The 72089-nt window shown below is 38.7% G+C and overlaps 4 protein-coding genes and 1 pseudogene across 4 annotated transcripts; all 5 read right to left on the bottom strand.

Annotated features, from left to right (window-relative positions):
• Positions 1 to 1482: 1482 nt before the first annotated feature.
• On the bottom strand, positions 1483 to 2439 carry LOC136155592 (olfactory receptor-like protein OLF4). The gene has a single exon (XM_065917479.1). It carries the CDS (start codon positions 2437 to 2439, stop codon positions 1483 to 1485), a length of 957 nt encoding a protein of 318 aa, XP_065773551.1.
• A 17357-nt stretch (positions 2440 to 19796) lies between these two features.
• Positions 19797 to 20768, bottom strand: LOC136155583 (olfactory receptor-like protein OLF4). Its single transcript, XM_065917466.1, has one exon. It carries the CDS (start codon positions 20766 to 20768, stop codon positions 19797 to 19799), a length of 972 nt encoding a protein of 323 aa, XP_065773538.1.
• A 10502-nt stretch (positions 20769 to 31270) lies between these two features.
• LOC136155575 (olfactory receptor 7A10-like) lies at positions 31271 to 32248 on the bottom strand. Its single transcript, XM_065917453.1, has one exon. The coding sequence runs from the start codon at positions 32246 to 32248 to the stop codon at positions 31271 to 31273; it is 978 nt and encodes a 325-aa protein (XP_065773525.1).
• Positions 32249 to 39765: 7517 nt separating this feature from the next.
• Positions 39766 to 40711, bottom strand: LOC136155568 (olfactory receptor 7A10-like; annotated as a pseudogene).
• A 23282-nt stretch (positions 40712 to 63993) lies between these two features.
• On the bottom strand, positions 63994 to 64935 carry LOC136155560 (olfactory receptor 7A10-like). Its single transcript, XM_065917430.1, has one exon. It carries the CDS (start codon positions 64933 to 64935, stop codon positions 63994 to 63996), a length of 942 nt encoding a protein of 313 aa, XP_065773502.1.
• Positions 64936 to 72089: the final 7154 nt, after the last annotated feature.

Below are 72089 nucleotides of genomic sequence, written 5' to 3'. Positions count from 1 at the left end.
ATCTACAAAAATGGTACTGAAGAATTTATTTAAGGGCAACAACAGAGAAACAGACATAGAGAATAGACTTATGGACATGGGGAGAGGGGAGGGGAGGATGAGATGTATGGAAAGAGTAACATGGAAGCTTACATTACCATGTGTAAAATAGATAGCCAACAGGAATTTGCTGTATGGCTCAGGAAACTCAAACAGGGTCACTGGATCAAGCTAGAGGGGTGGGATGGGGAGGGAGACGGGAAGGAGTTTCAAAGGGAGGGGGTATGTGCATGCCTATGGCTGATTCATGCTGAGGTTTGACAGAAAACAACAAGATTCTGTAAAGCAATTATCCTTCAATTAAAACACATTAATTAAAAAAAGAGAAAAACGTGTATGCCTATTTGTAAAACCTATACCTTTATCACACGACCAGATGGGAATTTAAGCTCTCTAGTGAACCATGATTTGGAGATATATACATATATACATATATATATATATAATGTATGTCATATAAATGATATTCACATCATTCATTCACTGTTCCTTTATTGGTTATGACAGAATTGGAATGGGGGAAATATTTCATTTAGAGCATTGGAAGGCACCATATATTTTAGGCACAATGGAAGTTTTGAAGCAGAAAGATATATTCATACCAAATAATACTTTACCCCAACAATAAACCCTTTTACATACAGTCACTAAACCACAGACCTCCATAGTTAAATGGACACTATGAAAAAATACTTTGCATAGGAATAATCTGACACAAATTTCTGTTGCATCATACTTAACGTCCTGTCTGACTCCAGGTCTTATTATGTCAAACTCTGTATTGAAATTGCTGTTTCATGTAGATGCCAGTTAGAGACATGCATCTGATGCTCCTCTTTCTCAGTAACTCCTGTAGAGAATGTGACACTGAGCTAAACAGAGACTAGTACCCTGAGGGGTGTGGAATCAGATGACCAACTATGAAACATGCATCTGTGCATGTCTACATTTCCAGAAAGAGAAATTATGGTAGTGATGTTCCAAGGTATGATGAATTAAAAAATAACAAATTGTACTTTCATATTTTATTCTCCTATGAAATTATATAATTGGATTGGTTACCGAGTTAGATTTTTCATAGAAGTAGCACAAACTATGATCATTCTTTTAATAAAATGAAAAATGTTTACTCAATACAAAGCATTTTATTTCAAAAAGATTTATTCTTAAGAAATTGTGAATGCTCATGAGATAAATGGGAATTTACATATGTTTCGCACAAGGTTTGAACCAATTTGAGACAGCAGAAAAATAACAAAAGAAAAAACTTAGATGACAGAGAAGAGAAATGTTAAAAAAGGATGTTTTTAAAATTGTACATAGAAGTGAAATCGAAGAAATGGAAATACCAGGAAATAAAATGAAGAAGCAGTTGTTATTACCATAATCTAAACAAAGAATCTCACTATCTGACTCTGAGGCTTTAAGCCCTGCTATCATTCTTCAGCCCGAGGTAAATGGACCTTTTCTAAAAGTTTCCATCCCAAAGAGTCTTTTTAGAGCCCTCTTTATGTCTTTGTTTCTCAGACTATAGATGAAGGGGTTCAGCATGGGTGTGACCACAGTGTACATCACCGATACTATAGCACTCGTGTGTGAGCGGTAGGTAGCAGTGAAGCTAAGATACACTCCCAAGGCTGAGCAATAAAATAAGGAGACAACCGAGAGGTGAGATGCGCAGGTGGAGAATGCTTTATACTGCCCCTGAGCAGATGAGATGCCACACATAGAGGCCACTATCTTAGAGTAAGAATAAAGGATACCAGACAGGGGAACACCCCCTATAATTACAGATCCAAAATACACCACCATGTTATTAAGAAAGGGGTCAGAACAGGCCAGTTGGATGAGCCATGTGATTTCACAGAAAAAGTGATGGATTTCCAAGTCTGAGCAGAAGGACAATCGCAAAATCATTAAACTCTGTAACAAGGAATACATAGAACTCAACACCCAGGATACCAGCACCAGCAGTGCACAGACCCAGGGGCTCATGATGACCGTGTACTGCAGCGGGTGGCAGATGGCCACATACCGGTCATAGGCCATCACAGTCAGGAGGAAGTTATCTAATCCTGCAAAGAGTAAGTAAAAATACACCTGGACAATGCAGCCTTCATAGGTGATGACTTTCCTCTGTGTCTGGATGTTTTGGAGCATCTTTGGGATGGTGGTGGAGGTGAAGCAGATGTCTACAAAGGACAGGTTGGAGAGGAAGAAGTACATGGGAGTGTGGAGGTGGCATTCTGCGCTGACGGCCAGGATGATGAGCAGGTTTCCAAACACAGTGATCAGGTACATGGAGAGGAAAAGCCCAAAGATGAGGGACTGTAATTCTGGTCCCTCTGAAAGTCCCAGAAGAAGAAATTCTGGGATTTGTGTATTGTTCCCTGGCTCCATGTGATGAAGCTGACTATTGGGAAAAAAGAAAATAGCATGAAGAATTTTCACCCAAACAGACACAACTCACATCACTGAAATACTATAATTTCAATTTTGTTGGCATGAAGTTGATATTAATATGTTGTATATAGATAAATTCTCCATGAAATTATACCCCATTTCACCTCTGAATAAAACTTTTTGTCCCATTCTCTGTATATTTCCAAAGGGTTCATGTATTTACACTTTTAATGAGAAATTCTTTCATGCATTTGAGAAAAATATTGAGAACAAACATGTTTCAAGTCATACAGACAATAAATAGAGGTGCTTAAACAAGTATCTCACAATCCAAGGATGATGAAAGATGATATCCAAATAAATATATAGTATGTTAGAAAGTGACAGGTGTTATGAAGAAAACAAAAACATATATAAAGGAGAGAGTAGTCAGTGACATTATTTATACCAAGTTGCCAGGGCTGCAAATAAGGGGTTATTTGAAGAGATGTCCAGGAAGAGAGAGAAGCACCTGGTGAGATACCAGGAGAAGTGTGTGCCTGGCAGAGGGAGCTGCCACTGCAAAAGACCTGAGCAGGATGCTGGATCGACACGTTCAAAGGCAAATGAGAAACCCATCAGGGCAGAGGGATAATCAAGAGGGGGAGTGATGAGAGATGGTGTCAGGGATGCTAAGAGATGGTGTCAGGTGGCCTCCCAGCTAGAGCTGACACTTCAGTCCACAGAGAATCCCTCCTTTCACCGTGTTCCCAGCACTTTATGGATTTAGTTGCAAAGGCTTCCTCTGAATTAAAGCAGATCCTCCATCTTTGATTGAGTTCTGGCCTCTGTCACCTTATTATATCACCTTAATATATGAGTCCAAGTGCCTGTGCTCTAAGACCTACTCTCACTCCACAAGGCACAGACATACCATGGCTCCTGGGCTGTGTTTCTGTCACGAATTTCTCAACCAGATCCCCCTCCTTAGGCCAGGGGTGGTAACCACTCAAGCTAATCAGATCAGATTAATTTTCTCCTAAACAATGTTTAAATGGCACCCATAAATTCCAAATCATAAACTTCTAATGGAATAATAACATTGGGATTCCTCTTAGCTACAGCCACTTTCTGCCCTGTATTTAAAGAAACATAGTATATGAGGGAGAAATAAAATGAAGGAAAAAGATCTAACTAGCTCAAATCTTCCCTGAAACAATTTGATGAAGAAAAGCTTCCTTGGATTACCAACCTTCCAACTTCACCAATACCTCTTTGATGCCCATGAAAAACCAGAAAGAAACATCTTACTTCCAAGGACAGAGGCAGTGATACATATATGATGTGAAAAACCATACAGATTTAACATTCCAAGAGAAAAATAAGTAAAGGTTGTAAACTCAACAATTCAAAAATAAAAACATAGAAAATGTGACAAAAGTTATGTATGTGTTATATGAGACAGTAGAAGATGTCTTTCCTGTCCTTTTCTATATAATTTGATCTTTTTGTGTGTTCTGATACTGAATGAGGCAAGCCCTAACTCTGTTTTCTTATAAATCAGAATTTGTTTATTACTCTTGGGCATAACGTTTTCACTTTTTTAATTAATCCAATGAGCACACTTCAGTTCTAGTTCTGGTCTTTGTCCAGCAGGCAAACGCCTTTCCAGACCATACTCTATAAAGCTTGAGCAGGTCATGAAAATTCCTCCTCTTATTTGGATAAATTTCCTTATGTGATTTAAGCCTGAGGACACTATATTTCAGTGTACTGTGACATTGTCACTATATTGCAAGATACTAATCATCAGAGACTTAAATTGCCTTGTTCAATTCTTATTTTCTCAAAGGTCTGTGAATATATTTGCATTTTTTTAAAAAACACACTTAAGAAAATGAGAGATTCTGAAATGACAAAATATGGCTAAAATATGAAACCAGTTAAAAGGGTGATTTCTTATATTTGTACTAAAGAAAACTGAGTGGAACAGCAAAAATTGACTGAAACTTGATATATACTAGGGGTGACAGTGTAGTTGTTCTGTCATTCTGTCTGGCTCTTTGTGATCCCATGGACTGTAGCCTACCACGCTCCTCTATCCATTGGATTTTCCAGGCAGGAATACTGGAGTGGGTTGCCATTTCCTTATCCAGGAACCATCCCGTCCCAGGAGGGAATTGAACCCAGGTCTCCTGCACTGTAGACAGATACTTTACCGTATGAGCCACCAGGGAATTAATAGGGGTAATTAAACATTTATGACATGAATTAATAATTAATTTAGAAAAGACTTCGACTCAAGAGAACATAACATACAATGACCCAGAAATTTCTGGCAAATAGCAGATGTTTTGTTATAATCTGTTGAATGATTAAGAATCAGGTCCCTTTAGACATGAACACTATCCTGTGGGATGGTTGTATCCAATTTGGTTAGAAACGGCAGGATTGTTGAATTTAACTGGACTAAATGGTCATCTGTCCAGAAGGAAATTAAGTTGTTCCTTATCTGACACATCTTTTAAAAAGGGACTAAAGACCCCAGTGTAAAATTAGGTAGTCCACTTTAGCCAAATATATAAAAAACTACATCGAATCGGGTGGAGAGGGAGGTGGGAGGGGGGATCGGGATGGGGAATACATGTAACTCCATGGCTGATTCATGTCAATGTATGACAAAACCCACTACAATATTGTAAAGTAATTAGCCTACAACTAATAAAAATAAATGAAAAAAAAAAAAAAAACTACATCGGAAGTGCATTTCTACTGATATCAGAAACACGGATAGTTTTAAAATCTGGATTCCTCAGTCTCTGCACAAGTGGACATTCTCTGCCAGATCGTTCTCTGGGGTGGGGTCTGACCTGTAAATTGCAGTGTGTTTAGAAACATCCTTGCCCACTACTTACCACTCATCAGTGTGACAGCAAATAATGTCTATGATTACTGCCTTAAGGACCCTAGGGGAAACAATTACCGTTGGTGGAGAAACACAGTATTAAATTAAGAATTTCAAAATACTTTTGCAGCAGTGATATAATAGTCACTTGTTGATAAATAATATTATAGGCCACCAAATCTGTGAGTCATACAGTCACACCATGCAATATTATACAGATATTAAAATAATGAACCACCATTACATTGGTTGATTGGAACCAAGTCCCTGAGGTATTATTGAGAAAGAAACAAAAGAGGGACAAATTGCAGAAAACATTTAATGTAATGACAATTTGCCACTAAAATATAAAAACCATTTATGATGTATTCAGGATTGTATTGATGCATTTGTGTAAAAGTATATATGTATAAGAATACATTTTAGGAAGAGATTTTTCAAAACTTAAGAACTTATGGAACAAAATATATCGGTGAGATTGCAATTATATTAAGGGTACTGTTTCTTGGGCAATGTGCTATATGCAAAATCACTTCAGTCATGTCTGACTGCATGCAACCCTATAGACTGTAGCCTGCCAGGAACCTCCATCTGTCCATGGGATTCTCCAGGCAAGAAGACTGGAGTGTGTTGTCATGCCCTCCCCCAGGGTATCTTCGCAACTCAGAGATGAAAACTGTATCCCTCTTTTTTTTTCTTTTTTATTTATTTTTATTAGTTGGAGGCTAATTACTTTACAATATTGTAGTGGTTTTTGCCATACATTGACATGAATCAGCCATGGATTTACATGTGTTTCCCCTCCCGATCCCCCCTCCCGTCTCCCTCCCCATCTGATCTCTTAATTCTCCTACTTTGGGAGAAAGATTCTTTACCACTAGCACCACAATAATAAATTGAATAATAAAATTGAATGAAAATGTACAACTAACTGATAAAAAGACACAATAGAGTAAAAATTTAACAATATTAACATGTATCACTAATTCAAGATCAAATTGCCAAAGATTTGGAAGTGAAACAATATAACAAAAGAACATTTGCAATGTGAGGAAGGAGCAGTATCTAAGTTATAATTTTATCTTATATGTAGAGAGAGAAAGTCGAATATGGCTATAGAATGTAAGTCAAACAATAAAGAATTATGGTCAGAGGTGATCAACTTTTAAGAAAAGGTTTAATCAGAAGGCCAAAAGGAATAAAAATGAAAACAGATGAGAAACTCTTAATAGAAATAAATATGTATAAGAAATTATCTATCAGCACTAAGGGTGCTAAAGAACCCCACTTTCCTTTCTTGCTTACATCAAGAGTTGACACATTAAGAATATTGAAGTGACAACTAAAGTATTATGATGAGAAAAATAACAATAAAGAGCAATGAGCTGTATGTACTAGGCAGCATGGTGACTATAGTTCATAACACATTTTTTAGAATAATTTTAAGTTGCTAAGAGACAGTATATCCTAAAAGTTCTCCTCACAAGAAATAAATTGTAACTATGTGTGGTAACATGTTAAGGAGATTAGCTGTGGTGATCATTTAGCAATATAAACAAATATTGAAGCATTATGCTTTGCACCTGTAACTCATATATTATCAAAGGTCAGTTATACCCAAGTTCTTTTGGAAAAGCAATGGAGAGAATGTTGTCAGATTTGACCAACAAAATTTATCAATTCTTATACAATCCCACAAATAAATCTATGCAAATATAAAAGAGCTAAATCACAAATGCAAGTTTTTTTGTTAAAAAATAATCCTTCCTATCAAAGAATGCAATTTAAAAAAGGAATAACAGTACTCTGATACTGCTATGTAAAACAAAATAGTTATAGAGACATTTTTTAAATAGAGAAACACTGCATGGCTAACAAATCCATAGATCTATTTAGCCTCACAGATAATAAAATAGTTGGAAAGTAAACCTCCCTAGCATACATCTTTTCGCTTATATAACTAAGTTTATTTTTCTCTCTTAGGTGAACGCAAGAGTGAGAGAAGATACTCTAATGTGTATGTTGCCTACACAGTTATTGAAAGTGTGTATTTGCAAACAGTCCTCAGTTTAGATCTTTCTCCTCTATGTGGAGGCACAGTCTAATATGCCCCATCTTACAATAAAATGAAATGCCCTCGCCTCACTAACTGACCCTCTACAGTTAATACCCTATTTGTCTATTCCTGTTAATTAACAAGAACCTTAGGCTCATGTTCCAATTTTACTGGATGCAGTTTATCCCTCTTATTAGTTCTTCTGTGGGGCTTCCACTGGCATGATTTAATTGTCAACATTGACAATCTCATTTTTGAGTTCACTGTTACTTTTCAGCATCATAAATAAATACGTCTTCAGGAAACCCAGCAAGAAGCCACGGTGACCCCTGCCTCTGGGCTATGCTAGATTGGCCCTCAGGTGACCTCAGGTACATTCCTGTTTCCCATCCTTCTGATCCTCTCCTGCAGTGTCTGTGGAGCTCTCAGACTCACCTGTTTGGGAGGTTGGTCTCACTTTGTCTGGGAGGTTTCCCTGTGAAAGTCAAACTTCCCCCTTAAGTAGCTGGTGATGCAGACCCATGTTCTGTCTCTGCACAGGACAGCTAAGAGATCAAGCATTGATCTCCCATCCAGATGTAGGACCACAAAAGCAATGAACACATACTGCCCAAGCAAAACGGATCAGGCCAAGGGACTGCAGCAGAGGAGATATTTACATCCTCCATGTCAGCTCATTAAACATGTTTTCCCTTTGTTACCCCAACCTTTAAGTTCATTATTTCCCTTGATGACACTGGTCTGGACAGAATGCAATTTTTCTTCTGATTCTTTGTTCCTAAGAGACTCCATTACAAGTTAGGTAAATTCAGTTTCCTCACTCCTTTGCCTTTACCTCTCCTGCTTCCAAAGCTCTAAGGCTCCTGGCACCTCATCACATCCCTGAATTCAAGTTTTCTCAAAAATATAATATTGACAATTGGTCTTGACTAGGTCCTTTGGGTCTTCAATGATCTGATCTGTTGCAGGAACGCAACCCAAGAAATCTCTGAATATGACAATTACCCTTTTCAAAACAGGGGATAACTTTGCTCCTTTAAAATAAAACTTGGGTATTATAATCCTTGGTTACACGCAAGTTTTGTAAAGCCTATATTGACTTCCTACTTACAGCAGAAATTAAGCAACTGCCTTGCCAATGCAGGAAATGTAAGAGACACAGGTAGGATCCCTGGATCAGGAAGATCCCCTGGAGAAGGCCATGGCAACCCACTCCAGTATTCTTTCCTGGAGAATCCCATGGATAGAGAACCCTGGCAGGCTACAGTCCATGGGATCACAAAGAGTCGGACAAGACTGAAGTGACTTAGCACAGAACAGCACACATACTCCTCCTAGGAGTTGAGTTTAACCCTTTGGAGTCAATCAGTGAGCTTCCGTTATATAACATCATTTTGTGTTACACTCTGATTTTTAATAGGAGAAAATTTTAGTCATTCTGGAGAGATTTCACCCCCATAGCTGGTATGGAGAATTTCACTTTGTCTAAATGTAAATGTGGATCTGACTCTGAGGCCTTTGGAATTTAAGATAGGAAAAGTAAGTCATTATTAAAATTCAGGTCACACATTCTACCTTAAATCTGTGTATTAACATTTCTACATTTTCTTTAATTTATGTTCATTCAAGCATTTATTTTTTTACTTCTATCCTTCCAACTTTCTCTCATGTTTTCTTTCAGTACAATGGATGGAATTACAAATGCAGCAGTGCATTTAAATCTATGTGTGTTTATTTCAGAGAAAGTGTATACGGATACAGACACATATACATATTCCTAAACTTGAACAATGTTTGGGGACTCAGAGAAGTATTTACAAACATTTTATGCCTTCATCACAACCTCCAAGTAAAGTTAGGATTGATCATCTCACATTTCCTTCTGAAAGATAAAACTTAGGCTCAGGGCAATTTCGTTATTAACAATAACATTACAAAGAAATTAAAATTTATTGTGGACCTTTTAAAATTATACACAAATGGAACCACGTATTATTGCTGGTTTTTGAAATTTATAAAATGTGTAGTTTATTATATTTAATTACACTCTAATGAATTAGTTAAGAATTAAAACTTTCTGTTTGTGCATTGTTAAGGGTAGTATGTTCAGTTCAGTCACTCAGTCATGTCCGACTCTTTGCAACCCCATGGACTGCAGCATGCCAGGCCTCCCTGTCTCTCACCAACTCCTGGAGTTTACTCAAACTCATGTCCATTGAGTCGGTGATGCCATCCAACCATCTCATCCTCTGTCATCCCCTTCTCCTCCTGCTTTCAATCTTTTCCAGCATCAGGGTCTTTTCCAAGGGTAGTATATTAATCACACTAATACTGGTGAAAGATAGCTCCTCTAACTGGGAAGAAAGCAAAGTGGCATATATGGATTTAGGAACAGGGAAATTTAAATATAGCATTCAACATTTGAGAAATAAAGGTTTGGTGTTTTGTTGTTATTGTTGTTTGTTTGTTTGTTTTTCTTATTAACTAAAAGACTGTTGTTCAATCTCTAAATCATGTCCGACTCTTTACAACCCCATGCATGCAGCATGCCAGTCTTCCCTGTCCTTTACCATCTCCCAGAGCTAGCTCAAATTCATGTCCATTGAGTCAATGATGCAATCTAACCATCTCATCCTCTGCCATCTCCTTCTTCTTTTACCTTCAAACTTTCCCAACTTCAGGGTCTTTTCCAATGAGTCAGTTCTTCACATCAGGTGGCCAACATATTGGCGCTTCAGCTTCAGCATCAGTTCTTCCAATGAATATTCAGGGTTGATCTCCTGTAGAGTTGACAAGTTTGATTTCCTTGCAGACCAAGGGACTCTCAAGAGTTTTCTCCAACACCACATTTGGAAAGCATCAATTCTTTGATGCTCAGCCTTCTTTATGACCCAACTCTCATGCAGTCACCATCCTCAATAAACTAAAGACTAACTTACTTACATAAAAGGAAAAAAACTTGACATCAAGTGGTTCAAGACAGAAGACCACTACAGCTGAACACACCATTGTGGAGGAGCCTTTAAAACACAAAATAGAGTCTGACAGCTGACAGTGGATCCATGAGGACATAATCATAACTCAGATCAACTCTCAATCTTAGAAACTCATTATGTAAAAAATTCATTATACTAATCATTTGCTTTTAGGATGACTTGTTATGTAGAAATAGCTAATTGATATACACTAATCCAAGTGAACAGAACTGAGGGAATTATAATAATGTGTTGCTTTATTTCTATGCAATGGTTATGATATCTGAATAGCATTCAAGACTTCTCTATTATTCAAGTTTATGTCATACACTTTTATTAAAAAAGGATTCCATTTAGTTTTCCTTGTAGGTAAGCAAGGAAGGTTAAAAGGATATACCTATTTGTGAGAAATGTATACCTTTATCACAGGAAACTGAAAATGTGAAAGCCACTCAGTCTGACTCTGTGACACCATGGACTGTACAGTCCATGGAATTCTCCAGACCAGAATGCTGGAGTGGTAGCCTTTCCCTTTTCCAGGGGATCTTCCCAACCCAGGTCTCCCACTTTGCAGGTGGATTCTTTACCAGCTGAGCCATAAAGGAAGCCCAAGAACACTGGAGTGGGTAGCCTGTCCCTTCTACAGTGAGTCTTCCTGACCCAGGAATCAAACTGGGGTCTCCTGCATTGTGGGCAGATTCTTTACCAAATTAAGTATCAGGGAAGCCCATTTATCACAGGACTAGAAGGGAATTTAAGGTCTAATGAGCCATAATGTGGATATATATATAATATTACACATATTGTGCATATCATATAAATATGATATTTAAATTATTCATTCATTCTTTCATTGATTATAGCAGAAATGAAATCGGGGAAATATTTCAACTAGATCAATGGAAGGAGTGATTATTTGTAGGCGACAATGGAAGTTTTCAAGCAGAAGGATATAATTATGCCAAAAACTCCTTCACCCCAACAATAAACCCCTTTACACACAGATACTAAATCACATATGTCAATATGTAAATGGACACCATGAAAAAATCATTTGCAAAGATATAATCTGACACAACTTTTTGTTGCATCATACTTAAGGTCTCTCTGACTCTAGGGCTTATTATGTCAAAGTCCTTATTGAAATTTCTGTTTCACATAGATGTCAGTTAGAGACATACATTTGATGATCAACTTTACCAGTAACTCCTATAGAGAATGTAGACACTAGGTTAAATAGAAAATTGTACCCTGGGGGGAGGAGCTAAAATGGCAGAGGCATAGGATGGGGAGACCACTTTCTCCACTACAAATTCATCGAAAGAACATTTGAAACGCTGAACAAACCACAAAACAACTTCTGATCGCTAGCAGAGGACATCAGGCGACCAGAAAAGCAGCCCATTGTCTTCAAAAGGAGGTAGGACAAAATATAAAAGATAAAAAGAGAGATGAAAGAGCTAGGGATGGAGACCTGTCCCGGGAAGGGAGTCGTAATAGAGGAAGTTTCCAAACACCAGGAAACCCTCTCAAGGGCGGGTCTGGGGGAAGTTTGTGAATCTCGGAGGTCAACCTAACTGGGAGGAAAAATAAATAAAACCCACAGATTACTTGCCTGAAAGCAACTCCCAGCAGAAAATTACCCCAGAAACTCGCATCCGCCTCCAGCAAGTGGGGACTGAACAGAGATGAGCAGGCGGCATTGCTTAGGAACAAAGGAAGGACTGAGCAATTCCAGAGAAGAGCTAGCCGGTGGCGGACTGGCCCATCCCCTGCTGGGGGCAGGAGGCAAGCGGGAGGGGAAAGGGGCAAACATGGCCTCAGAGAAGGCATCCCCTATCAAACTGCAAACAGGCTTCCAATTTTTAACCAAAGACCTCCTGAGATTCTGGATGGTTGACATCCGCCGGGAGGGTGGAGGCTAGAGACCAGTTCCCCAGAACAGACACAAGGCGCACCAGACCAGTGCGTGCAGAAACTGAGGCTGGGACCGCAGAGGGGATAAGGTGCATCGCACCCGGGGAGAGTACTCCTCGGCTGCCTGAGCTGTTTGGGCCTGGGAAGGCGCAAAACGCAGGCCCAACTGAGTCTGCGCTTTTGTGGAGTACCCGAAAACTGAACCACATGCAACTCAGGGCCCCTTCCCTACAGAGCAGCCTGGAGCCTGAGCAACGTAGATGGGGAAAGCACAAGCGCCGCGAGCGGGGACAAACCCAGTGTGGCCAGAACACTGCGAGTGCTCCCCACACAGGCAAGTGATATTTGTCTGCAGCGCCCCTCCCTCCCCACAGCACGACTGAGCAAGCGAACCTAAACAACAGACCACCGCCGCCCACTTGTGTCAGGGCAGAAATTAGACACTGAAGAGACCTGCAAACAGAAGCCAAATAAACAAAGGGAACCACTTCAGAAGTGACTGGTGCAACAGATTAAAATCCCTGTAGTTAACACTGACTACACCGCAAGGGACCTATAGATATGGAGAAATGTAAGCTGGAACAAGGAGCTATCTGAAACTGCACTGAACACACACTGCCCACAACAGCTCTGAGAAATTCCTAGATATATTCTTACTATTTTTAATTTAAACTTTTTTTCTTTTTTTTCTTTTTCTATTTTTTTTATTTTCTTTTAAAATTCCCTATTACTCCTCTATTACTCCTTAATTTTCATTTTCTTTTATTTTCTTTTAAAGTCCTCTATTACTCCTCTATTACCCCTTAATTTTCATTTTCATTTCACTATAACTTTGCAAAAAAAAAAAAAAAAACCTATTTTTAAAGCGAACTTCATATATATTTCTAATTTTTTGTGTGTTTTTGATATTGTATTTTTAAGAGTCTAACCTCTACTCTAGATTTTTAATCTTTGTTTTTCAGTATTTGATATCAATTTTGGACATTTAAGAATCCAACCTTCAGTATCCATTTTTACTCAGGAGTGTGATGATTACTCTCTTCCTCTTTTGACTTTCCTTTTTCTCCCCCAGATCACCTCTATTTCCTCCCTCCCTCTTCTCTTCTCAATCCAATTCTGTGAATCTCTGTGGGTGTTCTGGGCTACAGAGAACACTTAGAGAACAGAGTACTGTGTACATCTGTCTCTCTCTTCTTGAGTCACCCTTTTTTCTTCTGCTCATCTCCATCTCCTTCCTCCCTCTCCTCTTCTTCGTGTAACTCTGTGAACCTCTCTGGGGGTCAATCACTGTGGAGAATCTTTTCACCATTAACCTAGAAGTTTTATTATCAGTGCTGCTTAGTTGGAGAAGTCTTGAGGCTACTAGAAGAGTAAGACTGAAATCCAGAGGCAGGAGACTTAAGCCCAAAACCTAAGAACACCAGAGAACTCCTGACTACAGGGAACATTAATTAATAAGAGATCATCCAAAAGCCTCCATACCTACACTGAAACCAGCCACCACCCAAGAGCCAATAAGTTCCAGAGCAAGACATACCACGCAAATTCTCCAGCAACGCAGGAACATAGCCCTGAACATCAACACACAGGCTGCCCAAAGTCACACCAAACCCATAGACCCACCTCAAAACTCACTACTGGACACTCCATTGCACTCCAGAGAGAAGAAATCCAGTTCCACACACCAGAACACCGACGCACGCTTCCCTAACCAGGAAACCTTGACAAGCCAATCGTCCAACCCCACCCACTGGGAGAAATCTCCACAATAAAAAGGAACCACAGACCACCAGAATACAGAAAGGTCACTCCAAATACAGCAATTTAAACAAGACGAAAAGTCAGAGAAATACCCAGCAGGTAAAGGAACATGAAAAATGCCCAGAAAGCCAAACAAAAGAGGAGAAGATAGGGGATCTACCTGGGAAAGAATTTAGAATAATGATAATAAAAGTGATCCAAAATCTTGAAAACAAAATGGAGTTACAGATAAATAGCCTGGACTCAAGGATTGAGAAGATGCAAGAAATGTTTAACAAGGACCTAGAAGAAATAAAAAAGAGTCAATTAGAAATTAATAATGCAATAAATGAGTTCAAAAACACTCTGGAGGGAACCAACCATAGAATAATGGAGGCAGAAGATAGGATAAGTGAGGTAGAAGATAAAATGGTGAAAATAAATGAAGCAGAGAGGAAAAAAGAAAAAAAAATCAAAAGAAATGAGGACAACCTCAGGGACCTCTAGGAAAATGTGAAATCCCCAACATTCTAATCACAGGAGTCCCAGAAGAAGAAGACAAAAAGAGAGGCCATGAGAAAATACTCGAGGAGATAATAGCTGAAAACTACCCTAAAATGGGGAAGGAAATAGTCACACAGCTCCAAGAAACCCAGAGTCCCAAACAGGATAAACCCAAGGTGAAACACCCCAAGACACATATTAATCAAATTAACAAAGATCAAACACAGAGAACAAACATTAAAAGCAGCAAGGGAGAGACAACAAACAACACACAAAGGGATTCCCATAAGGATAACAGCTGACCTTTCAACAGAAACTCTTCAGGCCAGAAGGGAATGGCAAGACATACTTAAAGTAATGAAAGAGAATAACCTGCAACCCAGATTACTGTACCCAGCAAGGATCTCATTCAGATATGGAGAATTCAAAAGCTTTACAGACAAGCAAAAGCTGAGAGAATTCAGCACCACCAAACCAGCTCTTCAACAAATGCTAAAGGATCTTCTCTAGACAGGAAACACAGAAATGTTGTATGAACGCGAACCCAACACAACAAAGTAAATGGCAACGGGACCATACCTATCAATAATTACCTTAAATGTAAATGGGTTGAATGCCCCAACCAAAAGACAAAGACTGGCTGAATGGATACAAAAACAAACGCCCTATATATGCTATCTACAAGAGACCCACCTCAAAACAAGGGACACATACAGACTGAAAGTAAAGGGCTGGAAAAAAATATTTCACGCAAACGGAGCCAAAAGAAAGCAGGAGTCGCAATTCTCATATCAGTAAAATAGACTTCAAAATAAAGGCTGTGAAAAGAGACAAAGAAGGACACTACATAATGATCAAAAGATCAATCCAAGAAGAAGATATAGCAATTATAAATATATGTACCCAACATAGGAGCACCGCAATTTGTAAGGCAAATGCTAATGACTATGAATGAGGAAATTAGCAATAACACAATAATAGTGGGAGACTTTAATACCCCACTCAAACCTATGGATAGATCAACTAAACAGAAAAGTAACAAGGAAACACAAATTTTAAATGACACAATGGATCAGCTAGACCTAATGGATATCTATAGGGCATTTCACCCCAAAACAATGAATTTCACCTTTTTGTCAAGTGCACACGGAACCTTCTCCAGAATAGATCACATCCGGGCCATAAACCTAGCCTTGGTAAATTCAAAAAATTTGAAGTCATTCCAGTCATCTTTTCTGACCACAGTGCAGTAAGACTAGATCTCAATTACAGGGGAAAAGCTATTAAAAATTCAAACATATGGAGGCTAGCTAACAATCTTCTGAATAACCAACAAATCATAGAAGATATCAAAAAAGAAATCAAAATATGCACAGAAACAAATGAAAATGAAAACACAACAACCCAAAACTATGGGACACTGTAAAAGCAGTGCTAAGGGGAAGGTTCATAGCAATACAGGCTTACCTCAAGAAACAAGAAAAAAGACAAATAAATGACCCAACTCTATACCTAAAGCAACTAGAGAAGGAAGAAATGAAGAACCCCAGGGTGAGTAGAAGGAAAGAAATCTTAAAAATTGGGGCAGAAATAAATGCAAAAGAAACTAAAGAGATTACAGCAAAAATCAACAAAGCTAAAAGCTGGTTTTTTGAAAAAATAAAAAAAAAATGACAAGCCATTAGCAAAACTCACTAACAAACAAAGGGAGAAGAACCAAATTAACAAAATTAGAAATGAAAATGGAGAGATCACGACAGAGAACACTGAAATACAAAGGATCATAAGAGACTACTACCAGCAGCTCTATGCCAACAAAATGGAAAACTTGGAAGAAATGGACAAATTCTTAGAAAAGTATAACTTTCCAAAACTGAACCAGAAAGAAATAAAAAATCTTAACAGACTGATCACAAGCACAGAAATCAAGACTGCAATCAGAAATCTTCCAGGAAATAAAAGCCCAGGATCAGATGGCTTCACAGCTGAAGTCTATCAAAAATTTAGAGAAGAGCTAACACCTATCTTACTCAAACTCTTTCAGAAAATTGCAGAAGGTAAACTTCCAAACTCATTCTATGAGGCCACCATCACCCTAATTCCAAAACCAGACAAAGATGCCACAAAAATGAAAACTACAGGCCAATATCACTGGTGAACATAGATGCAAAAATCCTTAACAAAATTCTAGCAAACAGAATCCAACAACATGTTAAAAAAATCATACATCATGACCAAGTGGGCTTTATCCCAGAAATGCAAGGATTCTTTAATATCTGCAAATCAATCAATGTAAGACACCACATTAACAAATTTAAAGATAAAAACCATATGATTATCTCAATAGATACAGAGAACGCCTTTGACAAAATTCAACATCCTTTTATGATTAAAACTCTCCAGAAAGCAGGAATAGAAGGAACATAACTCAACATAATAAAAGCTATATATGACAAACCCACAGCGAGCATTACCCTCAATGGTGAAAAATTGAAAGCATTTCCCCTAAAATCAGGAACAAGACAAGGGTGCCACTCTCACCACTACTATTCAACATAGTTTTGGAAGTTTTGGCCACAGCAGTCAAAGCAGAAAAAGAAGTAAAAGGAATCCAGATAGGAAAAGAAAAATTGAAACTCTTGCTGTTTGCAGATGACATGATTCTCTACATAGAAAACCCTAAAGACTCTACCAGAAAATTACTAGAGCTAATCAATGAATACAATAAAGTTGCAGGATATAAAATTAGCACACAGAAATCCCTTGCATTCCTATACACTAACAATGAGAAAACAGAAAGAGAAATTAAGGAAACAATATCATTCACCATTGCAACAAAAAGAAAAAAGTACTTAGGAGTATATCTACCTAAAGAAACAAAAGAACTATACATAGAAAACTGTAAAACACCAAGGAAAGAAATCAAAGAGGACACAAACAGATGGAGAAATATACCATAATCATGGATTGGAAGAAACAATATTGTCAAAATGGCTATTCTACCCAAAGCAATCTATAGATTCAATGCAATCCCTATCAAGCTACCAACGGTATTTTTCACAGAACTAGAACAAATAATTTCAAAATTTGTATGGAAATACAAAAAACTTTGAATAGCCGAAGTAATCTTGAGAAAGAAGAATGGAACTGGAGGAATCAACCTGCCTGACTTCAGACTATACTACAAAGCCACAGTCATCAAGATAGTATGGTACCAGCACAAAGACAGAAATATAGATCAATGGAACAGAATAGAAAGCCCAGAGATAAATCCACGCACCTATGGACACCTTATCTTCGACAAAGGAGGCAAGGATATACAATGGAAAAAAGACAACCTCTTTAACAAATGGTGCTGGGAAAACTGGTCAACCACCTGTAAAAGAATGAAATTAGAACACCTTCTAACACCATACACAAAAATAAACTCAAAATGGATTAAAGATCTTAATGTAAGACCAGAAACTATAAAACTCCTAGAGGAGAACATAGGCAAAACACTCTCCAACATAAATCACAGCAGGATCCTCTATGACCCATCTCCCAGAATATTGGAAATAAAAGCAAAAATAAACAAATGGGACCTAATGAAACTTAAAAGCTTTTGCACAACAAAGGAAACTATAAACAAGGTGAAAAGACAGCTTTCAGAATGGGAGAAAATAATAGCAAATGAAGCAACAGACAAAGAATTAATCTCAAAAATATACAAGCAACTCCTGCAGCTCAATTCCAGAAAAATAATGGAATTACTGACCCATCAAATAAATGACCTAATCAAAAATGGTCCAAAGAACTAAACAGACATTTCTCCATAAGAAGACATACAAATGGCTAACAAACACATGAAAAGATGCTCAACATCACTCATTATCAGAGAAATGCAAATCAAAACCACAATGAGGTACCATTACATGCCAGTCAGGATGGCTGCTATCCAAAAGTCTACAAGCAACAAATGTTGGAGAGAGTGTGGAGAAAAGGGAACCCTCTTACACTGTTGGTGAGATTGCAAACTAGTACAGCCACTATGAAGAACAGTGTGGAGATTCCTTAAAAAACTGGAAATAGAACTGCCATGTGACCCCACAATCCCATTCCTGGGCATACACACCAAGGAAACCAGATCTGAAAGAGACACATGCACCCCAATGTTCATTGCAGCACTGTTTATAATAGCCAGGACATGGAAGCAACCTAGATGCCTATCAGCAGATGAATGGATAAGAAAGCTGTGGTACACATACACAATGGAATATTACTCAGCCATTAAAAAGAATACATTTGAATCACTTCTAATGAGATGGATAAAACTGGAGCCCATTATACAGAGTGAAGTAAGTCAGAAAGATAAACACCAGTACAGTATACTAACACACATATATGGAATTTAGAAAGATAACAATAGCCCTATGTGGAAAACAGAAAAGGAGACACAGATGTACAGAACAGAGTTTTGGACTCTATGGGAGAAGGCGAGGGTGGGATGATCTGAGAGAACAGCATCGAAACATATATATTACAAAGTGTGAAACAGATCACCAGTCCAGGCTGGATGCATGAGACAAGTGTTCGGGGTTGGTGCACTGGGATGACCCAGAGAGATGGGATGGGGAGGAATGTGGGAGGGGGTTCAGGATGGGGAACACATGTAAATCCATGGCTGATTCATGTCAATGTATGGCAAAAACCACTACAATAAAAAATTTTAAAAAAGAAGATTGTCCACTTTGAGGGAGTAAAATCAGACAACCATTTATGAAATACACTATCTGTTAACATCTACATTTTCTAAAAAAGCAATTATGGTAGTGATGCTTCAAGTTATGAAAAACTAAAGCATGATAAACTGTAGTTTCATATTTTACCCTCCTATGAAATTATGTAATTGGTTTGGTTTCCAAGTTAGTTCTTTTCCCACAGAAGTAGCACAGTTCATGTTTATTCTTTTAGCAACAAGAAAGGAAAATTACTCAGTATAAAGTATATCATTTCAGAATAATTTATTCTTAAGTAATGTGTAAAGTATCATGAGATAAATAGGAATTTACATATGTTTCACACATGGTTTTGAATCAATTTGAGAGAGTAGAAAAATAATAAGGGAAAAATCTTAGAGGATAGGGATCAGAAAAGTTAAGAAGGATGCTTTTAAAATTGTATAGAAAAGCTGAAATCGAAGAAATGGAAATACCAGGCTATAAACTGAAGAAGCAATTGCTATTATCACAGTCTAATCAAAGAATCATGTATCCCCCATGAGGTTTTGACCCTACTATCATGGGCAGTTCTTCAGCCCAAGGGCAAATGGCCCTTTAACAAACATTTCCATCCCAAAGAATCTTTTTAGAGCCCTCTTTATATCTTTGTTTCTCAGACTATAGATGAAAGGATTCAGCATGGGTGTGACCACAGTGTACATCACGGATACCATAGCACTCGTGTGTGAGCTGTAGGTAGCAGTGAAGCTAAGATATACTCCTAAGGCTGAACAATAAAATAATGAGACAACTGAGAGGTGAGATGCGCAGGTGGAGAATGCTTTATACTTCCCCTGAGCAGATGAGATTCCACAGATAGAGGACACTATCTTAGAGTAAGAGTAAAGAATACCAGCCAGGGGAGCACCCCCGAGAATTCCAGATCCTAAATACACCGCCATGTTATTGAGAAAGGGGTCAGAACAGGCTAGTCTGATCAGCCATGTGATTTCACAGAAAAAGTGGTGGATTTCCAAGTCTGAGCAGAAGGACAGTCGCAATACCATTAAGCTGTGTAACAGGGGAAAGAGGGCACTCACGATCCAGGACCCCAGAACCAGCAGTGCACAGAGCTGGGGGTTTATGATGACCGTGTAGCGCAGGGGGTGACAGATGGCCACGAAGCGATCATAGGCCATCACGGTCAGGAGAAAGTCATCTAATGCTGCAAAGAGTAAGTAAAAATACACCTGGATGATGCAGCCTTCATAGGTGATGACTTTGCTCTGTGTCTGGATGTTCCATAGCATCTTTGGGATGATGCTGGACGTAAAACTGATGTCTACAAAGGACAGGTTTGAGAGGAAGAAGTACATGGGCGTGTGGAGGTGACGGTCTGAGCAGACAGCCAGGATGATGAGCAGGTTTCCAATCACAGTGATCAGATACATGAAGAGGAAAAGCCCAAATATAAGGGACTGCAATGCCGGCTCCTCTGAAAGTCCCAGAAGGAGAAATTCTGATATTTGAGTCTTGTTCCCTGATGCCATGTGATGGAAGTGACTACTGGGAAAAAAGAAAATAGCATGAATAATTTTCAGACAGGTGTAACTCACATAGCTGAACTTCTGTAATTTCTATTTTGCTGGCAAGAAATTGATGTTAATAAGTTGTACATAGATAAATTCTCCTTGAAGGTATACTCCATTTTACCTCTAATTAGATACTTTTGTCTCATTCTCAACATATTTCCAAGGATTTCATGCATTTACAGTTTTAATGAGAAAGTCTTGTATGCACTTGAGAAGCATTATGCTGACAGTCAACATGTTCCAAATACACACAGGGGATAAATAGAGACACTTAACAAATCTCTCACAATCCAAGAGTGGTAAAAGATGATACTCAAATAAATACAGAATATGTTATAAGGTGACAGGTGTTATGAAGAAAACAGAAACATGTATAAAAGAGAGTTTAGTAGGAATATTATTTTGTACCAAATATTCAGGCAAGGCTTCCAAACAAGGGATTCTATGAAGAGACATCAAGAAAAAGAAAGTCCTAGCATGATACCAGCAGAAGTGTGTGCCTGGCATAGGGAATGGCCACTGCAGAGTAACCAAGGAAGAAACTGGTCAATGTTCAAATGCAAACAAGGAAATCGGTGGGATGGAGGAATAAGCAGGAGGGGGAGTGGTTAGAGATGGTGTCAAGGATGCTGAGGAACAAGGTGGCTTCACTGCTACAGCTGAACCTTCAGTCCATAGAGAATCTCTCCTTCCATGTTGTTCCCAGAACTTATGGATTTAGTTGCAAAGGAATCCTGAAAATTACATCAGATCGTCTTCTTAGCACCATCTCTGATGGAGTTTTGGCCTCTGTCACCTTATTACGCCACCTTAATATGTGAGTGCAGGTGCCTTTGCTTTAACAACTGCTCTCACTCCACAAGGCACAAGTGTACACACACACCATAGCCTCCTGGGCTGTGTTATTGTCATGAGTTTCTCACCCAGCGCCACCTTCTTTAAGCCATGGGTGGTGACACCTCAAGCTGGCCAGATCAGATTAACTTTCTCCAGAAATTCCAGTTCACAAGCTACTGAGCAAATAATACAGTTGAGGTTCCTTTTAGCTACAATGACTTTCTGCCCTGTATTTAAATAAATATAAAAAGCATGGGAGGGAGAGAGATAAAGTGAAGGGGAAAGATCTAACAAGGTCAAACGGCCCCTGAGACAATGTGATGAAGAAAAGCGTTCTTGGTTTGGCAACATTTCAACTTCGGCTACATCCCTTGATACCCAGGAAAGATCAGAAAGAAAAATACCTCTTTTCCAAAGACAGAATCAGTGGTATCTGGAGGGTGTGAAAAACCATACCCATTTGCCCTGTCTCTGTTATTTTTTTTTTTTTGGTTGTGGACCATTTTTAAAGTCTTTATTGAAAGACTTTATTGAAAGTGTTATAATATTGTGCCTGTTTTATGTTCTAGGTCTTTAGCTGTGAGACATGTGGGATCTTAACTTTCCAACCAGGGATCGGCCCACACACCCTGCACTGGAAGGCAAAGTCCTAACCACCGGGCAGCCAGGGAAGTGCCCTTATCTCTGTTTTCTTATGAGATATATTTTATTTGTCATTTTTGGGCTTAATGTTTTTCATTTTTTTCGTAAATCCACTGGGAACATCCTAATTCTAGTTCTGATCTCTAGACAGCATGCAAAGACCTTTGCAGACCATACTCTGTGAGTCTATGAGGTCATGAAATTTCATTCTCTTATTCTGGATAAATTTCTTCACATGATTTAATTCTAAGGACACTGTTTTATTTCAGTATACTGTGACACTGTCACTATAATGCAAGATCCTAAGCATCAGTGATTTCAGCTCCCTTGTTTACTTCTTATTTTCCCATATGTACATGAATACATGTGCATTTATTTTAAAAACACAGTTAAGAAAATTATAAATTGTGAATAGAAAGAATGGCAAAAATGTTAAACCAGTTAAGAGTGATTTCATATAAGTGCATTAAACAAAACTGAATGAAACATCAAAACCATTATGTTTCAATCAATTTTTGATGTTCCATTCAGTTTTTAGCAGTAACAGAACAATCACAACAATAATTAATAATGATTAATAATTCATCATTAATAATTAATTTAGAAAAGACCTTGACTCACGATAACCTAATATATAATCTATCCAGGAATTTCTAGCAATTAGCAGATGTATTGCTAATATTTGTTGAATGATTAAGAATTAGATCCCCTTAGGTATGAACACTACCGTATGGAAAGGTTGTACTTCAATTTGATTGAAAGACTGGATTGCTGAATAAAAGTCAGAATAAATGACCATCTATCTGGAAGGAAATGAAGTGGTTTCCTATTTAATGCATCTTTTTAAAAGAGACAAAAGTACCTGTAATAGCGAACAGTCCATTTCAGATGATCATATAAAACCACACACAAAATCTACAGGTGAGAAAATATTATTATCAAGGGGAGAAAATCAGAAGTAAGAAGAAAAACAAATTTAACTATTTAAAAATTTTAAATATTTTATGGTCAAAAATACCCACCCCAAAATCAATCGCAGAACAATATTTTGTAAAAATCATTGGAAATGCAGTTAACTGTTGAGAAGAAGGCATAAAACATATTTAGACATATGGTAATAATAAGAAATGGCTTGCTGATTGACTCTATGAATCTTGGCTCAAAGTGAGTGCTAGTTTAATAAACAGGAAGATATCTAATTCACGACCTTCAGCCTAGGAAAAAACTTAATGTTGATTGAGGTTGAAACTTTTAAACAAGTATTACAAACATAAGGGGAACTCTCTAATTTCACTGGCAGACATGTGAAGTAGAGAACATTGTGGAAACCACCTAAGATAGCTATTGATAATAGAAACACAAATATTCTTTAACTCAGGGTTCCTCCATCTCTGCACTACTGGATAGTCTCTGCCAGGTCCTTCTCTGTGGTGGGGTCTGTCTTGTACATTGTAGGATGTTTAGAAGCATCCTTGCCCACCACCTGCCCTTCATCCATGTGACAGCAAAAAATGTCTACTGATACTGCTCAATGACCCCTGAGGGACAGTTACCCTTGGCTTAGAAGTGCAATGTTAAATTAACAATCTCAAATTTTGTAGCAGTAATATGATAGTCCTTATTGCTAAATAATGATACGGACCATCGACTGTATGAGTCACACAGCCACACTATGGAATTTATACGGACATTGAAATAATGAGCCAGCATTATTACTAGTTGTTTAGCAGCAAGTCCCTGAGTTGCTGCTGAGAAATAAACAAAAGTGAATAAATTGTAGAAAAACATTAAACATAATGTACATTTATCAGTAAAACATAAAGAAAATTTAATGATTCATTTAGGATTATATTTATACCTTTGTATAAAAGTATGTGAATATGTATAAGTTCAGATTTTAGAAGGGTGTTTTTAAAAGGAACTAAAAACTTAAGGAATAAAAAATACTTATTCCATAAATAAAAACTTATGGAATAATAAATATACTTAACCTTATGAAGCAAAATAAGGTAAAATACATTGCTTCCTGAGCAACTGTAGATAAAAAATTGAATGAAAATCTACCACTAACTAATAAAAACACATAAAGGAGTAAAACTTTAATGATACCAGCATTGGTCACTAATTCAACTTGAAATTGCCAAAACGGGGAAATGAAAGAATATAACAGGACACTTACAATGAGGAGACGGGGCAGTACCAAAGTTGCAATTTCATCTCATATTGAGGTAGATGGACTGAAATACACTTACAGAATATGAAGGCAATGTTTAATATGGTATAGAAGAATGTCTTCCAAATTATGACCAGAGCTGATGCAACTTTTCCAAATAGATTTAATTAGAAGGCTAAAAGGAACAATAAGAAATAACAGTTGTGAAACTAGAAATAGATATATACAAAGTGCTATTTATTATTAATATCACTAAGGATGCTGCAGAACTCTCACTTTCCTTCTTGGTTTACAACAAGGATTGAAACATCAAGAATATTAAAGTGATAACTAAATTCATTCAGTAAGAAAAGTGACAATAAAAAAGCAACAAATGGGGTGTACTGTACAGCGTGGTGACTATATATAGTTCATAATACTTTATAGCATAAACTGACTGACAGGTTTGACACAAAAACTGGCCAAAAATTTGACCAAAAGAATGAATTATTATACAATCCCCAGGTTTCCCTGGTGGCTCAGCATAAAATATGAACCTGCCAATGCAGAAGACCTGGGTTAGATCCCTGGGTCAGGAAGATTTCCTGGAGGAGGGCATGGCAACCCACTCCAGTATTCTTACCTGGGAAATCCCATGGACAGAGGAGACTGGCGAGCTATATTTCATGGAGTCACAAACAGTTGGACACGACTTAGCAACCAAACAACATACAACCCCCACAAACGTATCTATATACGAAGAATGATTTGACATTCAATTTTTGTAAAAAAAAAAAAAAAAGAAAGAAAGAAAAGCAATTTTCTCTTTCAAAGGATTCAATTAAAAAATAAAAAACAAGCGGCAGCACTGACACAACTATATAAAACAGAAGAATTGTAGAGACATTTTTAAACAGAAAAACACTGAATGGCTAACAAATCGTCAACTGTATTCAATCTCACAGGTAATATAATAATTACAAACTTAACCTCATTATCATACATCTTTTCACTTATGTAACTAAGCTTTTTTTTTCCTTACGTGAATACCTAGCTTGGGAGAAGTTACTCTAATGTGTGTGTCTACTGCACAGCTATTGCAAGGGTGCCTTTGCAAACAGTCCTGGGTACAGATCTTTCTCCTGCATGTGGAAACAGAGTCTAACATGCCCCATCTTACAATAAAAAGAAATATTGTCACTTCACTGTGTGTCCCACCACAGGTAATATCCTTTGTCTCCCATTTCCTCTTCTCTTGGGTTTCCAGCAGATTTAATTGTCAAAACTGACATCCTTGTTTCCAAGTGTAATGGTCACTTTTTCTACATCATAAATAAATGCATTATTATGAAAAGCAGCGAACAAACAGAGATCTCTGCATCTGGGCTATGTTGGATTTGTCCTCAGGTGACCTCAGGCACACGTTCCTAGCTTCCATCCTCTCTGATCCTCCCCTCCATTGTTTGTGGGGCTCTCAGACTCACCTGCTTGGGAACTCTGGGGGGATGATTTCTCTGTGAAGGTCAAAATTTCTCCCTAATTAATTGACAAGCAGATCAAAGTTTTGTCCTCAAAAAAGAAAACAGGAAAGGATAAAAATCAAGCATTAGTCTCCCAGCTAGATGTAGGACTGCAAAAGTAAATAACCACATCTTATACAATGAAAGAGTCACAGGCTGATGGACTGCAGCAGAGGAAATGTTTACAGCTTCCTGTGTCAGTTCGTTAGGCATGTTTTCCTCTTGTTAATTCGGCTTCTAAGTACATGATTTCCCTTAGAGACACTGGTCTGGATAGAATGGGTTTTTTTCTGTTTGTTTTTTGCTTGTTTTTTTTTCCTGCTGATTCTCTGTTCTTAGGAGGCTGCATTATAAGTTAGGTGAATCCAGTTTTTATAGCTCCTTTGACTTTACCTCTTCTACTTCCAAAGCTCTAAGCTTCGCAACACGTCATCACATCCCTGAGTTCAAATTATCTCAATAATATAATATGGACAATTTGCCTCAACTAGGTCCCCAGGGTCTTCAAAGCTTTGGTTTTTGTTGGGAACACAACCCCTGAAACCTCTGAAAATGATTATCCCCTTCTTCAAAAGGGGATAACTTTTCTCCTTTAATATAAAACTCAGATATTGTAATCCTTGGTTTCATGAAAGCTTTGCAAAGCCGAAAAGGATTCCCTACTCATATCAGAAGTTTAGAGCTGTCATTTAAGAGTCCTCAGTATGAAATATTTGTAAATATGGAAGACAAATGTAGATATTGTTATGCACTGCTAGCTCAGCTGACTGTCGAATGTAATTTCTCCAACAATGTATTCTATGAAGCAATACTTTATGAGCTTCATTCTCCAGTGTAGAAATGGGATTCAGAGGGACTCAACGTTCTGCTTACAAGTGTTAATAAAGCAAGGGACGGAATCTTGTTCGGAATGTGTCACCGTGCCTCCAGTTCTCAAACTCTGAGCAGTGATTCTCAGCCAAAATGATTTTGCCGCTGGGGATATTTGGCAATATCTAGAAAGATACTATTAATCTCCTATATCCCACAAGACTGAACCCAATAGAAGTAATGTTCCTGCCCCAAATGCCAACAGTAAGAAAACCTATTCTAGACCAGAGCTCCAATAAGCTCATTGTACATAGAAATCATCAAGGTTTGTGGTTGAAATACAAATCATGATTCTTTGGATCTCTAGCAGACACAGGAACTGCCTTTCAAACAAGCTCTTAGGTATTGTTGAAGGTGTAGGTCTTGGTCTGTGGATCACAGTTTGAATATCAAGACAGTAATCCTGTGTTAGAGTAAGTATACACAGTTTCAGTCTCCTCCAAGGATCTTTATGTAACTTTGAAAGATATTTTTTTTTCATTCACTTTATAGGTCATGATAAATTATGTATTAGATTGCTAAAATATAATAACTCCTGAGTAAAGTGAAATAAAATATGTATTAAAAAGGCTTTGTGGTAGGCAGAATGTGAGTGAGTGAAAGTCTCTCAGTCATGTCTGATTCTTTGCGATCTAGGCCAAAATACTGGAGTGGGTAGCCTTTTCCTTCACCAGGGGATCTTATCAAACCCAGGTCTTCAGCATTGCAGACAAATTCTTTACCAGCTGAGCTACCAGGGAAGCCCCATAAGATATCTCTAATTAAATGCAAAAGAATTTGTTCCACAACTTGAGAAAAGATAGTTGCTTTCAAAAAATGGGTTTAATCACAAACATAAAATAATGCAAATTAGGATAGTTGGATATGAAATAAGATAGCAATATGCATAATATATATTCCTTACTACTAAAGATGCAGAACATTCCATGTTTAAAAGTAAAAGGGAAACAGAATGTGACTAACTGATAGATTTGACTAAACACAGTTTATAAACTCTCACACAACCCCATTAATGGAGCTACACCTACATAGAAGAATTAAATGGCAAACTACAAACTTAATGAAAAAAGTCTTAATTTTTGAAAGAAAGCAAGAAAAAAAAAAAGACACTTAGATTCCAAAACATAAAGCAAAATTCTCGCACAGACAATTTGCATATAGAAAGTGAATGGCTAACAAATCAAACAGGTGTTCTGGTGATGTTGTTCTGTTGCTAAGTCATGTCCAACTCTTTTGCAACTCCATGGACTATAGCCCACTAGGCTCCTCTGTCCATGGGATTCTCCAGGCAAGAACACTGGAGTGTGTTGCCATTCCAGTCTCCAAGGGATCTTCCTGGACCAAAGATCGAACCTGCATCTCCTGCATTGGCAAGTGGATTCTTTACCACTGTGCCACCAGGGAAGGCTTAGCCATCCTGTAATGAAGTAATTACCAAGTAATACTCCTTGGCATACCTCTCCATGCATATTACATACAATGCTCTTTTTCATGGGAATATCAATGTGGTAGGCAATATTGTGGAATATGTGTCCCAAATACTGCAGTTGCAGCATAACATCTACCTCCACAGATCTGGATTCTTCTCATAAATACAGAACATGTTGAAACAGTGAGTCTGAAAAAGTTTTTAAATACCCTCCCTTCAATGCTCACACCTCCAAACCTAATACTCTGCTTTCCTACTCCCATGAACTGAAAAACTCCTCAGATACATTCTGTTTTTACCAGAACCACTTTATTCCTCCCATTCCTTCTTCACTCTCATCCAACTGGAATTCCATTCCCATCGCTTATTTGTCAACAATGATGCTTGTATTACTGAGTCAGCAGACACTAATCTTTTCATATATTAAATCAATCAATTTTAAATATATTAGTCAACCTAGGGGGGAAAAAAATGTGGCGATCTCTTGGGTCTGGTTTAGGCTGCTTAAGTTCTCAGGTAGCCAGATTTAGGACTTGAAAACCAGGAAGCATGTCCTGTCTGCCTGAGATTGCACAGGCTGAGGGACTGCAGCAGAGGAGATATTTGTAACTCCCTGTATCTGCTCATTAGGCACTGCTTTCACTGTTACTCTCACCTTTGCTCACATCATTGTCCTGAGGGCCACTAGTGTGGACGGAAATTTTTTTTTTTTCCTGCTGAGTCTCTGTTCCCTGAGCCCACATTGAAAGACAGGTGAATCCAGTCTTTCTTACTCTTTCTCCATGAACTTTCCTGCCTCTCAGAGTTTTAGCATCACTGCTATGCTGTGCTCTGCTTAGTCGCTCAGTCATGTCCGACTCCTTGTGACCTGTAGCCCCTCAGGCTCCTCTGTCCATGGGGATTCCCCAACTTATTGCAATATTCAGACCCAAATCTGAGACTGTGGAACCTTTGTTGATCAGGTTCCAAGGATCTCCAAAGTATTGTCTTGTGGTGGGAAAGTCTTCTGACATTTCCAGTAAATTGGGATTCCCTTCTTCAACAAGAGATAGAAGTATGCTCCTTTGATATAAATACATAGGTATTATAATCATTGGCTTCATGATGATTTTAATAAATCAACTAGGACATTCATGTTAGTGATACAAGTTAAAAAGTGTCATTTAGTGCTTCATTTTTTTTTTAATGTCAGTTAGATGACATGTTTCCATCTAATGGTACATCATGCACTGACCTTAGAATCTTATGTGGGTTGTCTTATTTTAATGAAACTTTATTCTCTGATGTTTGCACTATGATGTGTTCTACACTTGCATAAATGTGACTCAGAAGAGTGAAAGGATCTGCCTAAAGTTATGTCCATTTGACTGAAGAGGTATCTGAAATTGAAAGTCGCTTAGCCGTATCTGGCTCTTTGCAACCCCATGGACTATACAGTTCATGGAATTCTCCAGACCAGAATACTGGAGTGGGTAACCTTTCCCTTCTCCAGGGTATCTTCCAAACCCAGGAATCAAATAAGGGTCTCCTGCACTGCAGGCAGATACTTTACCAGCTGAGCTACTATGGGACCTCAAACCCTAAAACAGAAAAATACACATATTCTTGAATGAAGATCTGTATGTCTTCCTTGGGAAAATGTCTATTGCATATCTTCAGCTAACTTTTAATAGAATTATTTGTTTTTTAATATTAATTTGACTTAATCCTTTATATTTTTGGATAGCAACCCCTTATTGGATATATACATTATAAATATATAAATACATTATATAAATTGGATATATACATTGGAAAATATCTATGGGATATTTCCCCATAGATAGTTTGTTTTATTGGTGCTTTCCTTCACTGTGCGAACAAATGTATTCCATTTGTTTATTTTCATTTCCCTTGCTTGGGGGGATATATACAAAAACATTGCTAAGATTACTCTCAAAGAAGAATCACCTATGGTTTCTTGTAGCTTATTAAATAACTTCATGACATTATCTTGAATTCTCTACTTGTGTGATAACAATCTTCCATGACATTAAGACTGGTTTTTGGAAAACTGTTCATTTTATATTTTCAAATTTTTTTAGAATATAGTTGACTTGTAGTGTTGTTAGATCTTCCTGTAAAGCAAAATGTATCAGTTACATACATATACACAACACGTCACCTAAAAGATCTTTTGATCAAACAAATCTTGTATATATATGTGTATATATGTGTGTGTGTGTGTGTGTGTGTGTGTATACATATTGGAGAAAGAAATGGCAACCCACTCCACTATTCTTGCCTTGAAAATTCCATGGACAGAGGAGCCTGGCAGGCTACAGTCCATGGAATCACAAGGGTTGGACACGACTTAGCAACTAAACTACCACCACCATATGTGTATATATATATATATATATATATATGTCTATATAGAAAGAGACACACACACACAAGTTGACCTTTGAACAAGAAAATTAAGTGTTCTGACTCTTCGTGGTCAGAAATCCTCCTGTAACTTGACAGTTATTTTTCTATATCACTGACACAACCAACTGTAATAAAAATAATATAAAGTATCTTGGTTGTTAAGTGTATTTTTAAATGAATAATACAACTCTTAACTCTTGCTTCAGGAAGTAGGAGAAAAATTACTTGAGATGGCTGTCATTTAAGAAGTAATTATTCTTAATAAATCTATGATGTCGCAACAAAGAATGGAATCTACAAACATTTTTGACCCAAAGGTAGGAAAATTTTGAAGTAGGAAAAGACAAAAATGGCCTATGCATAAGAATGAGGAAAAAACTTAATAAAGAAAGTTCCTAAAATTGCATCAAGATGCCAAATCTTTATGAAAAGAAAATGGAAAAGAAAATGAAAAGAAAATGGAAAAGAAATGAAAAGAAAATGAAAAGAAAATGGAAAAGAAATGGAAAAGAAGATGAAAAGAAAAATGGAAATCCCAGGAAACAAGTAGAAGGAGCAAATTTTATTCCACAATGATCAAAGAATCACTATTTTTGGTTCAGAGGCTTTGAGCTATGCAATCCAGGGCACTAGATATTTGGTCTTTTAAAGTTGGCATGAAGCAGAATCTCTTCAGAGCCCCTTTTATACCTTGATTTCTCAGACTGTAGATGAGAGGGTTCAGCAGGGGTGTGACCGCAGTGTACATCACAGAGGCAATTGTACTTGAATATGAGGTGTGGGTAGCAGCAGAGCTAAGGTAAACTCCTGAGGCTGTAAAATAAAATAGGGAGACAACCAAGAGGTGGGACACGCAGGTGGAAAATGCTTTACACTTCCCCTGAGCTGATGAGATCTTACATATGCAGGAAACTATTTTAGAGTAAGAGTAAAGGATACCAGCAAAAGGACCAATACCCATCAGGACAGCTGCAAAATGCATCACTATGTTATTAAGAAAGTTGTCAGAACTGGAAAGTTGTACCACCTGACTGAGTTCACAGAAAAAGTGGGGGGTTTGCATTTCTGGACAAAAGGACAGTTGCAGAACCATTAAGCTGTGTAGCAAGGAATGCAAGGCAATCAGCACCCAGGATATCAGAACCAGCACTCCACAGAGCCGGGGGTTCATGATGACGGTGTAGTACAATGGGTGGCAGATGGCCACATACCGGTCATAGGCCATCACACTCAGGAGAATGTCATCTAATTCTGCAAAGAGAATGTAAAAATACATCTGGGTGATGCAGCCTTCATAGGTGATTCCTCTGCTCTCTGTCTGGATGTTCCACAGCATCTTTGGGATGGTGGTGGAGGTGACACAGATGTCTACAAAAGACAGGTTGGAGAGGAAGAAGTACATGGGTGTGTGGAGGTGGGAATCTGAGCTGACAGCCAAGACAATAAGTAGTTTTCCAAATACAGTGATCAGGTACATGGTGAGGAAAAGTCCAAATATGAGGGACTGCAGTTCTGGTTCGTTTGAAAGTCCCAGAAGAAGAAATCGTGAAATTTGTGTGTTGTTACTTGGTCCCATGGGGTGCAGGTAACTACCAGGAAAAAGAAAAATAACATGACTAATTTTCACACAAACTGGCATGCTTCACATAGCTGAAACACTACAATTTCTATATGACCCTCAAGAAATTGATGTTAATACTTTATTTATAAGTAAGTTCTCTTTGAGGGTGTGTGGGTGTATGTTCAGTCGCTTCAGTCATGTCTAATTCTGTGCAACCCCATGAACTGTAGCTCGCCAGGCTCCTCTGTCCATGGGATTTCCCCAGGGTGGATTGAATTCTGGAGTAGATTGCCATGTCCTCCATCAAGGGTTCTTCAGAACCTAGGGATTGAGTAGGCATCTCCTACACAGTTGCTGCAATTGGGGAGGATTCTTTAGCGCTGAGTCACCCTGGAAGCCCCTTTGAGGGTATACTCCATTTCATCTTGACTAGGAATGTTTGTCCGATTCTCATTAGATTTGCAAAGAGGTCATACCTCTAGAGCTTAATTTAGTGCTGATCATGTTCCAAGTACATGGAGCCAATAAGCAGAGTGTTTAAATGAAAAAAAAAAAAAAAGCTATCACAATCCAAGGAGGGTGAATGAGGATATTCAAATAAAATGTGACAGAATATGTCAGAATGTGACAGATGCTATGAAGAAAACAAAGCCAGGTATAAGAGAGAGAGAGTGGTAGGAGGTGCTACTTTGTCCCAAGTGCTCAGGGAAGACCAGAAATTGAGATGATGTTTGAACACTTTCCTCCAGAAAGAGGGATAAGGAGCCAGTATGACGTCAGGAGAACTGTGAGCCTGCTAGAGGGAGCTGCAAAGGCCCTGAGGAAGATGCTTGTTACACATGTTCAAATGAAAGCAAGGAAACCAGTGGGGCAGAGGAATGATCAAGAGGGGGAGTGGTTAGAGATGGTGTCAGGGATGCTGAGGAGCAAGGTGGCCTCCCTGCTACAGTTGACACTTCAGCACATAGAGAATCCCTCTTCCATGTGGTTCTTTGCACCTTATGAATTTAGTTGTAAAACCATCCTATGAATGATATCAGATACCCCACTTAGTCCCATCTGTTGAGTGAATTCTGACTTCTGTATTATAAGTCATCTTAATATATGAGTCCAGGTGCCTCTGCTTTAAGAACCATTTTCCCTTCACAAGGCAGGGCACACACACACTCACACACACACTCACACTCACAATCATGCCTTTCTGGTTTGTGTTACTACGATCACTGGCTACCCAGATCCACCCTCCTTAGGCTATAAGAGGTTACAGATTGGCTGGTCAGATCAAATTATTATTCTCTGAAAGAATATGTAACTTTGACCCAGAAATTCCCATTTATAAACTTCCCAAGAAACAAACTTGGAGTTCACTTTAGGTATGACCAATTTCTGCTCAGTATTTAGAAAAGAATGAAAAGTATGAAAGTGAAAGAGAGAGAAATGAAATGCACATTTAGATATTAAGGGAAAGAAATATCCAATAAACTCAAATGACCCCAGAGACAATGGAATAAAGAAAAGTTCCCCTGCTTCATCAATATTCCAGCTCCAATGATATCTCCTTGATACCCAGAAAAAATAGTAAAGAAAAATATATTTCTGCCAAGGACATAAACAGTGATATAGATATGACTTGAAAGATCTTACAGTGTGAATATCCTAAGAGGAAAATAAAACATTGGAACATTAACTGCCAATTTAAAATCAGAAATAGACAAAATACAGCAGAAGTTGGACATGTTTTATATGAAGCATATGAAACAGTAGAAGCTTTCTTTTCCTTAAGGAATTTCCCTATTTGTTTCCTCCTGTTCATAAATAAGATTCTTATACTTAATTTCTAATTTTACTGGAATCATTTTATACCCTCTATTCCTACAAAAGGGATTTGCCTGGTGGCTCAGAGAGCAAATAATCCATTTGTCAATGCAGGAAACAAAGGTTTGATCCCTGGGGTGAGAAGTTCCTTTGGAGAAGGAACTGGCTACCCACTCCAGTATTCTTGCCTGGGAAATCCCACTGACAGAGGAGCCAGGTGGGCTACAGTCCATGGGGTCACAAGAGTTGGACACAGCTTATTGATGAAACCACCACAACCATACCATCTGAGATTCCAATATTACCATTTATTCTTTTTTATTTTTATTTTTTTTTATATTGTAGTGGGTTTTGCCATACATTGACATGAATCAGCCATGGATTTACATGTGTTCCACATCCCAATCCCCCCTCCCACCTCCCTCCCCACCCCATCCCTCTAGGTCTTCCCAGTGCACCAGCCCCGAGCACTTGTCTCATGCACCCCACCTGGGCTGGTGATCTGTTTCACTATAGATAATATACATGCTGTTCTCTTGAAACATCCCACCCTCGCCTTCTCCCACAGAGTCCAAAAGTCTGTTCTGTACATCTGTGTCTCTTTTCCTGTTTTGCATATAGGGTTATCATTACCATCTTTCTAAATTCCACATATATGCATTAGTATACTGCATTGGTCTTTACCTTTCTGGCTTACTTCACTCTGTATAATGGGTTCCAGTTTCATCCATCTCATTAGAAGTGATTCAAATGAATTCTTTTTAATGGCTGAGTAATATTCCATGGTGTATTTGTACCACAGCTTCCTTATCCATTCATCTGCTGATGGGCATCTAGGTTGCTTCCATGTCCTGGCTATTACAAACAGTGCTGCGATGAACATTGGGGTGCATATGTCTCTTTCAGATCTGGTTTCCTCAGTGTGTATGCCCAGAAGTGGGACTGCTGGGTCATATGGCAGTTCTATTTCCAGTTTTTTAAGGAATCTCCACACTGTTCTCCATAGCGGCTGTACTAGTTTGCATTCCCACCAACAGTGTAAGAGGGTTCCCTTTTCTCCACACCCTCTCCAGCATTTATATGGACACCTTATCTTTGACAAAGGAGGCAAGGATATACAATGGAAAAAAGACAACCTCTTTAACAAATGGTGCTGGGAAAACTGGTCAACCACTTGTAAAAGAATGAAACTAGAACACTTTCTAACACCATACACAAAAATAAACTCAAAATGGATTAAAGATCTAAATGTAAGACCAGAAACTATAAAACTCCTAGAGGAGAACATAGGCAAAACACTCTCCAACATAAATCACAGCAGGATCCTCTATGACCCATCTCCCAGAATATTGAAAATAAAAGCAAAAATAAACAAATGAGACCTAATGAAACTTAAAAGCTTTTGCACAACAAAGGAAACTATAAACAAGGTGAAAAGACAGCCTTCAGAATGGGAGAAAATAATAGCAAATGAAGCAACAGACAAAGGATTAATCTCAAAAATATACAAGCAGCTCCTGCAGCTCAATTCCAGAAAAATAAATGACCTAATCAAAAAATGGGCCAAAGACCTAAACAGATATTTCTCCAAAGAAGACATACAGATGGCTAACAAACACATGAATAGATGCTCGACACCACTCATTATCAGAGAAAGGCAAATCATAACCACAATGAGGTACCATCTCACGCCAGTCAGAATGGCTACTATCCAAAAATCTACAAGCAATATTACCATTAAATTGTCAACCTTGATGCTTGCATTTTCAAGTGCAAGGTTCACTTTAGTTTTAGATCATACATAAGTACATTAATATTAGGAAAACCAGAAAATAACTACAATGACTTCTGGCCTCTGGGCTATAACAGATCTGTCCTCAGGTGACCTCAAGCTCACGCACTTGGCTTCCATCCTCTCTGACGCTCTCCTGCAGTGTCTGTAGAGCTCTCAGACTCACCTGCCTGCAGATTTTATCACTTCTTCCCTGTAGAAGTCAAAATACCTCCCTAAATGATTACGGATGAAGACAGAATTTTGTCCCCAAATAAGAAAACAGGAAGTGATAAAATCAAGCATTGGTTGCCGGACAGATGTAGAACTTCAAAAGCAAGAACCAGTCAAAGTGGCAGAGACTGAGGGACTGCAGCAGAGGAGATATTTGGAGCTTCCTGTGTCAGCTCATTAGACATGTTTCCTCTGGTTACTCCAACCTTTAACTACATGATTTCCCTTGGGGACACTTCTGGACAGAATTTTTTTTTTTTTTCTAATGGTTCTTTGCTCCTAAGACATGCATTATAAGTTAGGTGAATTCATTTTTTATCACTCCTTCACCTTTAATTCTCCTGCTTCCAAAGCCCTAAGATTCCCAGCATATCATCACATCCCTGGGTACAAAATTTTCTTTAAACTGTAACATTGAGGATTTATCTTGAGTAGGTCCCTTTGATCTTTAAGACTTTGATTTGTGGCAGGGACAGAACCACTGAAATCTCTAAAAATTACTATTCTCCTCTTCAAAAAGGGGGATAACTTTGCCCCTTTAGTATAAAACCATGGTTATTGTACTCCCTGGATCCATGACAGTTTCTCCAGGCCAATTAGAAATTTCCCAGTTATATCAGAAGTCAAGAGCTATCCTTTAGTCCCTCATTACTAAATGTGTGTAATTATAAGAGAGATATTTATATGTTGATATGCACCATAAACTCTCATAGCATATTATGTGTGTGTGTGGGATGTGCTCAGTCTTGTCCAAATCTTTGTAACCCCATGGACTGTAGCCCTCCAGGCTTCACTGTGCTTGGGATTTCCCAGACAAGAATACCAGAGTGGGTTGCCATATCCTTCCCCAAGGGGTCTTCCTGACCCAGCAATGGAATCCATGGCTTTTACGTCTCCTGCATTGCCAGGCAGGTTCTTTACCACTAGGTCCACTATATAATGTGTGTGTGTGTGCCACGGCCTGCATGGGTGCTTGGGAACCTAGCTATGAGTCACAGCAGAGGTCAGACATGAAGCAGTGTCTAAGCAGGGCCACAGCACATATCACTGGTGCTTATATGGGCTTCACATCAGAAGCAACACCAATCACTGACAATGGCTTGATGCCACAGCCCACACCCCTATCCATGCCAGAAGCCCATGCATGTCTCGAGGCCCTTGTCTTGCAGTCCAATACCATGGCAAATAAAGCAGCCCCGCTGTAGGCACAAAAGAACTCCAGACCCAAAGATGCTTCTGAGCAGGGGACAGTCAGCCACTGATGGTGCTTACACAGGCAGCACATCAGAGGCAGTCTGCATCTCAAGCTCTGCCCAGGCCAACAGGGTCCTTGCCCCACCCCATCTAGGCCACACACTAGCACTTCTTGCTCTAGCACTGCTCCCCTCTGGGTCAACAGTGCTGGGACAGGAGTGGGGGAGCACACACTTAGGGGGAACAAGGTCAGCTCATATGTGATCCCCAGGGCTTCTGCTCTAGCAACTTGGGACCTGCCTCCCTCCCATTAGGCCAGTAATGGCCACTAAGCTAGAGGAAGCCATATCTCATACCTGGCTCAAGCCCTAAACCCTCCATACCTCTTAGCAAGATGATTGCAACCAGTAAACCCTAAAGAAAGGCATGAATTGTGATAACATCAGATCCAGCTCTTCCAACAAAGCCACTGGACACACACCAATGGTATACGACTATTCCCACAGAAAGACACCACTTCAAACCTGCAAGAGTTAACTGTGGCACATAATTTCAGATAGACAGACAGAGCTACAGAAAAGGAAAAGACAGAGGAATTTATCCCAACTGAAAGAGCAACAGATTAGGCCTTAAAAAACAGCTAATGAAAGAGAAACAATGTAACAGGTTTGGAACTCAATGCATTAGTAAAGATGATATAAAATTCCTTTTTCTCAAGCTAAAATGATTCAAGAAATCTTCCAAAAGAAGTTTTACTTTCACTATTCACCCTGCGCATTTTACTGATAAGTGGAAAACCATAAAATATTTAATTCTGTGAAAAAAAGGACTGATGAAACAGTGATCATCTTAACAGGGAACTATAAAATAAAAACTAGTTAGAACTGAATGCCGCAAGAAATTAAATGAGCAGGAACTAGAAACAATTATTAGTATACCAGGTGATATAGAAGAATGCATAAGTTAACTGAAGTATAGAATCATGTAAATGACTCAGAAAAGATAAAAACAAATGAAAAATGAGAATAGTGTGACTACATTAAGAACACCAACACTGGCATAACTGGAGTGTCTAGGAAGGAAGAGAGAAAAAGAAAAGGTAGTCAAAATGTATTTGATAAACTTATGGCTGAAAACTTCCCAAACCTGAATAAAAAAGCAAATTCAGGTGCAAGAAGCAAAAAGCATCCCCCCAAAATTACAGCAACAAGACTCACACCAATATACATCAAATAAAACTGCAATATTGAAGATATGGCTTTCTAAAGGCAGCACAAGTAAAACAGTGTCATATGAAAAGGAACCCTGTAAGTCTGTCACCTGATGTCTTTTCTTTTGCTTTCTGCTTTTACATTTTTTTTTGCAGAAGCATTACTTGTCAGATGGAAGAAGTCGGGTATACTTAAACTGCTGAGAGGGAAAAACCTGCAAACTAGAGCATTCTATCCAGCAAGACTATCATTTAGAATTGAAGGAGAGATAAGGAACTTTTCAGACAAGCAAAGACTAAAATAATCTATCAATTCTAAGCCTACTCTACAAGGAATGATATAGAATCTTCTCTAAGAAGGAAAAAAAAAATGGCATAACAAGTGGCAAGAAACTACATGAAAGACAAAATCCCACTAGTAAAGGCACACGTGCAGAAAGGCTGAGGATCAAATCACTTAAGCTAGGATGAAAATTTAATAGGCAAAAAGATTTTCTAAAGTCAAGTATATCCACAATTAAGAATTAAAGGGATTAATAGGGAGGTCAAATATAACAACAAACACACAAATGTAGGTCAGGGAGCAAAAATGTAGTGCTATTTGAAAGTACAGGAACTTAAAAAACAGCATGTTTTAAAAAGTAAATAAAGCTGTAGGTCACCATATAAAAACCCACTGTTTACCATACATCATAGAAACTGCACTAGATAAAGAAAAACTAGAGAGAATGAAACACAAGAATATTACTTTATTATTTAGTCACTTAGTTGTATTTGACTTGTTGCGACCCCATGGACTGCAGCACACCATGCTTCCCTGTCCTTCAACATCTCCCGGAGCTTGCTTAAAGCATACCACTAATTAAAATCATCAAATCTTAAGAAACACAGAGAAGAAAAAAACCAAGAACTAAAAAACCAAAAAACAAGTAACACGCTGGCAATAAGCAGCACCTATGGATAATTTCTTTGTGTGTCAGTATACTAAATTCTCAAATAAAAAGACAATATTCTTAATAAATTCTTCATAAATTTAAGATGCCCCACCAAAGAAATGAAATTTCCAAACTTTTTTTTATCCAAAGGTATATAAATTTTGGAATAGGAAAAAACAAAAACTCTGTGTATAAGACCGAGAATAAAGCTTAATAAAGAAAGTGCCTAAATTGTACAAAGATGCTGAATCCAAAGAAGAAAAGAAAATTGGAAATCCCAGGCAATATCTACAAGGAGCAAATTTTACTCCACGATGATCAAAGAATCACAATTTCAGGTTCAGAGGCTTTGAGCTATGCAATAACCAGGGCACTAGTATAATTGGTCTTTTATACTTGGAGTCAAATATAAACTCTTCAGAGCCGTCTTTAAATCTTTGTTCCTCAGACTATAGATGAAGGGATTCAGCATGGGTGTGACCACAGCATACATCACAGAGACAGTTGTACTTGTGTGTGAGCTATGGGTAACAGCAGAACTAAGGTACACTCCTAAGGCTGTAAAATAAAATAAGGAGACAACCAAGAGGTGGGATACACAGGTAGAAAATGCTTTATATTTCCCTTGAGCTGATGAAATCTTACATATGCAGGAAACTATTTTAGAGTAGGAGTAAACGATACCGGAAAAAGGACCAACACCCATCAGGAGAGCTGCAAAATACATCACTATGTTATTGAGAAAGTTGTCAGAACTGGCAAGTTGTACCACCTGATTGAGTTCACAGAAAAATTGGGGGATTTGCACACTTGGGTGGAAGGACAATCGCAACACCATTAAACTGTGTAGCAAGGAATACAGGACACTTATTAACCAAGATACTAGAACCAGCAGTCCACAAAGCTGGGGACTCATGATGACCATGTAGTGCAGGGGGTGGCGGATGGCCACATACCGGTCGTAGGCCATCACAGTCAGGAGAATGTCATCTAATCCTGCAAAGAGAATGTAGAAATACATCTGGGTGATGCAGCCTTCATACGTAATAACTTTACTCTGTCTGGATGTTCCACAGCATCTTTGGGATGGTGGTGGAAATGAAACAGATGTCTACAAAGGACAAGTTGGAGAGGAAGAAATACATGGGGGTGTGGAGGTGGCGGTCTGAGCTGACAGCCAGGATGATGAGCAGGTTTCCAAACACAGTGACCAGGTACATTGAGAGGAAAAGCCCAAATATGAGGGGCTGTAGTTTGGGCTCCTTTGAAAGTCCCAGAAGAAGAAATCCTGAAATTTGTGTATTGTTACTTGCTTCCATGGTGTGGAGGTGACTACCAGGAAAAAGGAAAGTATTGACAATTTTAACTCATACTGGTATAATTCACATAGATGAAAGACTGCAATTTCAATTTCTATCTCAAGAAGTTGACATTAATATTTTATTTACAGATAAGTTCTCTTTGAGCGTATGTGTACATGTTTAACATCTTCAGTCATATCCAACTCTCTCCAATCCCAAGGACTATAGCATGCCAGCCTCCACTGCCCATGGAATTTCTTAAGAAAGATCTCTGGAGTGGGTTGCCATGCCCTCCTCCCAACCCAGGGATTGAACCCGAGTCTCTTGAAGGGCTACTCCATTGCAGGTGAATTATAAAGCTCTGACTCACTGCAGAAGCCCCTTTGAGGGTAGGCTTCATTTCATTTCTGACTAGGAATTTTTGTCCCATTCTCATCACATTGGCTAAGAGGTCATATATTCTAGAGTTTTAATGTGATATTCCTTCACTCATTTGAGAAATACATATTTAGTGCTGACCCAGTAGAAAGTGCTGAAAAACAAACCTCTTGCAATCCAAGAACATTGAATAAGGATATTCAAATAAAATATTATAGAATATGTTAAGCGTGACAGGTACTATGAAGAATACAAAACCAGGTATAATACAGAGTGGTAGGAGGTGTTATTTTGTTCTGAATGTTCAGGAAAGTCCAGCAAACTAGGTGATGTTTGAAGACTCCTAAAGAAAGAGAGACAAGGAGCTAGTGTGATGTCAGAAGTGTGTGCCTGGAAGAGGGAGCTGCCACTGCTAAGGACCTGAAGAAGATGCTTGTTCCACATGTTCAAGTGCAAACAAAGAAGCCAGTTGGGCAGAGGGAAAAGCAGGAGGGGGAGTGATCAGAGATGGTGTCAGGGATGCTGAGGAACAAGGTGGCCTTCCTGCTAAAGCTGAACCTTCAGTCCACAGAGAATCCCTCTTTCCGTGAGGTTCCTTGCACATTATCAATTTAGCTATAAAACCATCCTGTGAATTATATAAGATTCCCTCCTATATAAGATTCCCTTCCCATCTGTTGACTTAATTTTCACATGTGTGTATAAGTCATTTAGCATATGAAACCAGGTGCTTCTGCTTTAAGACCTGTTCTCCATTTCAAGGCACAAGTGTTCATGCACAAACACACACACAAACACACAAATACACCATGTTCTTCTGGGTTGTGTCACAATCATGCCTTGGTCACCCAGATTCACTCTCTTTAGGTCGTGAGTGCTTACAGCTCAGCGAGTCACAATTATATATTCCCCAAAAGAATATATAATTTTTCCCTGAAATTCCAATTTATAAATGTCTCATGGAACAATAAATTGGGGTTCGTTTTTGGTATAGCCAATTTCTGCTTGGTATTTAGAAAAGAATGAAAAGTACGAGAGTGAAGAAAGAGAGAGAAATGAAATGGACATATGGACATTAAGGAAAAATAATATCCAATATACTCAAATGACTCCTGAGACAATGCAATAAAGAAAAGTTTCCTTGCTTCATCAACATTCTACCTCCAATGACATCTCTTTGATGCACAGGGAAAAAAAAATGAAGAAAAATATCTTTTGTTCAAGGATGTAAATAATGATACAGTTATGACATGGAACTTCTTACAGTTTGAATACCCCAAGAGGAAAAGAAACAATTGGAATATAAACTACCAATTCAATATCAGAAATGGAAAAAACACAACAGAAGTTGGATATGTTTTATATGAGGCATAGGAAGCAGTAGAAGGCTTCCTTTCTAATGGACTTTCCCTATTTGTTTCCTCCTGTTCATAAATAAGATCCTTATACTTACTTTCTACTTTTACTAGCAGCATTTTATGCCTCCTATTCCTTCTAACTGGATTTCACTGGTGGCTCAGAAAGTAAAGAATCTGCTTATCAATGCAGGAGACATAGGTTAGATACCTGACTCAGAAAGATCCCCTGAAGAAGATAATGGCAACCCACTCCAGCATGCTTGCCTGGGAAATCCCATTGACATAGGAGCCAGGTGGACTACAGTCCATGGGGTCACAAAAGTTGGAATAACTTCACAACTAAACCACCACCATCATTCCTTCTGTGCTTCCACTATTACCATTTAATTGTCAACCTAGATGCTTACATTTTTAAGTGCAAAGTTCACTTTAGTTTTAGACCATACATAATTACGTTAATATTAGGAAAACCAGAAAACAACTACAATGACCTCTGGCCTCTGGGCTATGACAGATTGGTCCTCAGGTGACCTCAAATATACACTCCTGGTTTCCATCCTCTCTAATGCTCTCCTGCAGTGTCTGTGGAGCTCTCAGACTCACCTGCCTGCAGATTGAGAGAGAAAGCTCTCCCTGTAGAAGTCAAAATTCCTCCCTAAATGATTACTGATGCAGACAGAATTTTGTCCCCAAATAAGGAAACAGGAGGTGATAAAATCAAGCATTGGTTGCCAGACAGATGTAGAACTTCAAAAGCAAGAACCAGGTCCTCACCAGTCAAAGTGGCAGAGACTGAGGGACTGCAGCAGAGGAGGTATTTACAGCTTCCTGTGTCAGCTCATTAGGCATGTTTCCTTTGGTTACTCCAACCTTTAACTACATGATTTCCCTTGGGGACACTTTTCTGGACAGAATGAATTTTTTTTTTTTCTGTCTGATTCACTGTTCCTAAGACACTACATTATAAGTTAGGTAAATTCATTTTTTATCACTTCTTCCCCTTTAATTCTCTAGCTTCCAAAGCCCCAAGATTCCCAGCATGTCATCACATCTCTGAGTACAAAATTTTCTTTAAACTGTAACATTGAGGATTTGTCTTGATTAGGTCCCTCTGATCTTTAATGCTTTGATTTGTGGCAGGGACAGAACCACTGAAATCTCTAAAAATTACTATTCTCCTCTTCAAAAAGGGGGATAACTTTGCTAGTTTAGAATAAAACCATGGTTAGTATATTTCATGGAAGCACAATAGTTTCTCCAAGCCAATTAGAAATTTCCAAGTTATATCAGAAGTCAAGAGCTATCCTTTAATCCCTCATTACCAAATCTGTGTACTTGCAAGTGAGATATTTATATGTTGATATGCACCATAAACTATCTTAGTGTATTATCTGTGTGTTTGTGCTGTGCTCAGACACATCTGAGTCTCTGTGACCCCATGGCTATAGCCCCAGGCTCCTCTGTCCATGGAATTTCCATATCAAGAATACTGGAGCGGGTTGCCATTCCATTCCCCCGGGATCTTCCCAACCCAGGGATCAAACCCACATGACCTGCACTGCAGGCAGATCCAACAGGTGGATCAGGCAGTAAAAAATCTGCCTGCAGTGCAAGAGATGCAGTATATATATATGCAGATATATAGATATAGTTATGTAGTGTGCATGTGTGTGTGTGTGTGTGTGTGTGCCACAGCCTAAGATTAGTGGATACGTGGTCACCTAGGCTCAGACATGAAGCAGTGTCTAAGCAGGGCCACAGCACATATCACTGGTGCTTATATGGGCTTCACATCAGAAGCAACACTAATCACTGATGATGGCTTGATGCCACAGCCCACACCCCTATCCATGCCAGAAGTCCATGCATGTCTCGAGGCCCTTGTCTTGCAGCCCAATACCATGGCAAGTAAAGCAGCCCCGCTGTAGGCACAAAAGAACTCCAGACCCAAAGATGCTTCTGAGCAGGGGACGGTCAGCCACTGATGGTGCTTACACAGGCAGCACATCAGAGGCAGTCTGCATCTCAAGCTCTGCCCAGGCCAACAGGATCCTTGCCCCACCCCATCTAGGCCACACACTAGCACTTCTTGCTCTAGCACTGCTCCCCTCTGGGTCAACAGTGCTGGGACAGGAGTGGGGGAGCACACACTTAGGGGGAACAAGGTCAGCTCATATGTGATCCCCAGGGCTTCTGCTCTAGCAACTTGGGACCTGCCTCCCTCCCCCATTAGGCCAGTAATGGCCACTAAGCTAGAGGAAGCCATATCTCATATCTGGCTCAAGCCCTAAACCCTCCATACCTCTTAGCCAGATGATTGCAACCAGTAAATCCTAAAGAAAGGCATGAATTTTGATAACATCGGATCCAGCTCTTCCAACAAAGCCACTGGGCACACATCAACTGTATATGACTGTTCCCACAGAAAGACACCACTTCAAGCCTACAAGAGTTAACTGTGGCACATAATTTCAGATAGACAGACAAAGGTAAGTAAAATGAAAACACAGAGGAACTTGTCCAAACTGAAATAGCAAGAGATCATGTCTAAAAATCAGCAAATGAAAGAGAAACAGTTTATCAGATTTGGAATCAAGGCATTAGTAAAGATGATATAAAGCTCCATTTTCTCAAGCTAAAATGATTCAAGGAATCTTCCAAAAGGAGTTTTACAGACCACCAGCCCAGGTTGGATGCATGAGACAAGTGTTCGGGGCTGGTGCACTGGGAAGACACAGAGGGATGGGGTGGGGAGGGAAGTGGGAGGGGGGATCGGGATGGGGAACACATGTAAATCCATGGCTGATTCATGTCAATGTATGGCAAAAAACACTACAATATTGTAAAGTAATTAGCCTCCAACTAATAAAAATAAATGAAAAAAAATTAAAAATAATAAAAATAAAAATAAACTACCTAGAAACACACACACACACAAAAGGAGATTTACTTTCAGTATGCACCCTGGGCATTTTGTTAATAAGTGGAAGACCATAAAATATTTAATTCTGTGAAAGGGAGGACTTATGAGCACAGAGATAATTTTAACAGGGAACTATAAAATAAAAACTAGTTAGAACTGAACACTACAATAAATTATATGAACAAAAATTAGAAGTAATTAATATACAAGGTGATACAGAAGAATGCATGTTAACTGAAATGTAGGATCATAGAGATGACTCGGTCAGAAAAGAAAGCAACAAATGAAAAATGAGAATAGTTTGAGGGATATTTGATTACATTAAGAACACCAACACTGGCATAATTGGAGTGTCCAGGAAGGAAAAGAGAAAAAGTGAAGGCAGTCAAAATGTATTTGATAAACTTATGTCTAAAAACTTTCCAAGCCTGAATAAAAAAGCAAATTCAGTTACCAGAAGCAAAAAGACCTCCACCAAGATGCAGCAATTTAAACCACAAGTTAAAGATATGGGTTTCTAAAGGCAGCAAAAGTAAAACAGTGTCATATAAGATGGAAACATATAAGTTTATCATTTCATTTATTTCTTTTTTTTTTTTCCAGAAACTGTATATGATAGAACGGAGAGGCATGATATGTTTAAAGTGTTGAGAGGGAAAAACCTGCAAACTAGGGCATTTTACCCAGTAAGATTATCATTTAGAATTGAAGGAGAGATAAAGAACTTTTTCAGACAAGCCCAGACTAATAGAATTTATCAATTCTAAACCTACTCTACATGGGAATGATATAGTACCTTCTCTAAGAAGGAAAGGAAAAGGTATAACAAGTGGTGAGAAACTATAAGAAAGAGAATATCCTGCTAGTAAAGGCAAACATATAGAAAGGCTGAGGATCAAATCACTTAAGTTAGTATGAAAATTTAATAGACAAAAAAATTCTAAAATCAAATATAGCTAAATAAGAATGAGAGGATAAATAGGGAGGGGTCAAATATGGCTTCAAATACACAAAATTAGCGCAGGGAGTTAAAATGTAGTGCTAATGGTATGTAAACAAACTTAAAGGACAACTTGTTTTTAAAAATAGATATCATTGTAGATCACATAAAGACACTTTCTTTACCATACATCAAAAATCTACACTAGATAAGCAAAAACTAGAGAGAAAGTAACACAAGCATATCACTAAATAAAATCATGAAATCATAAGAGAAGAAACACAAAGAAAAAAAGAAAAACAAAGAACTATAAAACAGAAAACAAGTTAACAAATTGGCAATAAGTAATACCTACCAAAATCCTCTTTAGCAGCCAGTAGATTAAATGCTCTCTTAAAGAGCCAGCTTAAAACCAAATAATAAGAAAATCAGCATCAGGGCATCTAGCCCCATTACTTCATGACAAGTAGAAGGTGAAAAGGTGAAAGCAGTGACAGATTCCTCTTCTTGATCTCCAAAATCGCTGTGGACGGTGACTGCAGCCATGGATTAAGAAAAAGATTGTTTCTTGGCAGGAAACCAATGATAAACCTAGACAGTGTGTTGAAAAGCAGAGACATTACTTTGCCAACAAAGGTCCATATAGTCAAGGCTATGGTCTTCCCAGTGGTCACATATGGTTGTGAGAGCCGGGCCATAGAGAAGCAGAAGGTGGAATAATTGATGCCTTTGAACTGTGGTACTGTGGAAGACTCCTGATAGTCCCTTGGACAACAAGGAGACCAAACCAGTCAGTCTCAAGGGATATCAACCCTGTATATTCACGGGAAAGACTGATGCTGAAGCTGAAGTTTCAGTATTTTGATCACCTGATGCAAACAGATGACTCATTGGAAAAGTCCCTGCTGCTGGGAAAGATTGAGGGCAGAAGGAGAACAGGGCATCAGAGGATGACATGGCTGGATGGCATCACCAATGCAATGAACACGAACTTCAGCAAACTCTAGGAGATGGTAAGGGCCAGGCAGGCCTGGCCTGCTGCAATCCATGGAGTCACAAAGGGTTGGACATGCCTGGGCAACCAAACAACAACAGGCTAAATGCTTTAATAAAAGGACATTACTTCTAATAAATTCTTCATAAATCTATGATACTCCATCAAAGAAATGGAATTTCCAAACATTTTTGATCCAAAGGTAGGAAAATGGTGGAGTAGGAAAAAATCAAAAAATGTCTATATATAAGAATAAGGATAAAGCTTAATAAGAGAGTTCCTAAAACTGTATAAAGATGCTGAATTCAAAGAAGAAAAGAAAAATGGAAATTCCAGGAAATAAGTGCAAGGAGCAAACTTTATTTCACTATGGTCAAAGAACAATTTCTGATTCTAATTCTTTGAGTTATACAATCCAGAGCACTAATATAACTGGCCTTTTATGCTAGGCATCAAATATAATCTCTTTAGAGCCTCTTTTATATCCTGGTTTCTCAGACTGTAAATGAAAGGATTAAGCATGGGTGTGACCACAATGTACATCCCCGAGGTGATTGTACTTGAATGTGAGGTGTGGGTAGCAGCAGAGCTAAGGAACACTCCTAAGGCTGTAAAATAAAATAGGAAGATAACCTCGAGGTGAGACACACAGGTAGAAAATGCTTTATACCTCCCCTGAGCTGATGCGATTTTACACATGCAGGAAACTATTTTAGAATCAGAGTAAAGGCTATCAGCAAAAGGACCAACACCCACCAGGAGAGCTGCAAAATACATCACTGTGTTATTAAGAAAGTTGTCAGAACTGGCAAGCTGCACCACCTGATTAAGTTCACAGAAAAAGTGGGGGATTTGCATTTCTGGACAGAAGGACAATCACAACACCAATAAGCTGTGTAGCAAGGAAAACAAGGGAATCAGCACCCAGGATATCAGAACCAGCAGTCCACAGAGCTGGGGGCTCATGATGACCATGTAGTGCAGGGGTGGTAGATGGCCACATACCGATCATAGGCCATCACTGTCAGGAGAATGTCATCTAATCCTGCAAGCAGTATGTAAAAATACAACTAGATGATACAGCCTTCATAGGTTATGACTTTGCTCTGAGTCTGGATATTCTGTAGCATCTTTGGGAGGGTGGTGGAAGTGAAGCAGATGTCTACAAAGGACAGGTTTAAGAGGAAGAAGTATGTGGGTGTGTGGATGTGGGAGTCAGAGATAGAGACCAGGATGATGAGCAGGTTTCCAAACACAGTGATCAAGTACATGGAGAGGAAAAGTCCAAAGATAAGGGGCTGCAATTCTGGATCCTCTGAGAATCCTGGAAGAAAAAAATTCAGAAAATTGTGTATTATTACCTGGTTCCATGTGGTAGAGGTGACTACCAGGAAAAATGAAAATAACATGACTAAAGTTCATACAAATTGGCATAACTCTCATAGATGAAAGAGTAAAATTTCTATTTTGCTGCCAATAAAATATTTTTAATATCTTGTTTTTAGAAAAGTTCTGTTTCATCTCTACTTGGGCATTTTTGCCCCACTCTCAGCATATTCCCAAAGAAATATGCATTCTACAGTTGTAATGAGAAATACTTTCATACATTTAAGAATATATATTGAGTGTCAACCATGTTCAAAACACATATTGCTGTTTAATCACTAAGCCATGTCTGACACTTTTGAGACTGCCCTCCCTCCCCTGGACTATAGACGGCCAGGCTTCTCTGTCCATGGGATTTCCCAGGCAAGAATATTAGAGTGGGTTGCCATTTCTTTCTCCAGGTGATCTTCTCAACCCAGGGATCTAATCTGCCTCTTCTGCATTGCCAGGCAGATTCTTTACCACTGAGCCACCTGGGAAATCCCTCTAAACAAATATAGGTAACAAGTACATGGTGCTAAAAAAAGGAAGTTTTCACAATCCAGTGATGGTGAAAGATGATGTGCAAATAAAATATTATATGTCAAGTGATTACAGTTGTTATGAAGAAAACAAAGTTAGATACAAGAGAGAGTAGTAGGAAGTATTTTCCTGTATTGCATGTTCAGTTAAGGCCAGCAAACAGATAGTTCAAGAAAGGGAGAGAAGGATCTAGTATGATATCAAGAGAAATATGTGCCTGGTGAGGGAATGGCCACTACAAAGGACCTAAGGAAAATGCTTGTTCTTTGCACTTTATGAATTTAGTTGCAAAAGCATCTTGTGAATTAAAGCATCTTCCATCCTTAGTACCTTCTGCTAACTGAATTCTGGGCTCTCTGATTTAGGGCACCTTAATATATGAGTCCAAGCGCCTCTGCTTTAAGAACTGCTCTCAAGGCACAAGCACTCGCACATACACACACACTCACACCATGTCCTCCTGGGCTATGTTCCTACCAGGCATCTCTCACCCAGAACCACCCTCCTCACACCAGATACCATTATAACTCAAGCTGATCATATCAGATCATCTTTCTCCTGCAGAATATATAAATGGTATCCAGAAATTCCAGTTCAAAGACTGCCCATAGACCAATAAACTTGGGGTTCGTTTTTACGATCACTTTCTGCTCTGTATTTAAAGAAATATAAAAATTATGTGTTTGTGTGTGTGTGTGTGTGTGTGTGTGTGTGTGTGTGTGAAAGAGAGGCAGGGGGAGAGAGAACAGAGGGAAATGAAATAGACAATAAAGGGTAAAGTATTTAATAAGCTCTAATGGTCCCTGAGACTACGTGATGAATTAAAACTTCATTTGTTTGGCAACATTCCAGTTCCAGTTATCTCTTCTTGACACACAGCAAAAATAATTTTCAAAATGAAAAATATATGTTTAACTTGACAGAACAGTTATACTTTTATATTGAAAGAAACCTGACATATTTGACTACCCCAAAAGAAAAATGGGCAAAGTAAATAAACCAAAAAAATGAATATACAAATGAAAACAGCAACAGCTGAAAATGTTTTATATAAAACAATAGAAGACATTTTTCCTGAACCTTTTCCATTTATTTGACCAGTTTTTTGCTGTTCTATAAGGAATGAGGCAAACTCTTTCCCAGTTTCCTTCTGGGGCATCTTGTGTTTGTTATTCTTGGAGCTTATGCGTTATCATGTTTTTAAAATAAATCTGATGAGCATATCCCAATGCTATTTCTGGCCTTTGTTCAACATGCAAAGGGTTTTTCAAACTGAATTCTGTAAATTCTACAGACACCATGTCAATCCAACCTTTTGCACTGAAAAAATTTCTTCATAGGATTCATGCCTAGACATTATATTATATAAACAATTATTTCATTGTACTATTACTTCACCATGATAATGCAAAATCCTAATCATCAGCAACTTCAACTGCTCTGGTCATTTGCAGAAAGATATGTGAATACATTTGCACTTATATAGAAACACAGGCTTCCCAGGTGTTGCTAGTGGTAAAGTACCTGCCTGCCAATGCAGGAGGCATGAGATGCAGGTTCAATTCCAGGGTCAGGAAGATCCCCTGGAGGAGGGCATGCAACCCACTCCAGTATTCTTGCCTGGAGAATCCTGTGGACAGAGGAGCCTGGTGGGCTACAATTCATAGAGTCACAAAGACTCAGACACAACTTAAGCGGCTTAGCATGCATGTAAGCAAAGAGAAACGTACTTAAATAGATGTGAAGTTACAAAATAAAGGGAACTGAAGGAAAAATAATTAAATAAATTAGTTCCAAAGAAACTATATTTTTAAAAAATTGAATGGCGCATCACACACTAACTCAAACAATATTAAAATAGTAATGATTTAATGATAGCCAATGAATCAGTAATTAATTTGGGAAATGTATAAACATGAATATAATATATAATGTTCCTGAAAATTATGGCACATATTAGATTCTCAGTTATTGCATATTGAATAAATCAGGAATTATGTCTCTATTATAGATTTCATTAAATACATATAAGGTTGTACTTCAGTTTGGGAAGATTAGATTATACAATAAATCAGAAGGGTAATCTATTCAGTATAAACACCAATCCTTTTTGGTGAATACCTAGAAAATTATACACTAAAGTCCACAAGTGTGCCAAACTATCTTAAAGCAATAAATCCAGCAGAAGATAGATGTATTTAACCAAGCAAAATGAAAAAATATTTCAATGGCAAAACCGTCCCCTAAAGGTCAACTGAGAAACAGCTATTATTAAAAATCATTTCAAAAGTTGATAATGATAGTATTAAGAGGCATATTATTATGTGGGCATATAATAATAAAAATAGACACATCAAAAATGGCAATTCAAGGTATTAATTTTTTATCAAACTCAGTAATAGTTAAGAAAAGAACACTTTTTCACAACCATCAGTCTGGGAAATTACTTAGAGTTGTCACACAGTTTATAGTGATACTTCAAAGCAGGGAGCAAAGGTACACTATCTGTTTGCAGACAAAAATTTAAAATGCTACATTGTTAGGAAAACCATCTGAACAATGGTACAGATATTAAAAGTCCAGTTCTTTTTTTTTTTTTTTTAATTTATTTTTTTATTTTTCAGTGGGTTTTGTCATACATTGATATGAATCAGCCATAGAGCTACACGAATTCCCCATCCCGGTCTCCCATCCCACCTCCCTCTCCACCCGATTCCTCTGGATCCCCCCAGCCCAACAGGCCCGAGCACTTGACTCATGCTTCCCACCTGGGCTGGTGGTCTGTTTCACCACAGATAATATACATACTGTTCTTTCGAAACATCCCACCCTCCCCTTCTCCCACAGAGATCAAAAGTCTGTTCCGTACTTCTGCGTCTCTTCTTCTGCCCTGCATATAGGGCCATTGTTACCATCTTTCTAAATTCCGCATATATGCGTTAGTATACTGTAATGTTCTTTATCTTTCTGGCTCACCTCACTCTGTATAATGGGCTCCAGTTTCATCCATCTCATTAGAACTGATTCAAATGAATTCTTTTTAACGGCTGAGTAATATTCCATGGTGTAAATGTACCACAGCTTCCTTATCCATTCATCTGCTGATGGGCATCTAGGTTGTTTCCATGTCCTGGCTATTATAAACAGTGCTGCGATGAACATTGGGGTGCACGTGTCTCTTTCAGATCTGGATTCCTCAGTGTGTATGCCCAGAAGTGGTATTGCTGGGTCATATGGCAGTTCTATTTCCAGTTTTTTAAGAAATCTCCACACTGTTTTCCATAGTGGCTGTACTAGTTTGCATTCCCACCAACAGTGTAAGAGGGTTCCCTTTTCTCCACACCCTCTCCAGCATTTATTGCTTGTAGACTTTTGGATAGCAGCCATCCTGACTGGCGTGTAATGGTACCTCATTGTGGTTTTGATTTGCATTTCTCTGATAATGAGTGATGTGGAGCATCTTTTCATGTGTTTGTTAGCCATCTGTATGTCTTCTTTGGAGAAATGTCTGTTTAGTTCTTTGGCCCATTTTTTGATTGGGTCATTTATTTTTCTGGAATTGAGCTTCAGAAGTTGCTTGTATATTTTTGAGATTAATCCTTTGTCTGTTTCCTCATTTGCTATTATTTTCTCCCAATCCGAGGGCTGTCTTTTCACCTTACTTATAGTTTCCTTTGTTGTGCAAAAGCTTTTAATTTTCATTAGGTCCCATTTGTTTATTTTTGCTTTTATTTCCAATATTCTGGGAGGTGGGTCATAGAAGATCTTGCTGTGATTTATGTCAGAGAGTGTTTTGCCTATGTTCTCCTCTAGGAGTTTTATAGTTTCGGGTCTTACATTTAGATCTTTAATCCATTTTGAGTTTATTTTTGTGTATGGTGTTAGAAAGTGTTCTAGTTTCATTCTTTTACAAGTGGTTGACCAGTTTTCCCAGCACCACTTGTTAAAGAGATTGTCTTTTTTCCATTGTATATCCTTGCCTCCTTTGTCAAAGATAAGGTGTCCATAGGTTCGTGGATTTATCTCTGGGCTTTCTATTCTGTTCCATTGATCTATATTTCTGTCTTTGTGCCAGTACCATAACTCATTCTATGAGGCCACCATCACCCTAATTCCAAAACCAGACAAAGATGCCACAAAAAAAGAAAACTACAGGCCAATATCACTGATGAACATAGATGCAAAAATCCTTAACAAAATTCTAGCAAACAGAATCCAACAACATATTAAAAAAATCATACACCATGACCAAGTGGGCTTTATCCCAGGAATGCAAGGATTCTTTAATATCCGCAAATCGATCAACGTAATACACCACATTAACAAATTGGAAGATAAAAACCATATGATTATCTCAATAGATGCAGAGAAAGCCTTTGACAAAATTCAACACTCATTTATGATTAAAACTCTCCAGAAAGCAGGAATAGAAGGAACATACCTCAACATAATAAAAGCTATATATGACAAACCTACAGCAAGCATCACCCTCAATGGTGAAAAATTGAAAGCATTTCCCCTGAAATCAGGAACAAGACAAGGATGCCCACTCTCACCACTACTATTCAACATAGTGTTGGAAGTTTTGGTCACAGCAATCAGAGCAGAAAAAGACGTAAAAGGAATCCAGATAGGAAAAGAAGAAGTGAAACTCTCGCTGTTTGCAGATGACATGATCCTCTACATAGAAAACCCTAAAGACTCTTCCAGAAAATTACTAGAGCTAATGAATATAGTAAATGAATATAGTAAAGTTGCAGGATATAAAATTAACACACAGAAATCCCTTGCATTCCTATATACTAACAATGAAAAAACAGAAAGAGAAATTAAGGAAACAATACCATTCACCATTGCAACAAAAAGAATAAAATACTTAGGAGTATATCTACCTAAAGAAACAAAAGACCTATACACAGAAAACTATAAAACATTGACGAAAGAAATCAAAGAGGACACAAACAGATGGAGAAACATACTGTGTTCATGGATTGGAAGAATCAATATTGTCAAAATGGCTATTCTACCCAAAGCAATCTATAGATTCAATGCAATCCCTATCAAGCTACCAACGGTATTTTTCGCAGAACTAGAACAAATAATTTCACAATTTGTATGGAAATACAAAAGACCTCGAATAGCCAAAGTAATCTTGAGAAAGAAGAATGGAACTGGAGGAATCAACCTGCCTGACTTCAGACTCTACTACAAAGCCACAGTCATCAAAAAAGTCCAGTTCTTTAACTGGAGGCTTCTCAATTTCAGCACTGTTGACATTCTCAGGCAGGTTGTTCTTGTGGTGGGGTCTGTCCTGTGCCTTGCAGGATGCCCAGACCATCCCTGACCTCCACCCACTGTTCCTGGAGTATAAGACAGATAATTCTACAAGCATTTTTCAGTGTTCCTGAGGAAACAAATTGGCTCCTGCTTAGAACAACAGTTTAAATTTAGCAATCTCAAATATTTTTGCAGAAATGATATAATAGCAACTCAAAGAGAAAGATTAGGAAAGACCATCTGCAGTGTGAGTAACACAGCCCCTGATGAAATACTAAACAGCTATTCAAATAATGAACCCATATTGCATTGAATACTAGTTGACAGGAAGAAAGTCCTGGGGCATTATTGACTAATAAGGAAGAGGCAACACAAGTAGAAAAAAAAAAAAAAAACACTGCACTGAGTCATCAAGAGTATCTGTGATGTGCATAGAATTCTATTCATAACACGTGTACAAAAGTATATGAATGGGTATGTGTGCCTCATATAGAAAGAAAAGTTTAAAAGATACCAAGCACATATGGGACAATGTTACTGAGAATAAAGCTAGGTTATGTGGTAGTGGTTTTAAAGTAATTGAATATAACAAGATTGAATGAATATCTGTAAGTTTGATAAAAATGTGAACAGTAGTAATTTAATGATACCAACGTTAGCCACTAATTCAATGTTAAATTGCCAAGGACTTGGAAATAAAAGAATATAAGAGAAGACATTTTAAAATGCAAACAGGAAACAGTATTCAAGTTAAATTTTTTTTCTTAAATAGAAATGGATTCAAATATGTTCATGAAAGACAAAGGTGACATTTAATCAAATGGTTAGAAAAAAGTGATTTCTATATGGTATCCAAAGGTAATACAATTTTCAGAAATACATTTAACCAAAAAAGATTAAAAGGAACAATAAGGAAGGAGAGAGTAAAAGTTAGAAATATGTTTAATAGGTGGTTGTGTGTGTGTATGTGTGTGTGTTAAGTTGCTACAGTCATGTCTGACTCTTTGCAACCCTATGGACCACAGCTCACTAGGCTCCTTTGTCCATGGAATTCTCCAGGAATGAATAATCGAGTGGGTTGCCATGCCCTTCTCCAGGGGATCTTCCAGTCCCAGGGATCTAACCTGTGTCTCTCACCTCTCCTGCACTGGCAGGGGGTTCTTTACCACTATCGTCAGCCAGGAAGCTCATAATAGGTGATTAATTAGCACTAAAATATATGTAGGAAAACATTCACTGTCATTTTTTTTTTAAACAAGTATAGTCAAGTGAAGACTATTGCAGTGACAGCTCAATTATTTCAATTTTAAAAAATGTAAAAAGCAATGGAGAGAACACCATATGACTGACTGACCACATACATTTTATAAATCACCAAACATTCTCAAAAATATATCTATACATACATAAAATAACTAAATGGCAAGCATTTTGTGGAAAAAATAAAACCTCCAATTCATTATGAAAAATGTGAGCAAAGACAGTAATAAAAGCACTCCAACTGCAGCATGCAGAGGGTTCTCACAGACAATTTTTGATTAACAGAGTAAATGTGTAACATACAGATACATAAATATTATATATATATGTATGTGTCTGTGTGTGTGCTCAGTCATTCAGTTGTGGCCAACCCTTTATATATATATGTAAGCATATATAACTATCCAGCAAAGGGCTTTCCCATTGCCCAGTGGGTAAAGAATCTGCTTGCAATGCAGGAGACAGGAAATGTGGCTTTGATCCCTGGGTGGGAGTGGTCCCAGGGAGGAAGAAATGGGAACCCACTCCAGTATTCTTGCCTGGAGAATCCCATAGACAAGAGGAGATGGCAGGATACAGTCCATGGGGTTACAAAGAGTCAGACAGGACTGAGTGACTAAGCATTCCAGTGAAGAGAAGTCACTATCTTTCAAGAATTTTTTAAAATTTGTTTATTTTTAATTGGAGAATAATTGTTTTTCACTACTGTATTGGCTTCTACCATACATCAACATGAGTCAGCCATGACATACATATGTTTACAGGATATTTTCATGAAATTCTTGGTCCAGATCTTACTCATTAATATGGAAACAGTCATATATGACCCATCTTAAAAAAAAAAAAAAAATCCTTACTTCACAATACATCTGTCTACATCTAATAACCTATTTCTCTACTCTTGCTGCTTAGTATATCATAAGGCTTATGCTTAAATTTTACTGGAAACACATTATGCCTCCCATTCTCTCTTCTAATTGGATTTTCATTTTTATCAATTAATTGGCAATATGAAGTGTACCTTACTGACATCAATGTTTGCTTCTCTTTTGCATGCCTGCTCAGTTGCTCAGTCATGTCTGACTCTTTCTGACCCTAAGAATTGTAGCCTATCAGGCTCCTCTGTCCATGGGATTCTCCAGGGAAGAATCCTGAAGTGGGTTGCATGCCCTCCTCCAGGGAATCTTCCTGACCCAGGGATCAAACCCTTGTGTGTTATGTCTCCTACATTGACAAGCAGGTTCTTTACCACTAGTGCTGCCTGTGAAGCCCTTGCTCCTCTTTTAGTCGTAAGTAAATACATTTACTTATGAATTAAGGTTTCTGGAGTGGTGCTAGTGATAAAGAATCCACCTGCCAATGAAGGAGATGCAAGCGACTCAGGTTCAATCCCTGGGTTGGGAAGATCCCCTGAAGGAGGAAATGGCAACCCACTCCAGTATTCTTGCCTGAAAAATTCCAAGGACAGAGGAGCCTAGCAGGCTACAGTCCTTGGGATTGCAAAGAATCAAACATGACTGAATAACTGAGCATGCACACACAATAATCAGAAGCGCAAACTTCCACACTAATCTCTGGTGTCTGAGCTAGGCTGGACTCAATCACAGGTGACCTCAGATAAATACTCAAGGTTTGCATTGTATTTCTCTCCTACAGTGTCAACGGGGCTCTCAGACTCACCCAGATGGGAACTGAAAGAAAGGTCTTTGTGTGGAAGTTCAAATGCCTCCTGGAGGGTTGATAATGGAGACTGAAGCTCTGTCCCCACAAGACAGTTGCAGGGAGTGAAGGACTGGTTTCCCAGTCAGACTCAGATCTTCAAAGTGAGAGAGTCAATTCTTAGACGGGTTGATAGGAAGTCTGGGGGTCCCCAAGGAGAGAGGGGTCTGGAATTCTCAAGGAGGAAAAAAAGACATTTTTTTTTTTCCCTCTACATTCCTTAGGACTATGCAACAATAATATACCCTGCTTGAGAAGAGTTTCTGGAAAACACCTTCCGGCTAATCCTTTTATCTTAAAGTGTAAATTATGGGAGTGGGTCTAGTGAGATCTTTACAACCTCCAGACATTCTCTGGATTCACTGTAATAACTAATTAAAATGTATATAACTCCATTGCTAACACCTTCGAGGGGGCACTCTTTCTGCCCCCTTCTGATGTCTATGTCAGAAGCTTTCTCTATTTCTTTTATACTTTAATAAAACTTTATTACACAAAATCTCTGCACAATCAAGCCTCATCTCTGGCCTTGGATTGAATTCTTCTCCTCTGGAGGCCAAGAATCCCAGCATCTCTCGTGGTTCAACAACTACCTTTCAAAAGGAAACATGTTCTGTGGCCTCCAAGATTTCTCAGGCTGAGGGAACCACAGCAGAGAGATTTTATAGCTCACTTGGCTTCTCATTAGGCATCTCCCTGCTGTAACTCCCATACCCTGTACCTGATTTCCCTGGGGGACAGGAGTCTGGACAGAAAGGAAAATTTTCTTATTCATTCTTTGTTCCTAAGAGACCAGTTTACAAAGCAGGTGAATTCTGTTTTTATTACTCCTTCTCGTTAGTTGTCCTGTGTCCAGAGGTATAAACCATCCCTGCAATTTATCCTAGTCCAAGCTAAAATTTCCTCAAAGTCTAAGGTTAAGAATTCTCACTTGATTAAGTCCCTCAGACCTTCCAAGTTTTCACTAGTAGTGAGTACATAACTCTTAATATTTTTAAAAAATACTTTATGAGTATAACTTTGTCCTTTCATATTAAACCTTGGGCACTACACTCCTTGGCTCCCTGACATTTTTGCCAACTCAATTAGGATATTTATGCTTATATCATCCTTTAGTACTTCACTATGAATTTTTTAATTATGAGATGAATTTAGATATTTTTGTACACTGTAACCTAACTTAGCACATTAGAGGCACTGTCTGCTTTAATTTTAATATAAGTTCATGCCTGGAAAATTCCATGGACGGAGGAGCCTGGTGGGCTACAGTCCATGGGGTTGCAAAGAGTCGGACACGACTGAGCGACTTCACTTTCATTCTTTCTTTCTTTCTATAGTGTGATGCAGTCTTCTTATATATTAATACTTTATTCTCCATTATAGAAATGACACACAGAGGGCTTTAATGTTCTGCCCAAAGCTATAAACCAAGAAAGGGATGCAGTCTTGATTGGGAGTCTTGATTGCTCAAATGCTTTTAGTTCACAAGTTCTGTGGCAGTGATTCTCAGTCAGAGACGACTTTGCAGCTGGGGATATTTTTCAGGGTCTAAAGGGATCCTACACATGTAATGCATAGGTCAGTATTCAATACTTAAAATTATACTACCTCAAATACCATCAGCGAAAAGGTATAAAATTTATTCTAGTCTAGCACTTTTCTAAACTGATTGTTCTTAAAAATTACCAAGAACTATTGGTTTTTGAACTAAGTTCAAATGCAAATTATAATTCAGCAGGTCTAATTCAAGGTACCAGGGACTCTGCATTTCTAACAAATGCCCCACACGTTCTTAATGCTGCAGGTCCTTGTCTGGGTATGACAAGAGAATGATTCTGTTAGATTCAGGTGTAAACGGTTTTAGGTCTTCATCAAGAATCTTCCATGTATGTAATTTTGAACTATACATTTCACTCACTTTGTAAGCAGTGGTAAATTCTGTTTGATTTTTTTAGTGGGAGAAGGTAATAGCTTATGGTGAATGGTGTTGGATTCATGATCTCCTAAGATTTAACTTCAGGACCAGGGACCAGGCTTGATCACTCAAGAGCTTTTGTATATCAGAGTTTTATTAAAGTGAAAGGGGCAGAGAGAGCTTCTGATATAGACATCAGAAGGGGGACGGAGAGTGCCCCCCCACCCCCGCTAGTTTTAGCAAGCTGTTTTATGTCTGTTACAAAGCTATTAATCAGATGAGAGAGACACCTCAAGGCTGCTGGAGTTTCACCAGGCCCCTCTCCCACAATATGCATTTTTGTGATAGGATGGTACCAGGTGTGTCATCCCCCAGCCATAAAGCAATTGACATGAATACTGGTTTGTTGAGCTATTATCAGCTCAACGCTTGAGAAAAAGAAAAACGTTAGTCTTTAGATGGAACCATCTTGAAGAAAGGCAAATTCCAAAGCAAATACATAGCTTCATTAACATAGCTTAAGAAAAACATTTCCATAAGAAAAATGCATTGGTTAGCTCAAGGTTTGAGAAAAGTTAAGTTCAGGTGGAACCAGGTGTCTTCATGGCAACAGAGAATTTTAAGAGAAAAAAAACTGACACCTCTAATTTGTTTCATCCTGCCACATAAGGGAGAGAGAAAAAAATGTCTGACATTTGCAGCCTATTTCCTCCGTTTGGTGATCCCTGGCCTTCCTGCCTGTTGCCCTCTGAAAGGCAAGGGTGGGATGATTTGAGAGAATAGCATTGAAATATATACATTACCATATGTAAAATAGATGACCATTGCAAAGTCAATTCATGAATCAGGTCACCCAAAGCCAGGGTTCTGACAACCCAGAGGGATAGAGTGGGGAGGGAAGTGGGAGAAGGGTTCAGGATGGGGGAGACACATGTATACCTATGGCCTATTCATGTTGATGTATGGCAAAAACCATCACAATATTGTACAGCAATTATCCTCCAATTAAAATTATTTTTTAAAAGAAGTTTTGAGTGACATCAAATGATTTATACCTGAGAAAAGACCCTTTAGTAGGCAGAATAAGATACTCAAAAGATGACCACACCCTATTCTCAAGACCTTTTGAATATCTTATCTTAGTTAGCAAGGGAAATACTGGAGTGGGTAACCTATCCATTCTCCAGGGGATCTTCCCATCCCAGGAATTGAATCAGGGGTCTCCTGCATTGCAGGCAGATTCTTTACTAGCTGACCTACCAGGAAAGCCTGAAGTTACATTAGCAGGTGGAATAAAGTGGATAAGCATTGATCTTGATATCAGATTAGCATGGATATACAGCTTGGAATAATGTAATCACAGTGATCCTCTAAATGCGGAAGAGAAAGGAAGAAGAATTAGAGTCAGATAGAAATTTTTAAATGCCCTGCACCTGGGTTTGAAGATGGAGGAAAGACCATGAACCAAGAAATGCTGGTGGCCACTAGAAGTAAAGCAGGAAAGGGAATGCATTGTCCTCTGGGGTGTCCAGGAGGATCACAGTCCTGCAGATATCACAATTATAGTTCAATGAGACTTCAGGCTTCTGAAGAATTTTAAGATACATGTATGTTTTAAGCCACTAGCATGGTAATTTGTTATAGAACTTGAAGACAGGTATTTGTTTTAAGACACTAGTATCATAATTTGTTACAAGAGTATACATGCATGTTACGTCGCTTGAGTCATGTCTGACTCTTTGTAACCCTATAGACTATAGCCCTCCAGGCTCTTCTGTCCATGGGGTTCTCCAGGTAAGAATACTGGAGTGGGTTGCCACGGCCTCCTCCAGGGGGTCTTCCCAAACCACGGATGGAACTTGAGTCTCTTGCAGGAGCAACAGAAATTTAATACAGACATGTGTCCAATCAGACGTTGTTCTTGGAGTTGAGTTTAAACCTTTCAGTTCAATCAGTGAGCTACCCTTAGCTAGAGGCATTTTGTGTTGAAATCATATCTTAAACAGAAGGAGAAGATTGAGTCCTTTTAAAGGTATTCTCATTAGATTCTATAGAGAACTTTTCATTGACTAAATATAAATGTGATTCTAACTTTGAGGTCGTTGAGGATTTAAGATGAGAAAAGTAAATCATTATTATTATTAAAGGCACACATTCTGCTCAAGAACTTTCTGTCAAAATTTCTAAATTCTTCCTATTTTCTATTATTTCAAGCATCTGTTCTTTTCACTTCCATCTCTCTAACTTGTTCTCAAGGTTTCTTTCAATGGAATTACAAATGAGACTTCAGGCATGTGTGAGTATATTTATTTAAGAGAAAGGTGTATACAGATGTGGGCACGTATATACATACATGTACTCCTAAGCTTTAACATGGTTTATGGACTCCCCAAAGCATTTCTGTATATTTCATTCATTTTCACAACATCTATATGAAGTTAGGGTTTGTTATCTTATATTTTCTTCATAAATAAATAAAACTGAGATCCAGGTCAATTACATTATTAACAATAACATTTCAAAGAAATTAAAACTTGCTCTGCACCTTTTAGACTATCAAAAAATGGACCATGTAGTGTGTACTTCTAGTTTTTGAAATTCATAAAATTGTATACCTTAAAAATTGGCAGTTTATTGTATGTAATTACTCTTCAGTGACTTAGCTAGAATTTCAAATTTTGGGTTTTGCATGGCTCAGAGTAATAAGTAAAGTCCATGTAGTTGAATCACACCTGAAATTGAGAGATATCTCTTTCATCAAGGACTAAATCAAAGTGTCATATATGGATATAGGAATAGTGAAGTTAATATAAAGAAATTGCCATTTGTAAACTCAGTGTTTTTTCTTGTAAACTAAAGACTGACATACATATATAAAAAGAGGGGATTGACATGAAGTTGCTCAAAACAGAAGAGCACTACAACTGCACACACCTTCATGGACGAGACTTTAAAACACAAAATAGAGCCAGACAGCTGACAGCAGACCCATGAAGAAGAGACCATCAGAACTCAGTTCAAGTCCCCATTGTGTACTCCTATCTGAGACTAAAGACATTATGTTAAACCATTTCTTTTTAGGACAACTTATTATGCAGCAAAAAACTGATAAAAGAATCCAAGTGAACAGCTGAGTGAAATGATAATAATGTATGGCTTCTCATTGTAGATATTTGCTCTGATATTTGAATAGCATTTATAATTTCTCAGTTATCCAAGTCTATTTCATATAACTGTATCAAAAACTGATTCCATTGAGGTTTACATATAGGTAACCATGCAAGGTTAAAAGGATATGCCTGTTTGTTCAAAACTCTGAGACTCTGAATCACAGGACCAGGAGGAATTTAAGCTCCCTAGTGAGGTGTACTTTGGAAAGAGATATATATATTTATATTGCTCATTCAACATCCTTTAGTGGTTATGGTAAAACTTAGAATGGGGAAGATATTTCATTTAGAACAATGAAAGGAATCATATTCATAGGGAAAAATGTAAGTTTTCAAGTACAAGAAGAAAGATGATTCAAAACAAAATATAATTTCACCAAACAATCCTTCATGCCAATGATAAACCCCTTTGTATATGGACAATGATCTTACATATATCAGTAAGTAAATGTACACCAGAAAAAAATAATTTGCATAGTCAAAATCTGATATAAATATGTGCTTCATTTTAGTTAGGGTCATCTTAGACTCTAGACTTTATTACATCAAACTCTTTATAGAAATTGGTGTTTCACATAGACTAGCATCAGAGACATGCATTGATGATCAAGTTTTCCAATGACTCTGATAACGGTGCCTCAGCAGGTAAAGAATCTATCTGCAATGCAGGAGATGCAGGAAATGCGGGTTGGATCCCTGGGTCAAGAAGATCCTTTGGAGTAGAAAATGGTAACCCACTCCAGTTTTGTTGCCTGAAAAATCCCACAGAGGATTCTGGTGGGCTACAGTTCATGGGGTCTCAAAAAGTCAGACATGACTGAGCAACTGCGCACACACTGGTAACCAATATGCACACTGAGCTAAATACAGAAAAAGATCCTAGTGGGAATAAAATGGAATGCCTTGTTGTGAAACACACTAGATGTTACAGTCTACAGTTTGGGGAAGAGAAATTATGGTAGTGATGTGCAAAAGGAATGATGAACAGAAAGTGATAACCTGAGGTTTCATACTTTACACTCTTATGAAATTATGCCATTGGGTGGATTCAGTCATCAAGGTAGTTTTTCTTTTCCAAAAGGTAACAGAACTCATGATTATTCACTCAGTAAAATGAAACAAACTTGATCTGTATATAACATTTCACAAAGAAATTATCCTTAGGAGATGCACCCAGTTTTATGAGATATATGGGCATTTCCATATATTTCACTTAGGGATGTGAATCAATCAGGGAAAGTATAAAAATGACAGGATAAAGCATAGATGACAGAACAGGAAAGTTAATGAAGCGAGTTGCTGAAATTGTATAGATAAGTTGAAATCAAAGAAATGGAAATAGCAGACAATAAGCCGAAGGAGCAACTGCTATTTTCACAATCTGATCAAAGAAGCATAATATGTGGCCCTGAGGCTTTAACCCTGCTATCATGTACATTTCTTTAGCCCAAGGACAAATTACCTTGATATAGTTTCCATCCCCCAAAATCTTTTCAGGGCCCTCTTTATGTCTTTATTCCTCAGACTGTAGATGAAGGGGTTCAGCATGGGTGTGACCACAGTGTACATCACTGAGGCTGCAGCACCTGAGTGTGAGCTGTGGGTACCAGCAGAGCTAAGGTACACTCCTAAACTTGTACAATAAAATAAGGAGACCACTGAGAGGTGAGACGCACAGGTGGAAAATGCTTTATACTTCCCCCGAGCTGAAGAGATTCTATATATAGAGGACACTATTTTGGAGTAAGAATAAAGGATACCAGTCAGGGTACCACCACCCAGAAGTCCAGCTCCAAATTGCATCATCATGTTATTGAGAAAGGTGTCAGAATAGGCAAGTTGGACCAGCTCTTTTATTTCACAAAAAAAGTGAGGGATTTCCAAGTCTGTACAAAAAGACAGTCTCAGCACCATTAAGCTGTGTAACAAGGAATACAGAACACTCATTATCCAGGATATCAGAACCAGCAGTCCACAGAGCTGGGGGCTCATGATGACCATGTAGTGCAGGGGGTGACAGATGGCCACATACCGGTCATAGGCCATCACAGTCAGAAGAATGTCATCTAATCCTGCAAAGAGAATGTAAAAATACATCTGGGTGATGCAGCCTTCATAGGTGATAACCTGGCTCTGTGTCTGGATGTTCCACAGCATCTTTGGGATGGTGGTGGAGGTGAAACAGATGTCTACAAAGGACAGGTTGGAGAGGAAGAAGTACATGGGGGTGTGGAGGTGGGAGTCTGAGCTGACGGCCAAGATAATGAGCAGGTTTCCAAACACAGTGATCAGGTACATGAAGAGGAAAAGCCCAAATATGAGGGGCTGCAATTCTGATTCTCCTGAAAGTCCCAGAAGAAGAAGAAAATTTGAGATTTTTGTACCATTTCCTGATTCCATGTGGTAGAGGTGACTATTGGAGGGAACAAAGAAATAACATGAGTAGTTTTCACTCAAACCGGCCTAACTCGCATAGCTGAACTATTTTAATTTCTCCTTTGCTGTCAAGGAATTGATATTAATATGTTATATGGAGATAAATCCTCTTTGAGGATATACCTCATTTCACCTCTGACTAGAAATTTTTGTCCCATTCTTAGCAAATTCCAAAGACTTCTTGTATTTACAGTTTTAATGAAAACTCCTTTCATGCATTTCAGAAATTCTTACTGAGAACCAACCATGCTCCGAGCACATATAGGGAACTGTGTTGATAAACAAAACTTCCACAGTCAAAGGGTGGTTAAAGATGATATTCAAATAAATATAAAATATAATATAGCAGGAGATGACAGATACTATGAAAAAAATAGGTATAAATGTTATTTTGTACTGCGTGTTCAGGTAAGATCTGCAAACAAGATGATAATTGAACTGATTCCTCAAAAAAGAGACAGAAGGAACTAGTGTGATGTTAGGAGAAGTGTGTGCCTGGTAGAGAGAGCTGCCACTACTAAGGACCTTAGAAAGATGCTGGTGCCACCTGTTAAATCCAAATAAGGAAGGCAGTGGGGCAGAGGGATAAGCAAGAAGGGGAGTGACTAGAGATGGTGTCAGGGATGCTGAGGAACAAGGTGGCCTCCCTGTGACAGCCGACACTTCAGTCCACACAGAATCCCTCCTGTCATGTGATTCCTTGTATTTTATGAATTTAATTGCAATGGTATTCTGTGAATTGTAAGCATATCATATCCTCTTCTTAGTTCCATCTTTTAAGTAAATCCTGGTCTCTGTATTATGTCACCTTAATATAGGAGGACATTTCCCTAGAGGGTCAGACAGTAAAGAATCTGGCTGCCATACAGGAGACCCAGGTTCAAACTCTGGATGGGGAAAATTCCCCTGGAGAAGGGAATGGCAATCGACTCCAGTTTGGCTGTAGAATTCCATGGACAGAGGAGTTTGGCGGGCTACAGTCCATGGGGTCACAAAGAGTCAGACACAACTGAGTGATTAACACTTTCACTTCACTTCCTTTGCTTAAAGAACTGCTCTGACCCCAGTCACAGGCACACACACCATGTCCTCGTGAGCTGTGTCACTACTATGCATTTCTTTCCTAGAACCACCTTCTTTAGGCCTTGAGTGGGTACAAGTCAAACTAGTCAGATCAGATTATCTTTCATTTAAGGAATATATCAGAGAAGACACTGGCACCCCACTCCAGTACTCTTGCCTGGGAAATCCCATAGATGGAGGAGCCTGGTAGGCTGCAGTCCATGGGGTCGTGAAGAGTCGGACATGACTTAGCGACTTCACTTTCACTTTTCACTTTTATGCATTGGAGAAGGAAATGGCAACCCACTCCAGTGTTCTTGCCTGGAGAATCCCAGGGATGGGGTCTCACAGAGTCGGACACGACTGAAGTGACTTAGCAGTAGCAAGGAATATATGAATGCTACCCAGAAATTTCAGTTCACAAGCTTTCCATGGACCAATAGACGGGGTTCCTTCTTGGTATGGCCACTTTCTGCCCTATATTTAAAGAAATATTTTTAGAAGTCTGAGAGAGACAGAGAGAGAGAGAGATGAAGAATGGACATATGGGCCTTAGGGGGAAATTATATATTAAGCCTGAATGGCCCCTTCAGACAACGTGATGAATTAAAACTCCCTTGCTTTGGCAACATTCCAACTCCAGTTATATCTCCTTGATGTTCAGAAAAGATAATTAAAAAAAGAAAAAATACCTTTATTACTTTGATAGAAACGGCGATACGTTTATGGCACAAGACACCTAACAGATTGAACACCCCAAAAGAAAAAAGAGCAAAGTGCATAAGAAAACAATTCACAAAACGAACCATACAAACTGCAACCAAAGGTGGGTATGCTTTATATGAAGCAGTAGAAGACCTGTTTTTCTTTAGCCTGACTCACTTATTTGAACAATTTTTTTTTCCATCCCATAGAGAAAGAAGTGTGCTTCCTAGGTGGCACTAGTGGCAAAGAACCCGCCTCCCAGTGCAGGTTAGACCTAAGTGATGCGGGTTCAATCCCTGGGTTGGAAAGATCCCCTGGAAGAGGGCACAATAACCTACTCCAGTTTTCTTGCCTGGAGAATCCCGTGGACAGAGAAGCCTAGTGGGCTTCAGTCCATAGGGTCGCATAGAGTTGGACACAACTGAAGCGACTTAGCACACAGCACACACACACACAGAAGGAGGTGAGCTCTGTCTCAGTTTTCTTGTGGGGCATCTTGTGTTTCTTTTTCTTGAACCTTTGGCTTTATCTTACTCCTTAAGTAAATTTGGTGGGCATATCCCAATTCTCATCAATTAACATGCAAAGGGCTTTCCAGATCACACTCTACAATTTCTACAGACTCCATGACAATTCACCCATTCACCCTGGATAAATTTCTTCATATGATTTATGCCTGAGGACATTATGTATGACATCATTTACTTCATTATACTCTGACTTTGCCATTATAATGCAAAATCCTAATCATCTGAGACTTTCTTCACCTGCTTTGTTCACTATCACATTTTCAAAAAGGTGTGTGAATACATGTGCACTTGTATAGGAACATATTCAAGTATAAATGAAATTACAAAATAAAAAGAATGGCAATGAAAATGGGTCTGGCTTAAATATAATAGTAACAAATCAACCGTATTTTTTTAAAAATCAAATAGAGCATCAAAAACTAACTGAAAATTATATTTAAATGGTAACTATTTAATGAAATCACATAGATTAGAAATTAAATTGGGAAATGTGTAGACATGAAATGATATAATACATAATGTTCCTAGAATCATTAGGCTTATGTTCAAATTTTGTTGAATGCGCTTTATGCATCCCATTCCTTCTTCTAATTGGACTTTAATTAGTATCATTTCACTGGCAACACTGAGCCTTATGTTACTGAGGTCAAACTTTGCTTTTCCTTTAGTCCTAACTAAATATATTTATTTATGATTCAGGGTAGCAAACTATCACACTAACCCCTGGTATCTGAGCTAGGTTGGATTGGCTCACAGCTGACCTCAGATAAATGTTCTAGGCTTGTATTCTCTCTAATTCTCCCACAGCATCTACTGGGCTCTCAGACTCACCTGGATGGGAACTGAGAGAAAGGTCTTTGTATGGAAGTTCAAATGCCTCCTGGAAGGTTGATATTGGTAATTGAAGCTCTGTCCCTACAAGACAGTTGGAGGGAGAGAAGGACTGTTTTACAGTCAGACTCATGTCTCCAAAGGAAACATGTTCTATGTCATCCAAGATTTCTCAGGCTGAGGGGACTGCAGGAGAGAGACTTTATAGCTCACTTATCTTCTCATTAGGCATTTTTCAGTTGTAACACCCATACTCTGTACCTGATTTCCCTGGGGACAGGGGCCTGGACAGAAAGGAAAATTTCCCTGTTCTTTCTCTGTTCCTAAGAGACCAGGTTAAAAGGCAAGTGAATTCTGTTTTTATTATTCCTTCTCAATTTTCCTGCTTGTCAACTACAAATTGGCACTTGCCAGTCAACTACAAATTGGCACTTGCCAGTCAACTACAAATCGGCACTTGCCAAAAGCATTTGCCAGTGAAAACAAGAAGGGATTTGCCACCTGCCTCTGCTGACTTTGAACCCCGTGTTGTTGCAGCTGTTGATCTTCAACACCTGCTGAAGGAGTTTAGGGTGGAGTGAGGCACTCTGTGCTCCAGGGAATCTGGTGGGACAGGTCTTTAGATAGCTAAATATTCTCAGGAACTGATTTCATGATCCCAATCTTTGCATCTTCTTTTTATCTAGAAAAGCACTGAATCCCTCTGTGGTAACATCATCTCCTCCTGACTAGTAGAAAACCTTCTGTAAAGTAAACAGTTGGTTGCATTTAGCTCCCCCTTCATCAAAATCTTATATTTTGACCTTCCCCAACTGCCTCTATGGAGCAGTCTCTCAGAGATATCTGAGGTGCTGTCTCCTGGATTGCAGTCCTCATTTTGCCCCTAAATAAAACTTAACTAGCAACTATCACATTGTGCATTTTTTTTAAGTCCACACTCTAATATCAAAGGCAAAATGTTGACAGATTTGAGATTAAAGTATATACAATTGGCATATTTAAATGGGCATTATAAAATGGTTACATCTCTTTTGTTTAATTATATTATGGAATAAACATGTTTCGCTGGTAATGCTTCTCCTGTGTGGTACTATAAGACAAGGCATATAAATCTACACTCAACAACTCTTAATTGAACTTGCTAAAGGAAACCAATAGGGTGACCTGAGTCATGTGTGCACGCGTGAGTATGTGTGTGTGTATGTGTGTGTGTGCTCACTCACTCTTGCCTGACCTTTGCAACCCGATGAACTATAACCCACCAGGCTTCTCTCTCCATAGAAATTTCCAGGCAAGAATATTGGAGTGGGTTACCATTTCCTACACCAGGGTATCTTCCCAAACAGGGATAAAACCCTCATTTCCTGTTGCTCCTGTGTTGGCAGGCAGTTTCTTTACCACTGAGCCACCTGAGCCATACAAGCTAGTAAAAATTGGAAACTAACATTCAAGACTAATAAAGATTAAAAAAATAATGATTTTACTCTGGAATGAACTGGTAAACTTGGAAGATCTTTGCTGAATGCCTTAAACAAACCTTTGAAAGTGAAAGTGTTAGTTGCTCAGTCATGTCTGACTCTTTTTTGAACACATAGGCTGTAGCCCACCAGGCTCCTCTGTCATGGAATTCTCCAGGCAGGAATACTGGAGTGGGCAGCCATTCCCTTCTGCAGAGGATCTTCCTGACCCGGGGAGCGAATCCAGGCCTCCTACACTACAGAGGAGCCCCAAAACCTTCGAAGGTGTTGGAGGAGAGTATCATTTCCTCGGTTCTGTCTCGCTGCAGCAAAAATTTGAAGTGACAGATGGATCTGTGTTATAGCTCAGTTTTACTATGAAAACAAAGGATAGTACACCCTCGAGGAGTGAGGGTGGACAGACCCAAAAGACTAAGAGAAGAGAGGCTCCAATCCTTCTAAGCTTCCTCCTTTTACACATTTGTCTCCTACCCTCAAGCCTGTCCTATGTAAATTGGGCTAGCCAGGAGGGCTCTTTGTTTTACCTGAGGTCCTCACTCCCGATCCTTGGACCTTCCTTTGTTCTATTTTCACAGGCTTTTGCCTTCTTTGTCTTTTAGCCACCACCATTTTGGACTCCTTTTTCCTGTTCTAACTACCTATTATTCCCCCTTCAAGAGATGGGAGACCCAATTCTTTGGGAACACAGGCATCGAGGTCTCTATGGCTACTTCCTGTTGAAGTGGGATGGTGAGGGGCATTGGGCCTCCCCCTCTTGCTAGTCTCAAGCTTCAGAGTCCTTATAGCTGTGTCCATCTAAGAATGAGTGATTTTCCATAGTCAGGTGGTTTTATATATCCTTGTTGAACTAGCACTGCGTGTTGTAACTTGTTGACCTGGGCAGAGACAAAATGAGTTAGACAATTGATAATACATGAAGCAATCATATGGGGATTAGGAGGGCCATTAGCCAACTTCAAATTTCCCCTTGCCAGGAAAAGGATCCCCCAAAGAGACTGTAGCCACCCTCAAGAACTCTCCAGCTCATTCTTTGAGATCCTGTAGGGCCTGAATGTTTTTCTTGAAGACTGTGAGACTTTAACTTGGCTGGAGGTATTTACCCAGAAATAGCATGTTTCATTCAAGATGGCTCAGGTCCCTCCTTGTTCAAGGATCAGGAGATCTATCTCCTGTCTATTTTGGAGTACAAGCTCCAAGCTGTGTTGGCTCTTTAGAGCTGACCTCAAAAATCTTATCCCCAGAAACTTAATTTCAGGGACGTTCATTAAAATGGCACTCATTTGTAGTCCTAAATAGGTATCTGAGATCTCCTATGGGCTCACAGTGTATTGAGTGTGTTTTCTTCCATGGCTTGACTCGTGAGTAGTGAATCCAGGAGTCATGTCCTGGTACCTTGACTGCTGTGGGGGAAGAAAGTATTACAGGGTAAAGGTCCTTCCATGTGGCCTGGAGTTGAGCCTTTGGGGATCCATTCTTCCAGACTCTAATTAGGGCTTGTGTTCCTGGAGCATATAGCAGTGACTCTTTAGAATCTTTTGGGTCCTGGTTGATACCCCACAAGCATATATCCTGTTGGAATTGCCCAATGGCCATGGTATAAGATCAGAGGGTCTGAGCCTCTGAATCTAGGAAGAGGTCATTGACATAAACAAAAGGTCTCCCACATAGCATCTCATAAGGACTAAGACCAACCTGTTCCTTAAGGGCCTTATGGGTGCAGAGGAGAGCTACTGGTAAAGCCTCCTTCCATCCCAGGGAGGTCTCCTGGGTTATCTTTTTTATCACTGATTTTAAGAATTGGTTGGTTCTTTTCACTTTTCCTGAAGACTGAGGCCTCCAGGCACAATGGAGGTAACAAGTAGTGCCCAATACTTTAGAAACCCCTTGGGTGACCTTAAAAGTAAATCATGTTTCATTGTCACTCTGCAATGACCTGGGCAGACCAAATCTTGGAATGATTTCATGGAGCAGCTTTTTACCACCTCCTCAGCCTTCTCGGTCCAGGTGGGAAAGTCTTCAATCCATCCTGTGAATGTATCTATCTTAACTAATAGGTATTTATACTCTTGAGAAACTGGCATCTGGATGAAGTCCATCTGCCAGTCCTCTCCTGGATAGGTCCCACACAGTTGGATGGGCTGGGCCAGCTGGGGTCTTCAAGCTCCTTGGGGGTTGTTTAATTGGCTAGTGGGACAAGATGAAACCTGTTCCTCTGAAGGAACTTTCTAGTAATCTTTGGAAGGCCTTTTCCCCAAAATGAGTGGTAACATGTAAGGAGTTCACCAACTTCCATTGGAGGTTCCCAGGCAGAAAAAGGAGTCCCTCATTTTGGAACCACCCCATATGATCTTCTTGAAAGCCTTCACTCTTAGCTTTAAGAGTCTCACCTTCAGCATATGAAGGAGTTTCTGGCAAGTTAGTCTCTGGAACTAAGGTGGCAATCCCTATTAGGTCATGGTTCTGTAATGCTGCTCTCCTAGCTGCCTGATCAGCTGCTTGGATCCCTCGTGCC

Source organism: Muntiacus reevesi, chromosome 1 (assembly GCF_963930625.1).
Source record: "Muntiacus reevesi chromosome 1, mMunRee1.1, whole genome shotgun sequence".
NCBI classification, from domain to species: domain Eukaryota; kingdom Metazoa; phylum Chordata; class Mammalia; order Artiodactyla; family Cervidae; genus Muntiacus; species Muntiacus reevesi.
This window is presented reverse-complemented; position numbering and strand designations above follow the sequence as displayed.

What these genes read in the sequence shown, in the direction of transcription:
- LOC136155592 (XM_065917479.1), bottom strand. Translation starts at nt 2,439, where the DNA reads ATGGAGCCAGGGAACAATACACAAATCCCAGAATTTCTTCTTCTGGGA.
- LOC136155583 (XM_065917466.1), bottom strand. Translation starts at nt 20,768, where the DNA reads ATGGCATCAGGGAACAAGACTCAAATATCAGAATTTCTCCTTCTGGGA.
- LOC136155575 (XM_065917453.1), bottom strand. Translation starts at nt 32,248, where the DNA reads ATGGGACCAAGTAACAACACACAAATTTCACGATTTCTTCTTCTGGGA.
- LOC136155560 (XM_065917430.1), bottom strand. Translation starts at nt 64,935, where the DNA reads ATGGAATCAGGAAATGGTACAAAAATCTCAAATTTTCTTCTTCTTCTG.